This window comes from Peromyscus maniculatus, chromosome 22 (assembly GCF_049852395.1).
Source record: "Peromyscus maniculatus bairdii isolate BWxNUB_F1_BW_parent chromosome 22, HU_Pman_BW_mat_3.1, whole genome shotgun sequence".
Classification (NCBI taxonomy): Eukaryota; Metazoa; Chordata; class Mammalia; order Rodentia; family Cricetidae; genus Peromyscus; species Peromyscus maniculatus.
The window spans coordinates 11411012-11481371 of record NC_134873.1 but is presented as its reverse complement, the minus strand read 5'-3'; the positions used below and the strand labels follow the sequence as shown (position 1 = coordinate 11481371).

Below are 70360 nucleotides of genomic sequence, written 5' to 3'. Positions count from 1 at the left end.
CCCCTCAACATGCTCCAAGGATGGAGTGTCTGCTCTAGTCCCCCAGTGGGACCCTCACCCTCAAACATGAAGGTGTCAGCCTCTGCTCTGATGTCCTCATCTGACAGCTCCTTTCCATCTTCATCCTGGAGACAAGGCAAGAGCTCAAACTGCATCAGTTCAGAGGGGTCCAGACACCAAATCTCACAGTATTCTTACACCACATTTTTTAATCATCGTCAATAAAGTCCCCCATTCCACAGGCTTTATGGTGGCCTCTCTACCTCTTGATTTGTTCCTGAATAAATATTTCTATGTTTCTGTGTGATGAGGAAACTTTTTTTTTTTATAAAGTGGCTAGTGATCTGACATGCAAGATGAATCTGTGACAATTTGCCTCAGAAGTTAGAGGTAAAGGTTTATTGCAAAGACTTCTGCTCCCCGTCTAATGTGCTGGGTCCAGGGAATCTTACATCCTGTGGAGTCATTGGTCTGCCACTGTATAGACTTCTCCTTTGCCATGGAGAGAACATGTTTAACCTCAGAACACAGTCTCCTCTCTCTCCCACCCTCCCTCCATCAGTCTCTTCTTCTGTCATCCCTGTATCTCTTGCTCCTTCCCTGCCTCTTTGGCCTCTCTACTTCCTTGAGGGGAACTTGACTCGGGTGTACCTGTTATTCTATATGAACCACAAGATGCTAACCTGATATTCTTCTTCCTGTGATATATAAGCCCTGCTGCATATACAGGTAAACACATCTCCTAGAAAATGGGATGCAGACAACAGGAAATCACTGCTACAGTCCCATTCTGGCTGTGCCTACTGCCATGACTGAGGAGACTGTTCTGATCATGGATTTGGTCAGCATAGATATGGACGGATATAACTGCCACTCAATAGTATATTAATTTGAAAAAGTTTCAGGTTCTTCAAAGTCTCAAACTTGGTTGTCTGCTGTGGGATGTTCTGTATGTTAAATGTGTTGCTCTGATTGGTTAATAAATAAAACACTGATTGGCCAGTAGCCAGGCAGGAAGTATAGGCTGGACAAGGAGAGAGGAGAATTCTGGGAAGTGGAAGGCTGAGTGAGAGATATGCTGCCAGCCACAGCCATGAGTACCAACATGTAAGGTACCAGTAAGCCATGAGCCTCATGGCAACTTATAGACTAATAGATATGGGTTAGTTTAAGATATAAGAACTAGATAACAAGAAGCCTACTGCGGCCATACAGTTTGTAAGCAATATAAGTATCTGTGTGTTTACTTGGTTGGGTCTAAGCAGCTTCAGGACTGGTGGATGAGAGAGATTTGTCCTGACCTTGGGCCAGGCAGGACTGGAGAAAACTCCAACTACAGTTGTCTTCTGCGTCTAAATCCCTCTATGCCTAAAGTGTCCTCCCCAACCACAAGGACATACCCGGGCTCCATAGCACCAAGTTATCAGACCTGACGCCTGGCATCCAATACCCATTCCATCTCTTGAGAAGCCCACCTTGGTCAGCAGCAGCACATCAATGAAGTCCAAAGTCTTGGACTTGGCCTTGTCTTTGAGGAAGTCATCCAAACCCTGACTGGGGAGGGTGTGGCACCGTTCCTGGATGACAGCATCAGTGAACTCATGCACAATGCTGTAAGCCTTTCGGAAGCACATCCCATCTGGGGTGAGATGGTACAGCATGTCCATGTGTAGCAGGGGCTGTGGTTCCTTCTAGATACCAGTGTATTGAGCTCCAAGATGGTGGCAATATATTCACTAGGCTTCCTGCAGGATTTGGGTATAGAGGAGGAAAGGATTTAACACATGTGAGTCCCAAGGACCCAGTCTAGGAGGTTAAATCCATCTGGAACAGATGAACTAGAAGGCTACATAGATGCAGTATGGTGGGGGCTGAGACTTCTCTCTATAGTCTCTGCTCCATTGCATCTCTGAGCTGACTCCACCTCTGTAGATGCTACAGTAAGTGGTGTGGACAGCAGACTCCTCTCCTTCCTCTACCACCCATGATCCAGACTGTCTCACTTCTTTCTTGAAACTCCTACCCAGCTCAACTCCCAAAGACCCAGTTCAACTCCCAAAGACTTCATTCTCTTTCAGCAGGTTCACACTCAGCTCCCTCTGTGATGTTTCTGAATCGAGTGTCAACTGATTGGTAGAGTCTGTAGGACAACCGGTGGTGACAGCTTAGTTCTGATCATTTCCAACATCAGCTCTACTACAATTCGGAACTGTCTCCCAAAGGCCATGGAGTAAATAATCCTGGTACCCTGACTGTGAGAGCATTTGGAGCTAAGAGTCTTTAAAACATGGTGTCTCGACAGGAGGATAATCTGTTGGGGATGGTCATGAATGAGATACTGGCACCCTGGTCTCCTCTCTGTCTGTCTGTCTGTCTGTCTGCCCCCCCCCTTCCTCTCCCTTTACCTTTTGGATACCATGAGGTTTTCAGCCTCCTCTCTCATACGCTCCTAGCTGAGATGCACTGCCTTTCCACGGGCCCCAAAGCATTAGACCCAGTGGTCCTATTTGCCTTAATTGTCAGCACAGCCTGTAGTCTCCTGACAGGACAACCTTGACTGAAGAATTGCCTGGGCTGTAGGGACAGCTCCTGCAGATTGCTGCAGCTGGTTTGATTCCAGAATGCCAGCACTTAGCTTTAATCTGCCTTTTGTCTCTGGTACCTTCCGACTGAAATATGTGAATCTTGTCTGAGAGTTTCCTAAAGGTGCAAAGCCTGTGCAAAACTTGGTTGGGGGAGAACCTGGCAAACCCAGGTGTCCTTTAATTGAGAATTTGCATTTGGCATTGTTCCCCTGGAGAACTTAGATAGGAGGTTTGGGTATACAGAAATTAACTTGTTAAAGGTGTAAATTGGATAACAATAAAAAAGCCATTTGCTCAGCAACAGTGAGTCCATCTGCCCGAGGCTGATCCCCCTGCAGCCAGAAAAGGCTAAAACTTCATCCTCAGAGTGCCTCTGTCTTTTCTCAGATCCACTTGAACCCACACATCATATACAACACTAGACCATGTCTGTGGGGATTGTCTTGATTTTTAATTGATGCAGGAGAGCCTACCCCACTCGGCAGCACCATCTCTAGAAAGGCGGTCCTGGCCTGTATAAGGAAGCTAGTTAAGCAGATCTGCTAGTTTCCGGGAAGCAGCATGCCTCCATGGTTTCTGCTTGAGTTCCTTCTCTGACTTCCCTCGGTCTTGGAGCATGACCCGGAAGTGTAAGATGTGATAACCATTTTCTCCCCAAAGTGTTTTTGGGCAAAGTGTTTGTCACAGCACGAATGAAACCAGAACTCTGACACGTAGCCAAAATAAGCCTTTTCTCATCTCAAATACTTTGGCACATTGCTACAAATATGGCTAATAAGACCTCAGGCACCTTCATAGTTGTCCTGGGATCCTCAGGAGTCATCAATCACTTTGCCTGGCCTTTCACTGTCCTTATGGTCAAACTGATAAGTTTTTTGCACCCCGATAAGCCTTTCCGCCAACGCAGCAATCCAAATCAAACCAAATCAGACCGAATTAGAAAAGCCACGAGTCTGTTTTCTGGGATGCAGCTTATATCCCTTGTGGGAGTGGTCTTGAGCCTCTCTGGGGCAGGAACTGTGTTTGGCAGGTTTTGAAGGGGCGGGTTTGGGGAAAGAGACGGGGGAGGGGAGTTGACGTAAATCTTCTACCAGAACATTCCAGACTCTTTGGGTATAGGGATGCCAGGGTGCCAGGGGTTGAGGTGGAGCTCCCACCAAACACAAGCCACTGTCAATCCCCTGCCTTCACTCCTTCACTTCCAGAATGCCTCCCCACTGCTCTGCCGAACTGCATTCTTATCTTATGCAAACAATCCTATTTCAGGGAACAAGCACTCTCTCCCTCTGCTCCCCCAGGTGCTTCACTGACAGTTCTGATCCACTTCCTGCAAGAAGGCGCTCTAACCACTCCGCCTTACTCTTTCTCCTTTGCTTCCATGGCCCACGTTCCCAAGCCCAGGTTAGGGACTCACTCCTGACAGTTGCTATCAAAGCTGAAGACGCATTTCTGCAGATTGTCCAAGGTCATGAGGCTGACATGCTCAAACATATTCAGGCAGGTGTTACCCTCAGAGATCAAGCGCTGCCATTTTGCCTAACCAGAGAGAAGAACATGGTCAATGTTTGGTTTTAGTCTTTGGCTCTCCCACCCCAAACCACCTCTACCCCCACAGAACCATCCTCCTTATCCATGCTCTGTTGCAACTACACAAATGGTTATTGTAGATGAGAGCAGACCTTGTAACCCTGGGTTCCAGGGACTCACGTGCGTGATGTTGGTGCTGTCATTGAAAATCTTCACATAGGCCTTCAGGATGTTGAAACGGAAGGCGGGTGTCAGCATGCGCCGGTGGTGGCTCCATTTTTCACCAGCACTCACCAAGAGCCCATCTCCTGGTAAGGCAACCAAGCAAAGAAGTGAGCGAGGACAGTGCCTTCTCCTGGCCTCCATCAGTGCCCCTTGCCCCTCACCTACAGATACTCACCCAGCCAGGGTTTCAGAAAGCTGTAGAATATCACATCCTTCAGTGCAACAGCAGCTGACACGAACAAGGACAGTCAGGGGACATAGAGAATATGAGGGCAGATTGTGGGAGGGAATGGGGTCTACTAGCCATGGGTCTGCTGTTCCCCTCCAAACTCAGGATGGCTGGAAAGGAGGAGTTAAGAACTGAGTAAGCAGTGAAGGGGAGCAAACTGTGGCGGCGGGGGGGGGGGGGGGGGGGGGGCAAGACAACAGCAAGTGGGCAAAGACACAGCCTGACATGATACATCATGTCCCAGCATGCCTTCACATGGCTTCTACATACATCAACATGTCTGCTACACATGAGCCAATAGCAACACTCTATAGACTTTTACAAAGACCTACTGCCCCTCTGACCACCCTGATAATCCCTTACATCTCCTAAAATAGACATGGAAAGCATGTCAGGAACACATTTCTGCCCTGCCATGACACCACATGCTATGACATGGACCAGAGATGGTCTAACTGTTAGTGGATCAGTTGAAGAAAGAGAGTTAGCTGCAGCAGGGGAATCAGCCTCTGAGGGACAAGTGCCTTTTCGCTTCACAAAAGCCTCTTTCTTGTTACACAAAACGGACCTTTAGCAAGTCAATTTTTGCATACCAAAACCTCTGATCTGATCTAGGAGTTGTTTGAAGGAACCATTACCTAAGCAATTCTCAGCCACACAAGGCTTCCTGGTTTGCCAGCTTTGTCTCAGGCTAAGTCACGCGAAGGCTGGGAATCCTTCAGGAAGAGCAACTCAGGTAGCCATCACTGACTGTTTACAAAAGGCCACTTCAAAGCATGGGTGCCCTCACTCCAGAATTCACGCCAGACTCGATGTTGCATCTTCCACTACAGTCTGGCAGGTCTCAGTGTGCCCCAGAGACAGGCCTCTGACAGGACTTGAAAGGCATCTCACTGGTCTGTTGTAGGGTGAACTGCTGCAATCTGTAAAAGAGAAGTTGCAACGGGAGAATCCGGAGTTTAAGAACAGCCTGGGCTAAGGTAGCAGGACCCTGTCTCCGAAAAAGTCCATCAACGTGCCATACGTGGCCCAAATATGACCAGACTGGGCCACTGGTGTCACCCGGACTTATTTAAATTCCTTCCCTAAACAATACTCAGAAAAGATCTGTCACTTCTCAGTGGGACACCGGGTCCCACAATTTAGGCAAATCCCAAGCAGAAGCCAGATGTAACAAACAAGAGAAAATAGACAATCCAAATGCCTCCTCAAGCAGCACCTGACATGCCTCAAATATCAAGGTCACCAGCTCAGCCAAGGTGTGGCCATCATAGGGTCCCCAGTACAGCATGTATCAGATATGGATGGGACTCACATGTACAAGGAAATGGGACCTTAGAGCCGATGTGGCTACACAGAAGACACCACAGAGTTGTGCTCCAGACAAGCTACATGTCCAGAGGGAAAGTGGGTGACATCCACGTGTGACTGAGGCAGGGGCATAATTGTCATGGCCCAGGCTTCCTGCTCTTGGGGTACATGAGCAGCTGGAAGGAGCACAAGAATTTCAGAGGTGGGCAAGCAGGGTCGAACTGGAGCAGAGTTTAGGAAAGATGGGGTGGAAGGTTGAAATGAACACATGTCATAGCCCCACTACCCACAGGAAATTCTGGGAATTCTATCCGGCACCTCTTCATGCTCCATGCTGAGCCCTACCAGAGTTTCCACCCAACAACCTGGCTATACACCGATCCTAGTCTCAGTTACCACAACAAAAAAAAGTCATTCTCAACTTGAATCCAAAACTCCATATTAGCCTGGGTTCCCCTCTATCCCATCTTCCATAGAAAAAGCCTGAATCTGGAGGCTACAGACATTTGCCCATCGTCTCTCATAAGTCAATAGCATACATGGGACTGAAAAATCAATGGCCTGAGTTCTCCATTCAACTGCTTTGTATTCCCCAAGCAATAGCACTGGAAAGATTGTTCCTGTCCAGATTAGGCAGAGTTGCAGAAACTAAATGAAGAATTTGCCTTGTGAATCAGGCCAGAATAATTAAGTCAATCATGGGAATGCTGGGTGAAAGGCAAGTTCTCCCATAGTGTTGAACTTCTGGAACTCATTTCACTATGAAGAAAGATATGCCTTGAATGAACAGTGATGCAGAGGAGGGTAAATCTGTAAGAAAACAGATTCCTGGCAATGTGGTTTGAGAGATGAATCCATCTGTGCCTGTAGATCAGTCTCCATGGTCTCTACAGTCAACAGATTCCTCTGTCTCTGGACCACATGAAGTTGAGTTTCACAACTGAAAAAGAATTTGGCAGCCGGAGACAGCCAGGAACCTGCTTTGCAGGTGTCAGAGCCATGTTTTTTGTGGGACTCTGTGACTTCCCAAAATAGGAAAGGAAAGGGCAGAAGTAGGAGATCATGACACACTGAGAGGTCTTGGAAGAGATTTGTGAGCAAGACAGCAATGGATATAAAATGGCCAACCAATAGAAGGGGTGTAAGGATTTGATCCTTAATTACGTCATCAGCCTTCGCCGGCTTCCCAGCCTAAAAAGAGGGTGAGCCTTCTGTGGGCTCTCTCTCTGTCCCCTCTCCTCTCCGCTCCTTCCTCCCATTGGCTCCCCTCTCCCCCTCCCCCCTTTTGTGTCTCTCTGTCTCTGTTTCTCTCTCTCTCTCTCTCTCTCTCTCTCTCTCTCTCTCTCTCTCTCTCTCTCTCTCTCCCCTCCCCCCCAATAAAGCTTTAAAAGGTAACCATGGCTATGATTCTTTTAATCAGCACGCTGCTCCTACGGCATGGTCGCTGCGGGGGCGACCAGCCACGAGGGGCAGCGCCGCGGCATAACGACCAGCCAGGAGGGGCAATGCCGGGGCATAAAGACCAGCCAGGAGGGGCAACGCCGGGGCATAACTAACAAGGGGTAGAAAGATCAACCCAGCAGAACTGAGTGGTGCAGAAACAGCAGCCTAGATCTTCCACCAGCCACAAGCCTTCTCGTTATTCCAGGCCTAGGGATGGCTCTGCTGATGCCAGGCCTGGGCCCCAGCTGCTTCTGATGCCCACTTAGCCGCCTACCCCTGCCTTTAACATTCCTGCAAATGGCTGGAACAACTCCTTCTACAGGAGCCCTCTAAACACGTCCTAGAGACGGCACTTCTCCACTCAGCTCTGAGGGAAAATAGACAGAGCGTGAGTTTCCAAGGCTAAGGAAAGGGATAAGGACCTCCGGAGATGTCCCAGGCCTGAAGATCCAGGTGGGAACAACTTGATACTAGGGAAAGAGAGTAGCATGGGAGCTGGCGATGCCATGGAGAGAAGGGCACGGAGCTGAGAGAGAAGAGCAAGAAGAGAGACTGGGCTACTGCAGGGGCCACACAGGAGCGTGGGGATGGGGACCAGAATTCTTGGCATCCCCCACCCCACAGCCACACCAGCAGCAGCGTGCATAGATACCTGAGGCACTGAGGACAGATTTGGCAATGTCGGGCTGGCATAGATTGATAATGGAGGCCAAAGGGGTCATCCACATCAAAACGCCCTGGGGTAAGTTCCTACCAGTTTAGTCACTTTCTCCATGCCCTCTTCTGTTTGAGGAATCTGAAAAACAGGGAAGAACAGCTACCTCCCATTCACTTGATGGATCAACTTGGCTGAGCTAAGGGACGCTCAGGAAGCTGATACAATGTGACTTCTGGCTACATCTACGATCCAGAAGTTTCCAGAAGAAGTAGGCTGATTTTTCTTTGGGCTCACCAAAAAAAACCAAAAAAACAAACAAAAAAAAAAAAAAAAAAAAAACAGAGATCAGCCTATAGCTTGGCTTGTCCCACTAGCTCTTATAACTTAATTTAACCCATTTCTGTTCATCTTAGTTGCCACATGACTAGTGGCTTTTACCTCTCCGCCTGCATGTCTGTTCCCTCTGCCTCCACTGGAGACTTTGCCTTTCTCCTTCCCAGAGCTCTCTCTGTCCAGAAGTCCCTGCTATACCTCCTGCCTAGCTATTGGTCGTTTAGCTTTTTATTAAACCAATCAGAGGGAAGCATCTTCATACAGTGTAAAGTGTTGTGTGATATTTTGATTGCATTCTGATGCTCCAAAGACTTTTGATAAAGATTGTTTTGAAACAGAGGGTGGAGCTAGCTACTAGCTGACCAAAATTAACTGTAGAGGTTTTGAAAGACTGAGGACAGATAGACACAGGAAGTAGTAGGACAGGGCTCAGTGAGGATCTTCGCCCTTTTTGGATGGAGGAATGAGAGAGAGAGAGAGGAGGTCACTGGTCACTTCTCCACTTCTCTAATCATTCAGGTTCTTACCCTGGTATCTGACTCCTGAGTTTTTATTGATAAAGAATAATTAGATAGCTGCTTCATCTGGTGTCTGGGGCATGAAATCATGAGGTAGCTGCTCACCCCTGGCTTTGCCACCACCATGGCTGACGTTTCCTCCCTTGCCCCAAGCACTCTGAGTGAATCTGGGGTTTTCCTGTTGCAGCCTCTTTACAACACCCTCCAGCTGCTGCCTGCCCAAACTCCATATGTGCCTGGGCTCCAAGCACCCCAAGGTTAGCCTCACACCCCTGGCCGGCTCTTCCTTCGGGTGGCCCCAGAGTCCTCACTTCCCACCACACATGCTTCTTCCACGCGTTCCCCTGTATCCACTGTTTGAGTGGCTGGCTCCCTCTCCCCATGGGTTGTGAGCATCCCCTGAACCCTCTCCTTGGGCTGCTTCCACACCAGATCAGCTGCCTTGGACACCAGCTCTGGCTTTTATTGCTTCTGTGACCACCACCCACTCTCATCCCTCAGCCAGGCTGTGTATGGCCTGTGTTCTTTGTCCAGCCACGCTATGCAGTGACAGCCAGCCTCCAGCCTCACACTTCACTGTCATCATCAGTGGATCTGGTGACACACCTGGGAATTCTTAAGGTGGGGAATTAGTTTTATAAAAAATTTCCCCATGTTAAAAATGGGAAACAGTATAACAATGCAGAGAGTTAGGTCTCTGTATGGTTTCCACAATGAATGGTTTGAAAAAGGAACAATTAAGTGAAGGGATAATCACCTTACCTGGAATTGACATAATGTCAATTATAATAAATATCAGTTTGGCAATTATGTTTTATCCCTAAAAAAGTTGCTTGATATGGGTGCCAAATATGAAAATTTGACTGATAAGATACAATTCTTAGAAAAACCTTCTAATGAAACTAAGAAAAAGATTCACACATAAACAAGAGGAGTTTAGGGCAGAACCTACTGCACAATTTCAATATGAAACTGAAGAGGAACGGCCCAAGGTTATTAGAAAACCAACTTTAATTTATCTAGTTACCATTCAAAAATGACCACCAAATGATAGGCACCCCCAAGGCTATTCAAAAGTTAACTGGGTCCTATAGAAATGTTAGATTTAAAGAGATTTAAGGAAGCAATGGTATCATATGGCATGCATTCACCTTTTGTGAGGCAGATATTAAATTCATGGGCCATTCAGAATAGAATTATTCCATAAGATTGGAAAGATTTCATTACAGCCATATTGGAAGCTGGACCTCAGTTACAGTGGAAAATATGATGGAGAGATAAAGCCAGGGGAGGGCTCAAAAACAACTACATCACCAGAAAGCCCTCTCCAACACAGCTGGCAACTCCCAAATTGCCACACACCAGTCCTGGGGAGCAGACTCGGGTCACCAGGCTTGCCAGCAAAGGCCTTCACTCACTGAACAGTCTTTCCATGCCAATGCGCTCCTTCTTGTTAGCCACGGCCAAGCCGTTTTATAGACTCCTTCCATTTTAACTAAACGATGATGATTCGGGTTGTTTTGTTTTTTAAAGTTTGCCCTTCTCACCTAATGAGTTCTCAGCAATGGCTGGCCATGACAGATTCTTATTGATTGCCTGGCATTCTTTTTTTTAAACATGTTGATGAACTTTCATCTTTAATAAATAGTAAAATTGGGGGTGGGGAGATGTCTCAGTCAGTGAAGGGACTGCAGCATAAGTGTGAGAAACTGAGTTCAGTTCCCAGGACCAATGTTTAAAATGCACTAAAGCCATCGGAAAACACGATTTATTTATTTATTTATTTATTTATTTATTTATTTATTTATTTATTTCGAGACAGGGTTTCTCTGCGTAACAGCTCTAGCTGTTCTGGAACTTGCTCTGTAGACAAGGTTGGTCTGGAACTCACAGATGGCCTGCCTCTGTCTTCCAAGTGCTAGGATTAAAGATGTGTGCCACCACCACCCGGCAAAAAACACAGATATTTACATTATTATCATAACAGTTGCAAAATTATAGTTATGAAGCAGCAGCAAAAATAGTTTTTTGCTTGGGGGGTCACCACAACATGAGGAACTGTATCAAAGGGTCGCAGCTTTAGGAAGGTTGAGAACCACTAATCTAAGGGGAGGTGAAACATTTCATGCTGAAAGGAATAAACAATTTAGTAGCTTTGGCAAGTCACTGAAACTGACCAGATTCACTAGACCCCCTCGGTCCTCAAGCGTATCTAAAGCAGTAAGGCCTGCTGGGAGGCCCGCTGAGCTGCCTGGAGGAGCAGAGAGAGGCTGAGCTGTCAGAAAGAGGCTCAGAGCAGCGGAACTACCTGGAAAGGACATGCTCCACCCTGCAGGCTGTGCAGTGTGCTCCAGGGTCCCAGCTTTGTGAGCTCTCACACACGAGGGGGTGGGCTTTGGTGAGGCAAATGTCTTTGAGTCATTTCTGGTCCTGTAAATAACCCCTCCGCCATACTCCTGTAAGCAACTAATAAAGCCCATTGGTTCACCAAGTTAGACTTGGGTAGCATCATTGCTTTGGTCTGCCATGGGTTCCCTGTCTGCCTTGTTCACATCTTTCCAGATAGTGTCACACAGCATTGACTACAGACCAAAGCAGCAATTCACCAAAGTCCGACTGGGCAAATCGATGAGTTTTGACGGAGGTTTCTAACATGGGGATGGGTGAGGGGTTCCGCACAGGAGCAGGGATGACTCAAGAGCCGCTGCATCGCCGGAACAGTCCACCACCACAAGGGTGACGACAGCTCAGGAAATCTGCAGCTCTGGAGCGCCCTGAGTCTCTCCCCGACAGTTGTTCCTTCTGCAAAACTGGAGCGGGGGCTTCAAGAATCCGGCTAGCTGCAGAAGACGTCTGTCTGTCTACTGAGTCTCGTGAGCCTTCCCCGCCCTCCTGGGCGGAATGTTTCAAATTTGAGGAAACCACAGGGCGTCAGGCTCTGCCGAACTTCCACAAGAAGTGGGTGAGGCAAGTCAGTGACCCTGACGGTGGCAGGATGTTAGGGACCACCCCTCTCGTTCCCAGCTTCCATCTACCTAGCCTCACTGCCGCCTCTGTCCTGTCATCACGGACATCAAGAGTCAGGCCTTAGAGCCTTCAGGAAAGGGGTATGTGCCCTTCCCAGAATTCCCACAACAAATCACTAGCTTGCTGCCTACACAGAACCCAGGAAACTCGTCTTTTCAAGAGCCTGCTGTTCCCAATTTGTCCTGCAGAGGGAGCACTCTCCATGGTCAGGACCCCACTGCATCCAGCCTGAACACAGGCCTGTGTTTTTAAGAATTTCACAGGCACCTGTAGCAGTCTGTGGAACGCAAAGACCCACACCTTCCCAGCCTCTACATCCATACATCGCCACGATCCTGGGCAAAAACAAAGCCTGTTCGGAGAAGGAAATGAGACATTTAGTACCCCAGGTAACAACGACTTTATGAAGACATTTGCTCCGTCGTGAAGCAAGGACAGATGAGAGAGCAAGTCCAAAGGACAGGGTTTTGTGATTAAAGACATGCCATCGTTTGTACTCTGATGGTAATGATACCTGGTCAGTACACAAACACCAAACCCATTTGTATCTCTAGCATTCGGCAAACTGAACATTGGACCAAACGTACATTGACCTTATTTTTTATGGCCTATAGGCTAAAAGTGGTTTTTAAATTTAAAACAGGTTTGAAAAAGAGGGCAGTAACAAACAGGTACAGTGAGATGAGGATGAAATGCCAGACTGCAGCATGCAAGGTCTAAAATATTCACTGGACAGCCCTTTAAAGAAAACAATATTTCAGTCCAAGCAATAAACAACTAGGAAAAAAACGCTTCGAATAATCTTTGTTTGTTTGTTTGCTTGTTTTGAGACAGAGTTTCTCTGTGTAGCCCTGGCTGTTCTGGAACTTGCTCTGTAGACCAGGCTGGCCTCGAACTCACAGAGATCCGCCTGCCTCTGCCTCCCCAGTGCTGCAGTTAAAGGTGTGTGCCACCACTGCCTGGCTTTCAATAATCATTTTTTAAAGATTTATTTATTTATTATGTATACAGAAGAGGGTACCAGATCTCATTACAGATGGTTGTGAGCCACCATGTGGTTGCTGGGAATTGAACTCAGGACCTCTGGAAGAGCAGTCGGTGCTCTTAACCTCTGAGCCATCTCTCCAGCCCTCAATAATCATTTTTAAATGATATACACCATATAAAGTCCACTTGGGAGCATTTTAGGTTCCCACAGCAGGCCCCACAGTGGTAATGCTGATGGTCGTGACCCGAAGCCCACCTGAGCAGGGGGGTTTGTTAGAAACCTAAAGCATTTCTGGGGAGCCCTTAACAGCTGCCTGAATGTGCCCGACCACAACCGTCAGCACCTTCTCTGTCTGAAACAGTCCCCAAACTAACCACCTGACGGTTCCGACGTCTGAGCAGCCTCCCGCTGCTAGATGCCCAGATACAACTCAGCAAGCTTTTGCAGCTGGGTGCTGTCCTCCGCTCTCCAAAGCAGCCTGGCAGTTTTGTATTATTAAACTGCTTCCTCTCTCCAGGGAGTTGCAGTGTTGGGTGGTCCGATGCTGCACTTACTTACACCGCACACCTATGCTGAAAACTTCAAGACACTGCTGAAAAAAATCTGAGAGAATCAAAATAAATGAAGAGGTATACAATGTTTATGTCCACATGTCTCAATAATGTTGGATTCTCTTCAAATCACCTGTCAGCTTAAAGAAATCTCAGTCAAAATCCCAGAACTCATCATAGAAACAGACACATAGAAACCTCTATGAAAATACAAACAGCATAAAAGAGCCGAAGATACTAAAACTTAAGAATATAGTTAGCCAGGTGGTGGTGGTACACACCTTTAATCCCAGCACTTCGGAGGCAGAGGCAGGTGGATCTCTCTGAGTTTGAGGCCAGCCTGGTCTACAGAGTGAGTTCCAGAACAGCCAGGGCTACAGAGCAACCCTGTCTCAAAAAAAAATATATAGTTGAAGGATTCCTGTTGTCTCTTTCAAAACATACTACTGTAAAAACCTATGGTAACCATGCAAGTATATTGACAACAACAAAAAAAAAATCACACAATTAAAGTAACTGAAATAGTCCACACTAGTGTTTACCAAAATAGCCACTGTGAATCCTCACACCCAGACAAGGTAACATCCACAACATTTCCAAGGGCATCAAACCAAAGTTCATCTGTCCTCTCTATTTCCTTCCAAGTCTAAGACCTATGGGTAGTGTGTAATGCTCCCCTCAGTCTGCAAACTAAAGCCAAGGGTCATTATCACCCCAACACATTCAAAGATGGAGTCTTCAGTGGCTGTCATGCCCATTTAAAATTTCACACACCTGTGAAGAGGTGGCCTGGAAGGAGGAAAGGTACGTGCACACCACTCGCCCGCCCATTCCCCAGCCTCCCTCTTACCCAGAGACAATCAGGAGCAGCAGGGAGTCAAGTCAAGCAAGAGCTCATTTATTGACAGGCAGTAAGCCTCTTTTATAGCAAAAAAAACCCCTCAGAACCCTAGGAGGAGGTGAAGGAACAGACCAATAATTTTAAAGGTCACCCTATTTACAAATTATTTATGCACTGACATCATCTCCTGGTCTTAGTATCTTATCTCAGCACAAACAACTTGTGCTAACTTCCTTCCTCATCATTTGTCTCTAATTTCCATACAAGCAACCCAAGCTAACTGTTGTGCCCAGATCATAACCCCCAGAGAGACCACCAAGGACGAGCATACCAGAATGCAAAAGCAAGGTTTATCTGTTACAAGTCATGACAGGGAACTCATCTCAAGCCATCTCAAGTAAGGCAGGGAAGAGTTACTCTTTCTTGGGGAAGTTAGTTTTTATAGGCAAAATCCATAAAATTTCTTAGAGGGGAGGGGGTTTAGTACGGGTCCATCCTTGATTGGTCCAGTTTTTCCCGGGCCTGGACTTTATCTTATTCTAGCTTATCTGTTTGTCCTGTCAGGAGTTTTACAACTCCTCTCCGGGGTCTGGTCATGTTATCTCCCGAGAGGGGCACCTCATGGTTAATTGGTTACCATCAGACATCCTGACTCTGTTCTTTTGTTCCTGGGGCTGGCGCCATCATTTCTGGGGACTTGAAACTGACCTGGGTCTATCTATATTGAGATATCTTTGTCTAAGGCCCCCTTTTCGAGACAATAGAGTGAGGGTCTTGTGCCTAGATCACGTCCCCAAAGCCACCACTGGAGACTTTAGGTACAGAATGCAAAAGTAAGGTGTTTTCTAAGTTTACAAGCCTCCAGGGAGGCTCTTCCAAATCTCTCACTCACAGCAGGGAGGTTGGAAGCAGTGTTCCCCTTTCTTTGTGAGGCTAGTTCTTTTTTTTTTTTTTTTTTTTTGGTTTTTCGAGACAGGGTTTCTCTGCGTAGCTTTGCGTCTTTCCTGGAGCTCACTTGGTAGCCCAGGCTGGCCTCGAACTCACAGAGATCCGCCTGGCTCTGCCTCCCGAGTGCTGGGATTAAAGGCGTGCACCACCACCGCCCGGCGTGAGGCTAGTTCTTAAAGGCACAGACCGTATAATTTATTTTAACCCGCCTCCCTTTTTAGTCTTTTGGTCAAATATCCTGACTGTTTTCCAAAGTCCCTGTAGCAGATACAGCCACCTGGGGAAAAGGGGTCTAAGTTCTTATCTACACTTCAGAATCCTGATTTAAGCTTCTCTTTGTCTGTAGGGGATAGAGTGGGGGGTTTTACTGAGGTATCACACTAACTTCCTCTCAGCCATCCTTTGCATCTACTCTCTGCTTAAACAGCTTAAACTAACTTCCTCTGGCACCATTTGTATCTACTCTCTGTGTAAACAGCTTAAGCTCTATTTGTCAAACTTTCTCCCAGCACCCTCTTTGCAGCCCATGTATGCCCCACAACAAGGAGCTAGAGAGATGCTCAGTGGCTAAAAACACGCTGCTCTTGCAGAGGACTGGGTTCCATTCCCAGCATCTACATGGTGACTAAGCATCTGTAGCTCCAGTTCCATGGCGTCTGATACCCTCTTTTGAGCTCCACAGGCACACATGTGATACATAGACATACATGTAGGTAAAACAACCATACATATAAAGTAAAAATAATCCTTAAAGTTTTTATTTAAAATTATACATGAGACCTGATGATTCAGACAGGGATGAGCTAATGTGAGAAATCCATGGGAGTCTGCTTAAGGAGTATTAGAATATAAATTGAGGAAATACACTCATGAATACAGAACCAAGTAGACAGCTGAAGTCATCCTCTGATCTGACTGGGAGTGAATCCATCTGGCAGGTCGATCACATCAGGAAGCAGGGAGCAGGGACCTCATGACCCTTCTCCCTTTCCTTTTAAGAGGTCACATACAATGGCAAGAAGCACTGCCTCCTTCGGGCCATATAGCCCAAGGTCATGGGTGGAGCAAATACCACTACATTTCCTCTTTTAATCTAAATAAGTTCTAAACGTAATGTAAACCATATACAATAAGAATGATTATCAAGTACTGTCCAGGAAAAACAAAGGATAATGACATAAACAAAAATGGAACTACAAGCAACAAGAACAACATCAAATAAGAAACACATGCTAAATGTCCAGAAATGTTCAGATCATAGGTAAATAGCAAATTATCAAGATTACTCCAATAGCTGTCCTATCCTGAAGAATCTAACTTTAGTATCTAAATGTTCTTAGCTAAGATATAAGAGGATTATAACTGTAACTATCTAGTCTTCAACCCCATCAAAGACCTGAGAAGTAAAATAATATTACCCAAGTAAACAGGAAGTATAAGCAAGCAATTTCTAAAAATTGTAAAAATTGACAGAGACAGCTGGCAGCCTGGACAGTCAACTAATGTTTCTCAGCACCATTGGGACATCCATTTTGGCAACAGGCCTAGAATATCTGACAGATCATTTTCAGAAGCAGGAATTTTGAAAGACCACCTTACCTTGTCTTGGCAAGGTTCAGCAGTCGCTTTTCCTTGTGTCCTGCTCATCCGGAAAGGACAGTGTGGGTTATTTATTTGTGGTGCTATTTACCAGGCAGGAGAAAACATGAAGTACAACAAAACCCACTACAAGAGTTTTATTAGGGGAGGGAAAGGAGGAACATGCAATAGGCATACTGGAAACAAATGGTGTGGAAGAGAGAGCAGGAGAACAGGTGGAATCTGATTTTACAGGTCTCCCCATGCATGCGCACATGAGCTTACATAGATTATGTGATCATGCTCTGCTCAAATTACATGACCACAAGGTAAACGGATTACATAGGACGTAAGGCCCTCAGGTGACTAAGCATTTTGCCTGACTGCTGGAAGAGCGCATACACAGTCATGTAACTAGGAAGTGTCTACAAATTATAACATTCCACTCTTTTTGTTATTATAAAAATAAGGGGGTTAGGAGTGGCAGGTGAACAGGAATGGGGATGCCATGTCTCCCGGAACTGCTTGCAGCTGACTTGGTGGGCATCTGTTAATTTTTGGGGGTAGGAAAAGGGGCTTTTCTTGAGGTAGCCAGGCGTTTTGAGGTAACTGTATTGTCTTTGCCGCTGCTTTTAGCCCCGTGGAATCGTCCATGGCCGCTTGGATCTGCAAGGTGCTGGCAAGGCAGAAGAGGAAGTCTAAAAAAAAATTTTACCTTGGGAGGAAAGAGGAGATGAGATGAGGGGTGAGGGGTCCCCAGGGTGAGGGGGGCTGTCCCAGGACCAGGAAGGTTGGAATGACACTTATCTGAAGTGGATCTGACCTGTCTGCTCTGGAGCTCGGAAGAATTTTTAAGTTTACAAAGGAGACAAATTTAAAGCATATTAAGAAGCAACCAAAGGGAATTTAAAATCTTGAGCTGGTAGCCATGATATTATAGTGTTTAGTACTCTGCTATCAGAATTCTATTTATTAGTGTTAGCAAAAGAGAGAGGCAGGGGAGAGAGAGAGAAATCTGGAACATGCTTTTTTTAAAATTGTTATCAATTAGGCTTTTTATCTTCATCTGAGACAAACCTTAAGGCACCTGTTACCTTTTATTATTTCAGCATCAGGAGACACAGGTGATTAAGTGCTGAGGGCATTTAAGAGAAATGAAATGTTATATTAAAGCCTGTTTTTTGCAGAGTCCAGACCCTTTTGAGTCAGGGGGTGTGAATATCTCTTTTTCTTACCTCCTGGGTGTATTTGATGGTCCTTGCACCTCCGGGTCTATGGCTGATGGTGGTCTTCCTGTAACAGTTAGCTGAGTAGTTCATTAATTAGAAATTTGAATATGTTACTAGAGACACAGAGGGAAACCGATGAAGCAGAATGTGGTTGGTAGAGACAGGAGAACTTGGAGGGGGAATCAGAAAGAAACAACACATGGGGTCCCAATCCAGTGGGATTGAGTACGGTTGTGGGATGAAACATCATTCTTCTGGAATTTGAGACAAGGCAGTTGATCCTGGTGTCCTCTGGAACTTAAGAGAGCAGGGCCCTGTTTTCATCATCGTGTATGAGGAAGAAATCCCTTGGGTTGGTGCCACACCAACTCCAGTGTCGTCCGTGTGACATGAACAATTATGTCAATAATAGCGGACGGGAGATACATGTCCCACGGGACTAAGCTCCCTGGAGGTCCCTGGCAGAGTGCCCGTGTTATGCCTCCTTCTCGAAGAAGACGTGCTTCACAGATCATGAGCTCTCTGGGCTATGGGTTCTGTATAACTGCTTTTGATTAGAACTGATAATGTTCTAATTAATCTATAAAGCACAGCCAAAATTAATAAATGCTTGCATTGTGAACTATGGAGGAAAGGGGAAGCTGGACATGGATCTTAATCAAATATAGCAGAATGAGCTATTCCTTAAAGACCCCAAGCTGCTAGATAAAGTATAATAATTGAGGCACTTCTAGGGAATGAACACTCACCCACTAGGAATCCTTTAGGAATCCCAACTAAAGTGATTTATGGCAGAAGACGTTATTTCATAAGAGACAGGTGCTGGGCCTCTCCATTGAGGAAGTTCAGCATAGAAAACTTAAGGACTACAGCAGAACCCTTTCCCCTTACAGGCGAAAAAGTACAAGAGTCCATATTCCAACAGATAAAAAGGTCTTATATTAAAAGAGATATGTGGTAAAAGAACTAAAGAAAGACTTAGAGAGGGTCTGCAGCATCCACATTGGCTAAGCAGGTCATGAGAACCAGAAAAGTAGAAATGTAAACGGCTGAGACAAGATGAAGGACACAGCTGCAACCACAAAGAAGCCTACACAAGTCCAGGGACTGCACTAAGTTTAGAAAATACAGACTGCTCTTTGGGTCATAAAGTTCTTGTGGGTGAAGGGATATGTCTAGCGCCGATTAATAATTGTGTGCTTGCTGTTTTTTAAAGCTGATGTAATTGAATTATTGCCAAGCTCTTGTTGTTCCTTGTATGACTTGACTTTTTTTTCTTTTCTGTATATAAACTACTGATTTTCAGAAATAAAATTGCAGCAGATTCAAACCACTTCTGAGTGTGTTGTCTGTCTGTCATTCGCCAAATCCTTGCCTTCCTGACTACCCAAGCCCTGGTTCTCCTACGATCATGGTACCCCCGATAGGCCAGTCCGTGGCAGGTTAGGGATGGGGTAAAAGGCTTCAGGTGAGACAGATGAATCCAGTGGGGAAAGCCCTTGAGCTTAGCAGCTGTGGGGATTACAAGAATTACCTTGAAGGGTCTCTGACATTTAGGGGGGAGGGGGGAGGGGCGCTGGTCTGGAGGGGAAAGAAGGACCTGATCCCCAATGTGGATTGGGGGTGGGCAGGGGTTGTCATATGGCCGGGGTAAGGAATGGTCAGTGACATTCCATAGGAGAGAATGGAGGTGACAGAGTAGGTGAGCAGATGGTCAGGGAGGGGTGAAGGTTTGGATAGGAGGCCTGGAGTTAGAGCCGGCCTCCCATACATGAGTTTGAATGGCACAATTGAAAGGTGTTGCTTGGGAAGGGCCCGGAGCCTGAAAAGAGCCAGAGGCAATAATTTTACCCAGTCAAGGTGAAGTTCCTGTGACATCTTAATAAGAATTTTTTAAATAGCGAGCAGTTGGTACGTTCTACCTTCCCTGAGGACTGAGGATGGTAAGATATATGGAAATGCCAAGGAACGTTAAGAACTTTAGATAGGCTCTGGGAAATCTGGGAGGTGAACTCCAGGCCATTAACAGACTGAAGAGAGTAAGGAATCCCAAATCAGGAAATGATTTCCCAGAGGAGGAGGTCAGTGACTGTCTAAGCCTGCTTATTAGAATCCAGAAACGCCTCCACCGAGCTTGAAAAAGAGTCCATGATTTTGAGAAGACACTTAATTTGTCTGACACTGAGCATAGGAGTAAAATCGAGCTGCCAGTCAGTCCCCAGGAGGGAGCCTCTGCCTGGTGGGTTGGAAAAGGTTGGCTTTGATATTTAGACTTTTGGCAGATCTCACAAGAGGCAGTAATAGTTCTTAAGAACTGTAAGTCCTCAGATGTGGGCTGTAGGTGGGCTTTGATGAACTGGGACAGGGCCTGACTATTACGGTGAAAGAGTTGATGTAGACAGAACAGAATTTGCCTAGTGTCAGGGGCTGACTGTGAGGATGTAGGTTGTACTGTATGAATCCCTGTGGTGGGTGGGGGAAGTCTGGGCCCTGGAAGGCTGCTATCCTAGCTGCCTGGTTGGCCAGATTATTTCCCTTAGAGATGGTGGAGCTGTCGGTCTGATGAGACCAGCAGTGAATAATTCCGATAGCATTGGTAAGACTTTTACCATGGCTATTATTTGGCCTGAGTTAGATATGAATCCTCCTTTTGCTGTAAGAAGCCCACGCTCTGTCCAGATAGCAGTGTGGGACAGGAGGATATTAAAAGCATATTTGGAGTCTGTATAAACATTTAGGGATTGCCCCTGTGCCAATTGGAAGGCACGGGTGAGAGCTATCAGCTCAGCCTGTTGGTTAGTGGTGTGTGTGGGTAATGCCTGTGCTTCTACCACCCCAGTATCCTACACTATGGCATAGCCTGCTTTATGGGTCCCCTCATGTAAAAAGGAGCCACCATCTGTGTACCAGGTATAAATGGCCTGAGGCAACGTGCCCTCTGTATGTGTGAAGGATGGGGCAATAGTTCCTCTAGGGTTTCAGTGCAGGAATGAGATGGAGAATAGTCAGCATTAGGTTGAGGAAGGAGGCTTGAAATATTAAGGGGTGGGCAAGTCTGGAAAGTAAGTGTTGCATCTTCCAGTAATGCCACTTAGAGAGAAAGAACTGGAGAAGGAGGTAAAGTTTGTAAGCCTTTGTAAGTTAAGAGATGGGTCAGGCTGTGGAGGGAGAAGATAGTGGTGGGTAACCCAACGGTTAGCTTCTTTGATGGTCAGGCTGTGGAGGGAGAAGATAGTGGTGGGTGACTTCTTTGATTCATGAATAAGGAGCTCAGCAGCTGCTAAGGCACGGATGCAAGGTGCCCAGCCCTGAGTGGCGAAGTCTAGTTTCTTTGACAGATAGGCTACAGGTGCAAAGGAGGGTCCCAGCTGGTGCCCTAGGGCTCCAAGGGCAAATCCCTCTCTTTCTGTTACATAGAGGGAGAAGGGACGAGTTAGGTCTGGGAGGTGCAGCGCTGGGGCCTGGAGCAGAGCCTGTTGGAGCTTCTGGAATGGTTTAGTAACGGGGTGAACGAGGGGTTCATGTGGGGAGCCCAGAACTGCCTCATATAAGGGGCGAGCAATGAGAGAAAAGATGGAACCCAGGACTGTAAGAAGCCAGCTATTCCCAGAAAAGGATAGAATCTCCTGTTTAGTGGAGGGGACTGCAAGAGACTGGATTGGATGCTTTCTATCTACAGTGATACCCTTGTGGGTTGGGGTAATGGTTAGACCCAAATAGGTGACCTGGGGAGTGGACAGCTGAACCTTGGAAGATGCCTATATCCCCTATAACCCCTGGATAAGAAGTTTAGGAGAGCAGAGGTGTTAGTTTGGCTAACTTGTAATGATGGGCTACAGAGTAGAATATCATCTACACATTGTATGAGTTTAGAGCCAGGGAGGGTCAAAGAGAGCAAGTCAGAGGGTAGAGCCTGACCAAATAGGTGTGAGCTGTCCCTGAATCCCTGTGGCTAAACAGTCCAGGTCAGCTGCATAGACAGGAGAGTGTCAGGGTCAGTCCAGGTGAAGGCAAAGATATTTTGAGACTGAGGGCTGAGAGAAATAGAAAAGAAAGCATCCTTGAGGTCTAGAACTGAGAAATGGAATGTTCCTGAAGGGATAGTGGGAAGAAGTGTGTGAGGGTTAGGCACCACAGGATGGAGGGGGAACACTGCAGAATTAGTGAGCTGGAGGTCTTGAACCAGGCAGTAGGCTTCATTAGACTTCTTAACTGCAAGAATGGGGGTGTTAAAAGGAGAAGACATTGGGTGAAGTTGCTTTGTTCTGAGAAGGTCAGAGAGGATAGGCTTAAGTCCCCTATGCCTCCGGAGTGAAAGAGGGTACTGAGCTTGGGTGATGTACCAGGGAGGGTCCTGTAACTGGATAACAATAGGGGAATGGTGCCTAGCAACAGAAGGGTTTTGAGAGTTCCAGACTTGGGGGTCCACCTGAGAGGCTGGCAAGGGAAATGACGTGTTAGAGCTAGTAGGCTGGGTGGCTAGGAGGAGGAGGAGAGGAGCTGCTGGAGAGTCTGGGGTCAGGTGAATGGGGGAAGCAAATGAAATAGAAGCTCCTACCTTAGCTTAAAAAATTTTCTTCCCATTAGGGGCACAGGGCAGGTTGGTATGGCCAAAAATATGTGGGTAAGAGGGATACCTCTGAAAATACAACTAAGTGGTGGGGTCTGATGAGGTAGGTAAGGACTACCCTCCCTTACCCTGACAATAGGGAGATGAAGAGGAGAAGTGGGACCCCAAAACTCCCTCAGGACTGAGTAAGTGGCCACAGTGTCCAAAAGGAAGGAAATGGATCACACTGATACTGTAATGGCTACCCCAGGTTCCCCGTGGGAGATGACTGTTGTTGAGTCAGAACATGGGCATTTCAATCATCCATTGCCAAGATCGGCTGGAGGGTGGTCTGCATTTGATGTCCCCATGCCACGAGGTGCACAAGGTCAGTCAACTGACCAGTGTCCCTGTTGGTGGCACTTTGGACAAGGCCCAGGTGGCCCATGTGGGACAGAGCAGGTACAAGCCCAATGGCCTTCTCAACCACATTTAAAACCGAGACCTGGGGGCCTTCAGGCAGCTGGTCAGATGGCCTGTGCCAGCATTTGGCAGTCTTGTTTAAAGGATTTCTCATCTCTCCCATGGTGCGCCTTAAAAGCCAGCACTAAGACTTCTGCATGTGGGGTCAGAGGCCCTCTCTCCAGATGCTTAAGTTTGGCCCTAATGTCGGGGCAACTCTGAGAGATGAAGTGGGTCATAAGGAGCCTTTTGCCCTCTGGGCTCTCAGGATCTAGATTAGTATATTGTAAGACAGTCTTTGTAAGTCGTTTTAGAAATAGAGACAGATTCTCTTCCTCATCCTGACTTATGTTCTTTAGCTTTTCATAGTTTACTGGTTTGAGGGCAACCTTACAAAGACCTGCGAGAAGGCAGGTCATAAAGCAATCCCTATCTAGAGAGCCACCTGGGGTATTATAATCCCACCGTGGGTCCCGATCAGGAACTGCTTCTGCTCTGGGAGGATGGGCTGCATTAGTCTGGTGGACCTCATCTGCATGTATTCTAGCCTGTTCCCAAACCCATCTGAGCTCCTCAGGAAGTAGGCGACTAGCAAGGATCATGTATATATCATGAAAGGTGAAACGATAGGCTTGAGTAATATATTGGAATTGTTTAATAAAGGAAATAGAACTAGACATATAAGAACCCAGTTTTTTCTCTATCCGAGAAAGTTCTGCCTGTGAGAAAAGGACATGTACGTTAACCAGTCTATCCATCCTGCTACCTCTTGCAAAGGGAGAATGGCTGTCAGGTTGAACTGACTGGGGTGGAGTTCCTTAGCAGCTCGAGAATGTGAGCAGGATGAGTAAAAGTAGGAGCCAAAGTCGAGCTGTTGGAGTGGCCTGATATTGGAGAGGAAGAAGAGGCTGAGAGGAGGAAGGAGCTGGAGGTCGGACAGGCGGCGTTCATTAGCTGGGTCTAGAGCAGTAGTGCAGGCTTCCTCTGGTTCGGGTGGCACAGCTAGGAGCACGTGGGCAGGTGAACAGGAATCAAGGAGAGAGGGTTTGGAGCTGAGATGGAAAAGGCTGGGATATGAGGTAACTTGCTATTTGCCTGTTTGCGGACAGAAGTTAGATAATTCCCGTAAAATACCGGGGTCCACTGAGCCATAAGGTGGCCATTTTTTATTGTTATCTAAGGGATACTTGGGCCATTTTTTAGTGCAGAGGCAGATAGTCTTAGAAGTCTTTAAGTAAGGCATTAAGCTGAGAGGTTTGAGGGTTTCCAAAGGCATCCCAGAGGAGATGTGGGGCTAATGAGATGGGAAGCCTTGTTCCCCATGGCTGCAGCAGAGAGAAAAATAAAATAAAATAAAATGAAATAAAATAAAATAAAGAAGATCCAGTGGCTAAATATCTCAGGCGTCCTTGAGATCAAGCGAAGACTGATGAGTGGCACGAGTCGTCAGTGCTCCGTGGAGCAAAGGAGTAAGGGCCGGGGCAATGTAGCCTGAGGACCAGGGTCCGACAGACGAGAAACGAACAAGAACAATATCTCAGACCACAGTTGTGGGGAATGGCTGAGGGTGTGGCCAGCGGTGGGAGCTGACAGTAGCTGATAAAGATCGTGGACAGGGGTACCCCTAGTCCCAAAGACACCAGAAGGATGCTGGATGATCGACAGTTGTTCCCACGGGTCCAGGGAACCGTTTACACTGGCTGGTGAAGGGAAAACTCACCAATCGAAGCAGCCAGTGTTGCGCTGAGCGATCCAGCGGCCAGGCAGATGGAAAATGGGAGGTTGCAGATGAGCCAACCTCCGTTCAGGATCTCGGCGCATACATCAGCAGTCGAGGCAAGGGCAGTTCTTTGCCCAGCAGGCCATTTTGTACCAAGAAGAAGACAAACTTCCAAATTGAGTGTCTTAGAAGACCAACATTCTCTGGGGATCAGATCAGTGCTGCCAGGAGCAATCATGTCTCATGTCAACAGAATTCTAAGTTATCAAAACATTTAAATGCCATATTCTCTAGGTCTATGAAGTGTTTGAAGATTACCTATCCATCTGACATAAGTTTATGTAACTCTGGAAAACCTAACTAACATAACTATGGATATGACACTCATGGGTGACTATTAATCTGTAAGTCTTCTCTACCAAAATAATCTAAGGACTAAGGATTCACATTAACAGGGTAAGCAATCTGTAAACAGACATGCAATATAAGGACAATGACCTCAAAATTGTGACAATATACAAAATATCTTAAACACAGGTAGAAGTGTATAGTGCAATACAATAACAATAGCCTAAACATGTCTCAATATACAAAATATCCTAAACAGAGGTAAGACATACATACAGTATGATAAATATAATTTTACATTTGTATCAATATATGAAATATATGAACATGTGTGCAATATGACAATTATTGTTTTGAATTTGTATCAATATACAAATTATCTTAAATAGGGGTAGAAAAATAATTTACATTTGTATCAATATACAAGAATCCATATCAATGCAAATTATCTAAGGCTGATAGTTTGCTAAATTAGTTTACTAGTAGATACAATAATCTACCTTAACATCCTATACCTATCCATTCTCCTTTCTTCTTTTCCAAAAAAGAATCCTGAGTCTAAGTTTTATTGTCCTCTCCCCCACATACACTATAACAACTTATCCATAACCCTGAGAAAATGAAAACTTTTGGGAGAGGGGGCATTGTTTTCTTAAAATTGTTTCCTGCTGTTTAGGGGGCGATGGTATCTCTGTGGAGTCCTGCAAGAAAGTCAAATGAGGCCAGGCGGTGGTGGCGCACGCCTTTAATCCCAGCACTCGGGAGGCAGAGGCAGGTGAATCTCTGTGAGTTCGAGGCCAGCCTGGTCTACAGAGCGAGATCCAGGAAAGGCGCAAAGCTACACAGGGAAACCCTGTCTCGAAAAATAAAAAAAAGAAAGAAAGAAAGAAAAGAAAAGAAAAAAGGAAAAAAGAAAGAAAGCCAAATGGTTAAGTCTCAATAGGACTAGTTACAATGTTTGTAGCCAGTCTCAGAATAATGGGTAAGGTTATCCGAGGTTCTGGTTAGAAATGTAATATGATGGACCATCTCATCTTGGAACTGTCCTGAAGAGTTTGCAGTCCAAAGTTGATCACTGAGTAGTGTTTCTTGGTTCAATGGCATCGTGATGGATTGGGTAGAGTCATTGTTGCGGGGTTACATCTTCCTTCTGGAGACTTCAGAGATTGCTATTGGAAAGATTTATTTTTCACGGCTGAAAACTTGAACATTATTAATATCAAAATGGGAAGTTTGAATCTTAAGATGACAAGACATGTGAGAAAGGATTCTGAGAAATCAAGAATAAGCATGGAGAGAAATAGAATCTTGACAACAATGGTCCCTAGATTACTGGCTTTCTTCTGTCCCACACCAGGCAGCTCTTGTGATATATGAATGATATGATACCAATTACTATGCTAATCACTATTATGGTGACAATTGTATATGTCCCAGGAAGGTCATATATGTCTTGTAAAATTTCTTCCATAGTATAAACAAAGAAGTTTTAAAATTCCTGAGTGGTTATAATATCAGCCATTGTATGAGACTTAAAATTTTTAAACAAAATTTTTATTTATTTATTCATTTATTTATTTATAGCAGTTTAAGGGGTAAAGTTATCAAGTAATTTGCCTCAAATAAGATCCTCAAGAGATTGTTCTAAGTATCCAGCTGTTCCAGATGTAATTGACCAGGTTGAGCAAATGGCTGGTTCGTTGGATGATTTTTGGATGAAGTATCAATGTTTTGCCAGTAGGTGTCGCAGGTGCAGTGCCAAAACAGGTCTGGTGTGAACTGACTCTGCTCCCTGAACGGGCTCCTGGGAATCCAATACTAACCCAGGCAGCCCCTACCCATGAGTACTGGGCAGAGCTGTAATACACCCAACAATGAGGTTACACCCAACAATGGCAGCGGCTGTGCACGGAATGGCGATGGCCGCAGCGGCGATAGGAGTTTCAAAAGATGGAATTTGCAGCAGCTATACCAAACAATTTTAAAAGTAAAGGAACAGCCTGCTGGCCGTCTCTTCGGGGCTGGGACCCGATCCAGCCACTACAAGCACAGGACTAGAAAGGCGCCTAGCGCAGGCACCTTTCTCTCTGTCACGGTGCTCTATCCGCCACTGAATGCGCATGTTTCTGGCAGTGGTTACAGGAACCGCGGCTGCGTGAGCCGCCTGGGCTACTGGCTCCCCACACGGCCGCTGCATGCCGGCAGTCCCCTGAGCAGGGGTCAGGCAGCTCCTGCGGGCTTTAGGCTGTGTGTGGGCTCTGTAGTGCAGAGAAACTCACCAGCAGCCACCTGTGGGATTGGGATTTGGTCACGTGAGTAGCCCCAGTAAATGCACATGGGGCTCGGATCCACGTGGTTGGGCACTGGATAATGGGAGAAATCCATGGGAGTCTGCTTAAGGAGTATTAGGGAGTTTATTAGGATATAAATTGAGGAAATATACTCATGAATACAGAACTGATTAGACAGCTGAAGTCGTCCTCTGATCCGATCAGGAGCAAATCCACTTGACAGGTTGATCACACCAGGAAGCACCAAGCAGGGAGCAGGGACCTCATGACCCTTCTCCCTTTCCTTTTAAGATGTCAGGTACGATGGCAAGAAGCACCGCCTCCTTTGGGCAGTATAGCCCAAGATCATGGATGGAGCAAATACCACTACAATGAGCTAAGTTATTTGTGTTAAGTTCTAGCTGTTTTACAGCCACCATGAAACCTGAATGATTTTCCAATCTTTCAGTGAATAAATGACATGAAAAGACAATAGGAAATTAGAGTCACCTGAGGGACTAGCTCAGTGGTGAAGCACTGATCAGACTCTGCAAGGTCCTGCATTCCAACTTCAAGAAACAAAATTACAAAGGCACTAAAAATGAGAACAAAAATCTAGAGATAAGTTGAACATGAGGGGTTGGAGAGATGTCTCAGCAAGTAAAAGCACCTGCTGCAAAGCCTGATGAGCGGAGTTCAGTCCAGGAACCCACAGAGGTCCTTCAAGTTGTCCTCTGACTTCTAGACACATGCACACATAAGCACCAAACAAGCAACTCTCTCTCTCTCTCTCTCTCTCTCTCTCTCTCTCTCTCTCTCTCTCTCTATCTATCTATCTCTATCTCTCTCTCTCTCTCTCTCTCTCCTCTCTCTGTATGTATGTGTGTGTGTTTGTCTGTGTGTCTGTGTCTGTGTAGCTTTGGAGTCTTTCCTGGAACTCACTCTGTAGACCAGGCTGGCCTCAAACTCACAGAGATCTGCCTGCCTCTGCCTCCCAAGTGCTGGGGGTTAAGTGTGCCACCCAAGTGTGCCACCACTGCCCAGCCATAAACAAATCTTTTTAAAATGTGAATTATACTCTTCCTCTGAATCCATTTCTTTTTTAAACAAGAATAATGTTTATTTACAATATAAACAAATTCCTATTGCTGGCTCCAGATGCCTGTGTGTATGTGTGTGTGTGTGTGTGTGTGTAGAATTGCTAATTTTCCTTCATAAAATCAGAAAGCAAAACTGGCATACACTCTGGTGTACACTTATTTATACTCAGATATGTCTTTCCAGATTTTTTTTGTTTGTTTTTAATGAGAGAGAGAGAGAGAGAGAGAGAGAGAGAGAGAGAATGTACAACATGGTTTTTTGTTTGTTTGTTTGTTTGGGGTTTTCATTTGTTTGTTTTCTTTTTGTCTCAACTATAGCAAGGTTTTATTCTGCTATTCTAAAGACTCCCTGGACACCAAACCATCCCTGTGAGGTAAGATGTGAGCACAATTTGAAAAGTTTCTGCACTCCAATAGGCCTCTCCGCCAATACAGCAATCCAAATCAGACCAAATCAAATGGAATTAAGAAAAAGCCCCAGTTTAATGGGTAAAGTGGTCCAGGGTGATTTTCCAGCCCCCAGAGAGAAGGCAGGGAAAAGAGACAGAAAAACCACTTGTCTGTTTTCTGGGGTGCAGTTTAAATACCCTGTGGGCATGGTCTTGAGCATCTCTGGGGGAGGAGCTGTGTTTGGTGGGCTTGAGACAGGGCAGGGTTTGGGGAGAGAAAGATGGGGGAGGGGTGAGGTGGAGCTTCCATCTGAACATCCCAGACTCTTTGGGTATATGGGTGTGAGGGTGTCTGGTGGAACTTCCACCAGAAGACAGTTTCCATGGCCTCTTTCACTGCCCACTGCCAATGGGAGCTCCATTAGGGACGCAAGCATTTCCCTTTCCCATCCCAGGCCTGGTGGTGCCTGGTGAGAACTGAGATGGAGAAGGAATAAAATGGAGGAGCGTTATAGAACCCGAGGCTTTGTGCTGTGGGTGCTAGAGTGGCAGGCAAGGTCTCACACTCCCTCCACTGGCCTGTCCTTCCCCACCTGCCACCGCCCTGCCATGCAAGGAGCGTAAGTTGCCTGCAGATAGAAGGCGTGGGCAACATAGACCAGGGCATGTGGAAATCAGGACAAGGGGCCAGGAGTAGCACCTACAGCAAAGCCAGTGAGGGTGAGGGAAAGCGCTGGGAATGCATAGCTGTATCCCACCACACAAGCTTCACTCAGGCACGGGAGGGGGGGTACTGTGGCCCTGGCCCAAAGGCCGGCAAGGGGACTCAGCCACTGATTAGCCTGGTTCTCTGGACAGAAGTGACATCTGTGGGTTCTTGGGGGTGGGCAACAGGCTAGGAACCGCCCCCATGCCTCTGCACACACCAGGCCCTGTGGAGGGATGCCTCAGAGACCCTGGTGCTGAACGCACTGGTACATCAGGCTTCATGTGAACTCGAAGGTGTTGATCAGAAACAGGTTGTGGCTGGTGAGTGTGGAGAAGTAGAACTGTTCACTGGGTGCTTGGCTGTGGCATGGCTTCTGAGCTCCAGCGTCTGCTCAAAGTCCAGCAGCTGCCCCATGAAGCTGAAGGTGGATACGATGTTGGACTTTTTCCTCTTGCTAGCAAGAGAGTCGGGTTCATCTTTTGCGCCAGATAGGCTACAGTGACAGTGGCTGAGCAGCTGGTACCTGACAGGCATCAAGACACCACACTTCATAGAGCCACTTCATCAGTGAGGTCGGTGGGGCTCCAGGAAGAACAGGGAAAGGTTCTGACTCCAGCAAATCTGATGTAAGTAAACTTGCCACCATGCTCCAAAGCATTGGGTAGGTTGGGTACAACGTTGAGGACATATTTGATGACATTGCCATCTAGGTTGGTAGGGTCCTCGGCACAGCCAAGGCAGAGGTAGGCCAGGGTCTAGGGCTGTCTGGTTGGATGTCACGGTGCTGCCGTGTGTCTCAGTACTACAGATAGACAGCCCTCAGTCTACCTCACCATCAAAGCAGTCAGAGCCGATGCACAGCCCTCCCCTTCTCCGTACCCCCGCCTTGCACCCCGCCTCTTACCAGCACCAAGGTGTGTGGTGAGAACTCAGAGAGGATGAGGTGCCCATGTAAGTCTCACAATGCTGAGTATTCTGTCTGGAATTACCTTGTGGGTAATAGGCCTGATAGCCTTGCTTCACAGGTTGAGGATGGAGACCTGAGGGTCAGGCACTGAGGCCAACAGGCAGAGGGTGGTGAAGTACTCCCTGTCTGCCTGGTTGGGAGTGACGGAGCCGATGGGCAGGTTGTCCTTGCAGAGGCCAGCATGAGGCCAGGGATGTTCAGGTTGACTGCCATCTGAATGTGCAACAACCCTCTAGACCAGCAATCCAGCAAGCAGCCTGTCTGCACTCTTTCAGGGCTTGGTCCTGGTCCAGTCATTGCACGCTCCCCTGTACCTGTGCTGGACCCAGATCCCACATCAGGCTCCTGGCCTCACTGGCCCCAGCCTGGTCTCCCCTCACCTGCCTCCTGCTGAGCTGCAAATCCCTGAATCTATTTCTCAAGTCAGGAAAATGTGAAACTCAAAATTTTAATGGGTTTAATTTTTATTTTTGGAGACATAGTTTTATTATGTCCCCAGGCTAGTTCCAAACTTTCTATGTATTCCAAGATATTCTCCAACTCATGATCCTCTGTCTCACCCTCCTACGTACTGGGATTTCAGGTACATATCCCCATGCCCAACTGACAGTTTTAATGGACTCATGATGAGGGGGAGGAGGAATCAAAGCCCAGAAGTGCTGTGAGAAAGGAAACATTAGATTCTTGTAAAGTCAGTGGGAATCTCAATGAACATCGCCCAGGACAAAAGTAAAACGAAGGATCCGGAAGAGTGATTTCATATATTTTAAGCTGCCTTAGTGATCTTAGGCATCACAAGCCTTGAATGCCATTTAACATGCTTCTCAGGGGCGCCAGGATTTCCCTTTTCTGAAAAATCATTTTACTCAAACTTTATAAATATCCCTCTAGGTGTAGTGTAGCAGCCCACTCCTGTAAGTGCGTCACTAAGAAGACAAAAACTGGAGAATACCTTCAAATATGATGAAACAGACTAGGAGCAGGATGAAGTAGAAGAAAATGGAAACAATGTGATTAAGGCTTTACTTCAATGCCTAGGAGTCTCAAGCGGGCCTGAAACTCTGCTCCCTCTCTTACTCTCCCTCAGAAAGCTCAGAAGCTCTTACAGGATGAAGTGCAAACTTGAGCAGGAAAAGAATTGTCATCAGCATGGGAGCCTTGCATGGCTAGCCAACAGTAAGGTTCTTTGGCTCAAAAACAGCAGCCCCACCTCATCCCGCCCAGATCACAGCTGGTTCTGTTGGCCTTCTGCGGCCCCTGCTGGCGAACAATGGGGCTCGGCTTATTCTGGGATCCACAGAGTTCGTTCGGTAGGCGGTAGGCGGGTGGGTGAGGGTAGTCCCAGGCCAGATATTGGGGGGGTCACTGTGCACCCGTGCTCAGCGGCTCCACCCTCAGCCACAGCCCGCCCTCTGCGCGCAGGATCACCTCCGGCTTCCGGCGCGGCTCCTTGTGGTCCGGCAGGACGCGGAAGCGCAGCAGGGTGAGCGCCAGCGCCACCTTCATCTCGTTCATGGCGAAAGTCTGTCCTATGCAGTTCCTGAGGGAGGGCGGGGTGAGGAGATGGAACCCAGCCAGGCACCATAGGGATATACTCTGACCCGTCCCGCCGCAATTGGTCAGCTCCTCACCTTCCAACCCCAGACTCTGCAGACTTTTGCACATACCCCGAGCCAAGGTTGGAAAGAACCCAACCATCCCTACTTCCCTGTTCCCACTGACAGCCCATTACCATAAACTCTCTGGCCTCACCTGGGCCCCGCGGAGAAGGGAATAAAAGCCAGAGGTGACCTCTTCTGAGGGTTTTCTGGGTCAAAGCGGAAGGGGTCGTAGACCTGGAGGAAAGGCAAAATTAAAATTAGGCTTCTAGGTTGTGTCTCTGAACACAACCAGCCAGCCCCAGAAAAGGCAAACACGGAGAGGAGTGACAGTTCTTGTTTCCAAGTTAAGGCCGAACCCCTCCCCAGGACCCAGAAATGCCAGGAGGAGCCCCCACCTCAGGGTCTGACCAGACTGAAGGATTGTGATGAATACCAAAGACGCTGATGATACAGATGCTCCCTGTTGGGCACGAACATCCAGTCAGTATCATATCTGAGCTGCCCCTGGGGACCACCACCACACTCAGGGGCCTCCCCTCTGCACCTCCCCTCACCCATGACTCTGAGGCACCTTTGGGGATGACCTTGCCATCGGGTAGCACAATGTCCTGGGTGCAGCGGCGAAGAAGGTCTGGGGCCGGAGGATGCAGCCGCAAACTCTCCTTGATGCACATGGTCAGGAAGGGCAGCTGAGCCAGGTCATCCCTAGGGAACCACCACACAATTATCCAGGAGCGAAAACAGCCCTGCTCAGCCTCACTGGCATGCGGTTGGATTCTAACCACTTCCCTCTCAACCTTAGTTCTGTAACAAACTGTATTCCAGATGCAGCCAAGAAGTTTGCCGGTCCCTTTGTTTGCCTCTAGCTACTAAGAACAACCTTGAACTCCTGATACCTCCCATTCTATTTCCCAAGTTTTGAGGTCACAGGGGTCAACTAAGATCTTTGATCTACAGCTCTGGACCAAAGATTAGTGCCCCTCCCCCATCACGAAACACCAGGGGGGAAAAAAACTGAAATATTTATAATTAAGGTACATCCTTCCAAATCGATCCTTAAACCATTTAATAAATTTGCAATGCAAAAGCTTTAAAAATTTTTTATACCATGACCTGGATGTGATACTCAAGAAAATGGAGGGTGGAAGATCAGGAATAGATAAATGGACAATCTGAGCTACAGGAGACCTCGCATCAGAAAGAAATTATATAATGAAATAACAGAAGCAGAAATAAAGATCCTTGAAGGCCTATAAGGCTATTTAACTGAATAATTCTAGGAGCGTGGTGATGGGAGAAATGACCCATCCCCATACAGGTGTCAGTTCCTCGCTCTCTCTCTCTCTCTCTCTCTCTCTCTCTCTCTTAGTTTTTCGAGACAGGGTTTCTAGGTGTAGCTCTAACTGTCTTGGAATTTGCTCTATAGACCAGACTAGCCTTGAACTCAGAGATCTGCCTGCCTTTGCCTCCCAAATGGTGGGATTAAAGTCATATGCCATCACCACCACCCAGATAGTCCTTTCTGTATTAATTTTCAGTACTATCCAATAAATCTTTAGTTTTTGTCTTCTAAAGATGCATTTTTTTAAAGATTTATTTATTTATTATGTATACAGTGTTCTGTCTGTATCCTGCAGGCCGGAAGAGGGCACCAGATCTCATTACAGAGGGTTGTGAGCCACCATGTGGTTGCTGGGAATTGAACTCAGGTCCTCTGGAAGAGCAATCAGTGCTCTTAACCGCTGAGCCATCTCTCCAGCCCCTAAAGATGCATTTTTATATTTTCAGACAAGTATGTAATGTATATTGATCATACTCATCCTCCAGTACTCTCTCGTCCCCCTCCCTCCCTTGCTGAATGACCTTTGACCTCCTAACCAGTCTCCCTTCCACTTCGACATCTTTTCTGTTTGTGAGCTGATGAAGTTAGAGTTGCTTGCATGAGCATGAGTGCAGAGAGAGAGAGAGAGAGAGAGAGAGAGAGAGAGAGAGAGAGAGAGAGAGAGAGAGAGAAAGAGAGAGAGGAGAGAGAATGAGAACCTGTATTTGAGAACCTGGAAATCCTTTCTGAGGACTAGATTTCACAGAGCCTTGCATGATAGGTAAGTGTCCACCACTAACTACATCCTCACTCAACAACTTTATTCCAGTTAGAAGAGCTAAAGTTCATGCAGAAACAAGTCAATTTAAAAATAAAAGATAGAACCAACCTACCAGTCACTGAAACCTATTATAAAACTGTAGTAAGCCGGGCGGTGGTGGCGCATGCCTTTAATCCCAGCACTCAGGAGGCAGAGCCTGGTGGATCTCTGTGAGTTCGAGACCAGCCTGATCCACACAGTGAGTTCCAGGCCAGCCAGGGTTACACAGTGTAACCCTATCTAAAAACAAAACAAGAATCGGCCCCTCCAAATACAGGGTAGAGTCTCTCAATGCATCAGGAACACTAAAACTATAAGTTAATGAGTATGTCCATTGTCCCAAAGATTTGTCATTTCTTTATGGTAAGAATATAGAAAATCCTTTTTTTTTTCACTTGGTATTTTCAATGAACAAAATGTTACTGAAAAGCAGACCAAGATACAGCATGGGATTTCTCAAGGGTTGAAAAAGAGGTGTCCATGAACTACAAACAGAAGAATGGTACAACAGCCAAAGGAAATTTACAAGACGAGAGGAAGGGACTCAAGAAAACAAATTGGGTTTGAAAAGGGCTGTAATGAACCCTACCATGGTGTGTGTGATGCAATCAACTAAATGAAAAAATGTCCAAACTGGGAATGGAATCCCTAAATACAAAGGTATTAGAATGCTGTAAGTCAGTCTTGGCTGCAGAGACAGACCCTGTATCAAAATCTCAGAAGTGGCACCATGCATGGTGACCAACAGCGATAACAGCAACCGAGACCACATGGACTGAGCTCACCATTCAATCTCCTCAGACTCTCGGTCCCTCAGCAGCTCCTGCACCTCCTGCCGGCATCGCTCCTGGTATTCCGGGTGCCTCGCCAGGTTGTACAGGATCCAGGAGAGCGCACTGGCTGTGGTGTCATGGCCTGAAGGACAGACAAAAAGGCAAGCTTGGGTCTCTGGACTGTTTCAGCACAATGGAGTAAAGTAGCCAGAGAGTGAGGTCCCCAGAGGATGGGGAAGGGATGGATAGATGGAAAGAACGGAAGGGTTCTAGGTTCCCCACAATACCTACATGGGATTGATAGACTTCTACCTCTGGAGTCTCACACAGGGGTCCTCACCTCCAAACATGAAGGTGTCAGCCTCTGCCCGGATGTCCTCATCTGACAGCTCCTTTCCATGTTCATCCTGAAGACAAAACAGGACCCTCAACTCAATCCATGTCTGAGGTGGTATGAGACAGGTTCTGATACACACAGTATACACAAGACACCTCCTCTCCAGAGCCTGCCTCCATTTCTTCCTTGGTGTTCTGCCCACTGTTTAGTCTTTTAATGCAGCCTTCAAAACAGTACCCTCTAACATGTATCTCTGTCCTGAGCCTAGTTCTCATAAACACCATTTGTAACTCTTCAGTACCCTCCTGGTGAAGTCCAGCCTCTTCTATATACACAATCTATATACCGAACATTGACATTCCTGTAACCCAGATCTCACATAAGCCCACCTTGGCCATCAAGAGCACATCGATGAAATCCAAAGTCTTGGACTTAGCCTTGGTCTTCATGAATTCATCAACACCCTGGCTACTGAGGGTGCGGCGTCTCTCCCTGATGACAGCATCTGTGAAGTTGTGCACCAGATCACAGGCCTTTCGGAAGCGCCGCCCATCAGCAGTGAGGTAGTAAAAGAAGTCCACAAACAGGAGGAGCTTCTGGGACCTTTTTACGATGAGGGAGCTGAGCTCCAAGATGGCAGCAATGTATTCACTGGGAGACCTGCAGGTCAGGCCAGAGAGAGGAAGCAACTTAGCACACAAAACCCAGAGAAGCTCCAGCCAGAGAGTCCAAGGACCAGGGTCCATCCTGAAAAGGGCATCCACAAAGCACAAATTCTGTTTCCTGCTCTCTACAAGTAGTTCCTGACCCAGGAATCCAGGGCATAAGAGGACATCATTTCCTCCTCTAGTTCACCCAGCATCTGCTCCTGCTCTTCTCCTTTGGTTTCTTGTGACTCTGCCCAGGCTCAGACCCTCCTCTCCTGGTTCCTTGCACCCTGTATCTCTACGAAGCTCCTCTGTTGAGTAGGGTGCCTAAAGCTCACTGTGACTAGGACTCCCTGCTGTACAGAACCTTCTCTTATGACCTGGGAAACTCAGGATGGAGTTCACACCCTTCTGGCGAGGCAACATCTTTAAGATCTGGCCACCAGCTGGAAATGCTGGCTCCTGGCTATGATCCCAACACACAGGAGGTGGATGCAGGAGGATCAGAAGCTCAAGTCCAATTTCATCTGCACAGTGAGTTCTATCCCAGACTAACTACAGACTGAGATGAGGTCAAGAAAAAGGAGAGAAGAAAAGATGTGTGGGTTGTCTAATGCTCTGTAATGATTAACTTTGAGAATCTATGTTGCACCCAAGATTAATAAAGGATATTTCTGTGTATGTCAGAGATGGTGTTTTGTCTCCAGATTGAATTAAATGAGCATGTAAAACTTGCACTGAACATGGACTGCTTCTTCCCACTGGATGGAGTCACAGGGATGAGAAGGGGAGGAGGAGGAAGCTTGCTGACACAGACAGGGTCTCCCTGTACTTCTGCGCCATCGTGGTGGGAACCTGTCATTCCCCACCATGATGGAATGAAACCAGGGGAGAAACTCTATTTCCCTCTTAGCTTGTTTCATTTGAGATATTTTACCATAAAACTGTAACATACCCTTCAGCGTCCTGTCGAAGATTGTCCTTCTGAACTGCCTCTTTCACCTGCTGCCTGTCTACAGCTCCTTGCCTTTATGCAAAGTATTCTGCCTCCTTGGCAGGACCACTCACTTTCTTTCCCTGACCTTCACTGCCGCTTTTGACCTAACTCCTGCAGAGTCTCCTCTACTCCCTGGAGGCCGTCCTCCATCCCCAACCTCCTTCCTTGGTACAAGGCCCATGTTCCAAGGCTGGGACAGGGACTCACTCTTGACAGTTGCTGTCAAAGCCAAAGAGGCATTTCTGCAGACTGTCCAAGGTCATGAGGCTGATGTTCTCAAACATTTCCAGACGTGCACTGCCCTCCAAGCATAGGCGCTTCCACTTGTCCTGACCAGAGAAAGGGACAGACATGGGGCCGAGCCTTTGATCCTTGAGCCCCTTCCCAACCCTAAACTCTAGAGCAGGCACCTGACCTCAGAGAAAAGCTGACTCTGGCGGGAGCAGAAATCGGCACTGCCACAAGTGGAGCCCTTAGGTCACCCGAGTCTAACTCGACCTTCCGTGCGCCTGGTCCGCTTGCTGCCTTCGTCTAGGTCCTGCTTGTCAAGCCTCCAGCCACAATTAGGTTGACAGGCTTGATTACCCAGTAAAATACACTCCAGTGCCTGCTCTACCATTCATGCCCTCTTACTTTTTATAAACCTGGAGAATACTGACCTCTCTGACCTTTGGTTTCATCATCCATAATATAACAGTCATCCTTACCTCTGCCTCATAGCAATATGGAAATTACATCACTCAACATAAATGGTAGAACTGGCATCATGTTTTATAGCCAGAAGGTGCTCAGTAAGTGTTAGCTGTGGTTATCAGCCTCACTAACATAATTTTAGTTGGCTATAGAACGGCCCCAGTTTCTTTAAGTCCTCCATTCTCTGCCTTTGCAAAGAGCTCATATAAAGTTTCTGCTTTTTCTCTTTTGGAACCAGTATTTTCCATGCTTGAAATCCCAGAATGAACTCAGCTCTACCCAATACTTTTAGTTTCATATGTAAGTGAGTTTTGACCCTAATCACCCCACTATCCAATCAACTTCTCCCAGAAGGACCTTAGTTGTTTTTTGTTTTGTTTTGTTTTGTTTTTGGGTTTTTTGTTTGTTTATTTGTTTGGTTGGTTGGTTGGTTTGGTTTGGTTTTTTGTTTGTTTATTTTGTTTTTTGTTTTTTTTTCCAAGACAGGGGTTCTCTGTGTAGCTTTGCACCTTTCCTGGAAATCGCTTTGTAGACCAGGCTGGCCTCGAACTCACAGAGATCCACCTGCCTCCTGAGTGCTGGGATAAGAGGAGTGTGCCACCACCACCCAGCAGGACCTTAGTTTTTTGAGACAAGGTCTTGTTGTTAATGTAGCTTGGACTGGCCTGTAATTCACAATCTTTCTTCCTCAGTCACCCTGGGCTGGGATTAAGAAGTGCATCACCATGGCCAGCTTAGGGGCAATGCAGTCTAAACTAGTGTCCCACACAGAGAGAGCTACATCCATAGTCAGCATTAACCAGATTAACTCTGCAGGGCCTCTGTGAAGGAGAGTAGGTACTGGTCTGCTAGGAACCTCATCTATGAGCTAAGAGCACGACCCCATGGTGTCATCCTGATCACCTTTTCAGTACAGATTGTTGCTCTTATTTTTAAAGATGGAGAAACTGAGGCTTGGTGAAGAAAACTGATGTCCCCAAGACCATGCAGCAGGAACATCTTCAGACTACATCTATCCGAAGCCACTCCCTGTTCTGCAAGTATCTACATGGGACCCTGAGTTTGAGGAACTCACGTGCATGATGTTCACACTCTTGTTAAAAATCTTCACATAGGGCTTCAGGATGTCAAAGTGGAAGGCGGGCGTCAGCAGGCGTCGGTGGCGGCTCCACTTGTCACCAGAACTCAGGAAGAGCCCGTCCCCTGGGAGGGAAGCCACTGCAGTGAGCAAAGGTGGAACCCTCCTCTGACCCCCAAGGTGTCCCCCGACCCTCACCTTGATGTACTCACCCAGCCAGGGCTTCAGGAAGCCTAAGAAAGTCATGTCCTTGGGGGCCACCAAAGCTGCCGTGAAGAAGGACAATCAGGGGCCATGGAGAGGATGAAAGGTGGACTTTGGGAGGAGTGGGGACTCCCAGCCCCAGGGATGCCCACTTCCCCTCCAAACACAGGGAGGTAGGAAAGGAACCAGGACAAAGACAGCAGGGAAGAGGAAGGAGGTGAGACAAGACCAGACCAGTCTGCAGCAGTAGAGAAAGCAAAGCTCAGCCTGGCAGGGAACAAGCATGTCCCAGCATGCCTTCACATGGCTGCTACATGCTATGTCTTCCACATCTGAGTGCATCACAGCACTCTACAGGCCTCTGCAAAGACCTAGGACACACTGTCAATTGCAGCTCTCTGACATGTCCTAACACATCCTGGTATATATGACAGGCACACGTTATCATGACCTGCCGTAAACACAACACGTATTCCCTGACATGACACATCATGGGTGTGTAACAGTCTGGCATCACCTAATTGTGCCCTTCAGATAATCCCAGATTGGCATTGAAATATGGTCCCTTTCGAGTCCCAAATGTGACCTGGATAGTTCCCAGACCCCTCTAGTTCTCTCCTCTATGCCACACTAAGCATTAACTGTTCAGAATAAGGGCAACTCTATTCTCAGAGCCACGTGCATGCCCACTGGGAAGAGTTGCCTCTGCCCTCTCCAGCCATCAAGCAGCCCCAGAGCCAACCAGACACAGCTGACCCGTCTGGACTCTAGTGGACTGTCCCTGAAGTACTCTGCATACCATCTCTGTCCCAAATCATCTTCAGCTTGGGGTCCCTCCTATCAAAAATGGCTGGGGCAGCCAAGACTCATTGAACATGGGAGGTGGTGAGGAGTTCACGCAATGTTACATGCTTCCCCCAACCTCAACTATTCACCTAGGAGGTACCCATCTTGCAAGAACGCTGTTGAATGTCATTGGGGACACAAGGGAAGTAAAAAAAAAAAAAAAAGCACTATGTTGTTCTATACCATACAGAACCATTTGCACTTCATATTGTGAAAGGAATCTGCACATACACATTGTAAATAGTGCAAGACGAACACATTGCTAATAGTTTGCAGCTCTGGAGTGATTATGGAGAATACCAAGAAAAATGTGAGACACACACTACAGAGTCTCATCAAACTCAATATCTTTAGGAATGTGTGAACCCAGGAGCACAGAGAATTGATAATAAGGGAGAAATACAGACTATGACAATGAAAGCAGCCTTGAATCTCAGAGGGCTGGGACTGAACTCTGGAAGGTCTGGCTGCTTTTGCTGCATGCAGAGGAGATGCAAAGTCATTTTTAAGGCTGTGGACTCACTCATTGTCTTCTCAGATCACAAACTTTCTAAATAAAGCACAATTTAAAGATTCAGTCCCCGGGGCTGGAGAGACGGCTCAGTGGTTGTGAGCACTGGCTGCTCTTGCCGAAGACTTGGATTTAGTTCTCAACACCCACATGGCAGCTCACAATCACCTGACTCTACTTCCAAGGGATCTGACACCCTCTTATGGCCCCTGAGGCACTGCATACATGTGGTACACACACATCCATGCAGGCAAACACTCACACAATAAAATAAAAAATAAAGGCCTACCATGGTCACGCACACCTTTAATACCAGCACTCAGGAGACAGAAGCAGGTAAATCTGTGAGTTCAAGGCCATCCTGGTCTACAAAGTGAATTCAGACCAGCTAAGGCTATACAGTGCCTCAAAATAAATAAATTACTTAAAAATAAGTAATTTTTAGAGACAGGAGGATCCCTGGGCTTCCTGGTCAGGTGGTCTAACTTAATGGGAGAGCTCCAGGTGAATGAGAGAGCCTGTCTCAATAAAGGTATGTGAGGTCCCAGGACAGCAGCTCAGATTCCCTACTATCCTCCACATGCATGTGGCTTTGTTCATGGTAGACAAGCGTTCCACCTCTGAGTACATCCCAAGCCAATATGTTCTCTTTCCTGGCTTAGATCACACTGGGCTGAACTTCCCTGTCTCACAACTCAAGCAGATCTCAGCCACAAGGGAGACTAGGGACCTAACCCAAGTTCACTTAGCAGGTTCACTGTCAGCAACAGCCCCATCTGTTGCTCAGCCTGGTCAATCCAGGGATGGGAAGGGCTTGGACAAGAGACAGAGGAGAGGCCAAGTGTTGGGATCCTAGAAGGGATACCTGGGGCATGGAGCAGGGGGGCAACAAATGCAGGGTCAACGAGCCTCAGCACAGGGATGACAGGCCCCAGCCAACAGAGGTGGACATCTCGGAAGGTCTTGCCCATTTCAGTCACCAGCTGCATGCCTTCCTCGTTGCTCTGGATCTGTGGAGGGAGAATGTTGAGGCAGTCCAGGCAGGGTGTCTCAGATGCTCCCACCCTCTGCCCACCATGCCATACCCCTCTAAACTCCCAACTTGGGTCATTCATCTGTGTCTCTGAATGAGTCAACCTGAGTTCAACTACAGGTGTCCCTTCCTGGATCCGTGCATCTAGCTGCATCCCTCTTTCTGATGCATCACACTCACCTTTTTGTTTTGTGACCTAGATATAGATAATTGACGGATCAATGGATAGAAAGATACATTCATACACACATATTTTGAATAGTAGGTGATAGAGGTATGAACTAATTGATAGAGGGGTTGAAGGTTATAGATAGATAGATAGATAGATAGATAGATAGATAGATAGATAGATAGACAGACAGACTGGCTGCTGATAGCTATATAGAAGATATATAGACAGATATAAAATAAATAAGATAGGTATATGACATTGAGAAATGTGATAGGTAACTGGTAGCAAAAGAAAATGATTAGAGAGGTAGGTCTAAATGTGTGTGTGTGTGTGTGTGTGTGTGTGTGTGTGTTTACCATAATTCTGCGTCTTTTGTCTCCTTCATTTCCACCCCCTCTCCCCCTCTCCCCCTCTCCCCCTCTCCCCCTCTCCCCCTCTCCCCCTCTCCCCCTCTCCCCCTCTCCCCCTCTCCCCCTCTCCATGTATGTGTATCTCTCTTTTTCTTATGGGATTTTTCCCTCGGCTAAATCATCTCTCCCTCCTCTTGCCTCCCTCATTCCTTGAATCCCCCACTCCAGTTAGGAGTGCACTCATAGGTCATCCTATGCCACCCACCTCTCTCACTTGTCCCTAACTCCAGCAGAGCCCACTAACACCAGCTCTGGGCACGCATCTCCCTAGATTTGCAGCAAAGAATCGTTGAGGTTTCCAAATCTTGGTTCCCAGATTAGGAGAGATGTGAACCTGGAAGTCATCTAAGGAGGGAACTGATGGCCAACTCAGGAGCTGGACCCTGAGGTAAGAAGACAACTTTAAGGAAGACAGAGGAGGGGAAACGGGAGAGAGTGGCAGGGGAGCCATGGGGAAAGGTCAGGAGAAGGAGGACCCAGCAGTGGACGCGGAGGGACCTCAGGGAACTCAGGGGGGACCAGTGAGGATGTAATCCTGGACCAAACTGGAGCTTCTGGGAAAGATGGAGAAGCCAACAGACCAGAAAGCTGTGAGGAAGTGAATGAGACGGAGCCAGGATTCAGGGACCTGGAAATCACAAGTGGGACAGAGAAGAGAGGCAGACCAGGAAGAGACAACCAATGAAGATGATTCGTGGTCCATAAGAAGAGGGCAGAGCAAGCAGACTAGGTCTAGTGCAGAAAGAGGCATATTGGAGGTATACGGATGGGAGCTGACATGTTGTCTGACTGGACAGCGTCACTATGGATAATACATAGAAGACATAGGAGTCTGCAGTCATCAAAAGCAACAATTTTCCAAATGTCTAAAGGAAAATTGAACTGTCAAGAACTTCAGACTATGACTCGTGATGGGAATCTGAACTAAGGTGGAGATGAAAGGGGGATTGTCAGGAAGCTGATGAGTAAGAATGTACAAAGGATGGAGATGCTGAGGGGACACTGGATGACAGATGGTAAATGAGAATGCTGGTGCAAAGAGGGCTCTGTTGAGAGAAAGCAGTACTTGAATGAACAGCATTGGAGGGGATATATATATAATATAATTATTAATATTATATATTATATATATTAATAATATATTAATAATATAATATATATATATATTATATTAGGAGTGACACTGAAACCCGACTGTGGTTCTGCAATAGGGAGCAAGAGCAGCATGGAGCAGGGGGACCCAGGGATCAGGGGAGGGTGCTGAGTAGGAACTCCCCACCCCCAGGAAGTGTAGTCATTATGACTGAGATCAGAGAGAAAGTGCTGTGGTGTGGCTCTGGAATAAACTAGTTGCCTAGCATGCACAAATACTAGGTAATTCAGATAATCACTACCAATGTTAAAAAGTGTTCCGTTTTTACTGAGATTGGATAATGGAGCCCACTAATGCATCTTCAGGACAGGCGGCAAGTGGAGAAAGGGGAGGGGCCAAGGGGTTGGAGGAAAGAGAAACTAGTCTCTTTTCTACTCCCCAAGAGCTCCTGCAGGGGAAGGTAAGAAATCACCACTGACTCCTACAGTAGCAACCCAGAGAGCGCGGACGCTGATCTGAAATCAGGAGAGATGGGCCAGGCAGGGCAAGACCACGGAGATGCTGCAGGATGGCCTCAAATCCAACAGTGAAAACCGAATACACCAGGGATGTCACTGCTCTGTGCTGCCCGCCATGGGAGCCACCGAACAGGACAAGCATCCAAGAACGAGAGGAAGCCTCAGCCCTGGTGAGAACACTGTGACCCAGAGTGGGGTTGGTGCCAGGTAAGGAGAAGAAAAGGGCCTGTGAGCACAGGTGTGACAGGAAGGCAAATACATGTGCTGGTGTGGGGGGGACGGAGGGGCTCACTTTGCCTCTCTACCGTCACGCGGCCTCGGACCTTTCCTGACCCCTAGGGAACACACCCACCCCGATACCCCAGTCCTGTATGCTGCCATACTCACAGTGCCCAGGTGACCCAAAAACCAGTTCCTTTTAGGGGGCTGAGGGAAGCATCTGAGGCGGGAGCAGTTCTCACAGAATGAATAGGTCCAGGCAAGAATTCTGGCCAGAAGCCAGGAAGCCGCTCCAAGCAGCAGAAGATGCCACGGGGATGCCAACACGAAGGCCGGGACCAGCCCAGACACACTCAGCTGCAACATCCTGTAGAGCAGATAAAAAACGGGGTGGGGGGGGGGGATTCTGTGGCTCAGGAGAGAGACGGGGGAACTCCCGAATTCCTGAGCAAGGGCAGAGACCGGGAGCACAGCGAGGAAGGGGAGGGAGAGAAGAGACAGGATGGAAGGGATACACAGACAAGAGCTGGTTCGAGTCTGAAGTAGCTCTGCCTCAGGCACAAGCAACTGGCCCCAGGCAGTTACCCAGAACCTAGGGTCGCTGATACCAGTAGGCTCCATGAAGCCACCCCAACACTGTTCAGCTCTTCCTGACCAGCATCAGGGCCCTCTCTTGCCTCACACCCCAGGCCCGTACCTTATTTCAGGGGCAGCCTGTACCCCCAAGACTTTCTCTCCCCGTCCTGTGAAATGCTTTTATCCCCTGCTTCTTAACTGCCGGGAGCTGTGTAGGAGGCTGGGCTGCAGCTAGGCTGAACCAATCAATCCCTCCCAAGCTCAGCCACTTCCTTCCTGCCCGGGCAGCAAGCCAAAACTAGCTGGGCAGGGCCAGCCTGGAGTGCAGATAAGAACTCAAGGCGACAGACACACACACACACAGGCAGGGCATCTTTAGGGTGCAGCTCTTCTGAGTCAAGGCCAAAGGTGACTCTGGGCCATCAAATTTACAGCTACCCTTGCCCTTCCAAGGCCAGCGGTCTGCAGATTAGATGATGAAGGCGGAGTACAGCTGCCCGGTTCAGGACAGGACAGTCGCAGAGCGTCTCCCCAGGTTTCCTGCACATCTAGCTGGTGGGGATGCAGCATGCAGAATGTCTCACTGCAGAAGTGCAAGGCTGGCTCTGAAATGCCTCTGCTCACCAGATGCTAAGTCTGGCGGAGTTAAGTCCTATCCTTTAGCAGCCCAGCCCCTGGGTGGAAAAAAGAATTACAAACTAAAGAGAATCCAGCCATGGCCAGACTGAGGAGATGAAAGTCCTACCTGGGAAAACACACCCAGAGGCTGAAGAGTGCAAGTGTGGAGGAGAGGAGTGAGACCGAGAGAGGCTACGAGCTGAGGCGGTCAGGCCAGGAAGAGCAAGCCCGGAACTCATTGCCTTCCCAGCGTCACATGGGGCATTGCTCTTAACAGTGGCATATGCTGTCCAGCAACTGTCCTACACTGCCGTGTCTTGGACTTAGCAGTCACTGAACCCATGGTCATGCTCCCCATTTGTTAGGCAAACAGGAGGAACCAATAGGCCCCCAAAGCCAAGACATAAAGAACAGGTGGACCAGCTCAAAGGTTGGCAGACAAAAGCAAGTTCAAAGTCCTGAAAAGGGAAGTTGGTTGGCATTGATACAGAATGATAAGGGACGGTGGACAAATCCAGATGTGTCATCTCAGGACCCCCAAAACAATGAGGGGCAATGGAGGCTAATGGTCCACGATAGGGAGATCAGAATAAAGCAACTTGTGACTTCCTCCCCAGGGGATTTGTCACAGTGTTCTTCCCCTCCCCCCAGTGAACTTTTCAACTTCACTAAAAGTGCTTAAAAGCACACGCGAATTCTTGCAGCTACACAGCTAAGCATAGCACTGAATTCTGGGTGAAACAGACATCTGAGGGAAACACTCGCCTTTTCAAGTCCACACTGGAGGAAACACGAGGAAGGACACTAAGGACCATACGGGGAATACAGCAGTATAAGACCCACACTTGTCAAGGCTGAGACCGTGGCTATTCAACTTGACCTGGCCTTTTCACCTTTTATTTTATTTTATTTACTTGACTTATGTGTTTTGTCTACATATATGTCTATGTACCACATGCATGCCTGATTCCAGAAGATTTCCAGAGAAAGGGGTGTCAGATCCCCTAGGATTGGAGTTACAGAAAGTCTTGAGCCACCATGTGGGTCTGGGGAATTGAATCTGGCTCTTTTGGAACATTAATCAGTGCTCTAACCACTGAACCACCTCTCTAGATCTTGACGGCTCTTTTTCAAGGAGTATATTCTTGCTTCCTTCCTTGCTCTGATTAAACTCTTGACTGCTTTCTCTACCACTGTGTCCCAACCAACTTCTCTTTCAGAAGCACAGGCCCTCAGACTGATACCGGAGTTGAGAGCAGAGGAAACCGTTGTGAATCCTTGACCTGATACAGGACCTGAGAGCAAACACGGACTTTCACAGACAGGAGGAAGTCTGCTCTGAAAATGCAGCTTCCGAATCTGTCTGAAGTTCTACCAGGTGCCATATAGACTTTGGTCTTGCCAACCCCATAATCATAATTCACAGATGGCAGGTTCTAAAAATAAACCTGCTAAGCTATAAATAGGCAAGAATTACACTTATAATCAGGCCATTTGGGAGGTTGATGCAAGAGGAATATGAACCAAGGTCAACCTAGGCTACGTATGATAAGATAAATGCATGACATATAGCATAATTTAATCTTCAAATAAATATACATGGACACTGATATAATGTTCATAATAGTCAATCATCACTGTCATCTTGACTGTATCTAGAATTACTATGAAAGCAGACTTCTGGGGTTGCCCATGAGAGTCATTCTGAAAGGCTGAACCAAGAGCAAAGATCCACCCTGAATGTAGACAACTTCATCACCAGGACTGTCTCTCCTGGCTAAATAAAAATAAGGAAATGAGCTGAATACCACACACAATCTCTTTGCTTCCTGACTTAAGATATCATGTGATCAGCTGCTGCATGCTCTTGCCACCACGACTTTCCCACCAGGATGATCTGGACCCTTCACCTGTGAGCCAGAGGAATCCTTTCCTTTCTTAGCTTACTTTTTCCTTTATTTCATCACTGAGAAGGGACAGGTAACTATGCATGAAGGGGACCCCCACACAGCAGGGGCTCCCTCCAAGACCCCAGATTAGACACAAACCACAGCCAAACACCTGTTTTCACAGAGAGATCCTTTATTAAGCAGGAAAAGTTAGAGTGGCTGCTTTCTGACTCCGGCAGAAAAACGGCAGCAAATGACCTTGCAGGTGTGATTTTTAAGAGGAGAAAAATGGGAGGTCTGTGTTAGGATGGGCTAGGATGTGGGTAAAGGAGATAGGGGACAGGGAGAAGGGGAAGGGGACAAGGGAAATGGGGAGGGGGTATTTGTCCCAGAGGACAACAGACTGCCTCTGGAGAGAGAGGAGACAGAGTGGCACACGGGCAGGTGACAGTTTATAAAGGTAAAGGGGGAAACCCCATGATAGGGTGAGGTGTTTGGTTTTACTTGGGCATGTTGATTAGGTGAGCCTAAGGGAGCTTCTGATTGCTGGACTTTGGTAGTCAGCCTCAGGAAGAAGTGGGCCTTGGTGCCTAGCTTTAGGAATGTAATCTAATGGTTTTTAGCAAGGCAGAGGGAATGGCCTGCCAGAGCCACCTGTTTGAGTGGGCTAGTGTCCCTTCAATTCAGAAAGTTTGTATAAGGGGGGTGAGGTCATTGGTGTGATAACCTGGCCGTGTGGTGAGGAGGAAGTTGGCTGATTTGCTGAAGGACTATGGAAGAGTTCGGTCCTCTGTGATATAAAATCCTAAATTCCTGGAAGCAGGTCTGGATGGGACACTCTGATCAGTGCTCAGGGCACTACAGTGCTGAGAGAAACAGTGACAGTGAAGGCCGAGTTCCTAAGGATCCGGAGGGAAGGAGAATCTTCTTGGGAGGTGGGCTGGAGAACAGCCATTTTAACAACGACTGTTCAGCTGAACCTCTGCTCTAGTTTGTTTTTTTATATGAACGTAATATTTTTATTGATTATTTGAGAATCTCACACCACGCACGCTGATGCCATTGACCTCCCAGTTCTCTGATGTTCCTCCCCCGCCCCCACTGTGACTTCTGCAAAGTGGTTACCTAGAGAGCTGTTTTCCCAGGATCAACTTTAAAGGCACGCAGAGGCCATTGGAGGTACGGCCCGGGGGAGCCAGGCCACGTCTCAACCTGGCAACAGAACTTGGCAGCATCATCCTGCGGTCCTGGCCTTCGGAGCATGAGAGGCGTGAGAGCGGTGTGGAGACCCTAGAAGGGTGCAGATGCAAAGCGCTTTAAGCACAGCGTGGAGTTGGTTCACGAAAGAGACCCTTTGCTGTCTGCAGGACCAGGCTGCACACAAGCTGCCGGAGCAGAGCTGCAGGGACCAGGCTGCACACAAGCTGCCGGAGCAGAGCTGCAGGGACCCGGCTGCCCACAAGCTGCCGGAGCAGAGCTGCAGGGACGAGGCTGCACACAAGCTGCCGGAGCAGAGCTGCAGGGACCCGGCTGCCCACAAGCTGCCGGAGCAGAGCTGCAGGGACGAGGCTGCACACAAGCTGCCGGAGCAGAGCTGCAGGGACCCGGCTGCCCACAAGCTGCCGGAGCAGAGCTGCAGGGACCAGGCTGCACACAAGCTGCCGGAGCAGAGCTGATTCCATCAGGGGCCCCAGATGCTGGACATGGAGTGGCAGGATTTTTTTTGTTTGGTTTTGTTTGTTTGTTTGTTTGTTTCCCTTGCTGGTGTTAGACTCAACTTGTGTGAATTATTTTTCTGTATTACTCCCATATGACTGGGTATTTATTCCATACCATTGGACATTGGAAATATGTAACTTGGTTGTTTTATTTTCTATGGCCTCACAGTTTTATTTTATTTTCTATGGCCTTACAGTTGAGAGGGCACCTTGAGTCCATTAACAGACTAGCATTTCCTCGAGTAAATGATTTTCGCACTGTGAGATGAAAATGAAAGTTTCTGGGCCAGGACCAACATCTGAAAGTTGACCTCTGCTCTCCACACACGTCCACAACCCCCCCCCCCAACAAAGAGCAATAAAACAATCATAACCAGAGCCGGATACCTGGCTCAGCAGCTAAGAGTGCTTGCTGCTCTTTCAAAGGACATGAGTTGCTCCCCAGTACCATGTTAGGCATCTTACTACCACCTGGAGCTCCAAATCCGAAGGCTCTGACACCCTCTTCTGGCCTCCCTTGCTACCTCCACCGAGGAACAATACACACACACACACACACACACACACACACACACACACACACACGAGACACACAATGTGTCCAAGTGAGTCTAACCCAAATTTCACCTGTCTCCTCTATTTTGCACAAAGTTCTTTGGGTGGCGTCTATACTCCCCTTAGTACTGTTGTGGGTTAGTGTGATCTGAAAATTATAAAATCAAAGGTAATAGTCACTCCAGCATATTTATTGGAGTCAGGACTGGATTGTGCCAGTTTGGATTTTCAACTGAGACTCAGTGCTCCAGTCAACAAAACTAAGTCCTTTGAGTTACATTTCCAGCTGTTTTACAACTCTCAAACCTGAAATCTTTTCCAGTTCCTTCAGTGAGGAGGTAACATGAAAAGAAAGTCATAATATGGAGTCAGCGGAGCGTGAAACTCAATGAGAGGGCAGGTGCCGCGTGAGACAGGCCCTGGACTCCAAACCTAAAACTGACAAAGTAATTTCAGAGACAGTATTTAGTTGAGAGCATAGGGACTGTTAGATGGATCAGCAGTTAAGAGTACTTGTTACACAATCACGAGGAACAGAATTCGGATCCCAGCACCACATAAAAAGCTAAGCACCGCACACATGCCTGTAATCCCAGCTCTGAGGGGAGCAGACACAAGAGGATGCTGGAGCTCAATGGCTTCTAACTTAGCCAAGAAAACGGGAGCCCTAGGTTCAGAGAGACTCTGCCTCAAAGGGCTTGGCAGAGAGTCATAAAGAAGGACACAAGACGCACTCTTCTGGCCTCTGTACACACAGGTGCATGCCCCAATACACACATGAGTGTGTATATACTCACAAACATACAAATCTATCTAAATGAGTAGAGAAAACTAACAAAATTAAGCATATGTTGCACTTTTGTTTTAAAGCCATTTATCAAGACATGAAAATGAGAAACTATTTTTATTTATTCATTTTTTGAGACTCACTTTCATTTTATAGCTGTAACTCATTATATAGCTGAAATTGACCTTGACTTGATCTTCCTGCATCCTTACCCCAGTGCCAAGAGTACAGGCGTGTGCTACTATGTCTAAAATTCTGTATTAATAGTCTTATGACAACAGGGGACTAATAAAAGCCAGAAATCACAGGGAAGGGAAATGTTTAAGATCCCCCTGCATAGGTTGGAACTTCAGTGGAATACATCACTAGGGAGAAGGAAGTGGCTGAGCCTGCTAGTGTGATCTCATTTTAAAACTAAGCTGCCTTAGTGACCTTGGAGATCACAAGTGATGAGCACAATTTAGCATCATCCTCAAGGGCTCCAAGACTCCTGTCTTCTGAGAAACTGTCCTTCAGTTCTACAAATATTCCTTTAGAGATGACATGAGAGACCTAATGTAATGGCCCACTACTATTATCATGCCGAGGCAGGAGAATCACTAAGGATTAATTACAGGGAACCTTGGAGTTGGCCTGGCTTAACTGCCATGAGAGGCATGTGTCGTATGTTTTTTGGGTTCGAGTCCATAGCTCCTGGGGCACAATGTTCCTTCCAGTCCCTGAGAGACTGATGCACTCCCTCAAGCAATGACTCATTCAAGCTGCTTTGCGTTTCTCCATGTGTTCCCTTAGAAGTCAAGGGAACATGGAAACTTGACAGGACAATTGGCTTGAGACATTAATCTTGTGTACCCAGGATAGCTTGCAAACATCAGTGTATCCTGGCACACGAGGTCTCGCTCCTCGCTGGGGAGCAGTCGACAGTTGATGGTTACCGAGGGGTGGCTATCATTCTTCTTCAGGAGTGTAGCCACCAGCAAGCTGCACACGATGCATACATGCAAACAACTGTATTTACCATGGCAATTGCCGTTATATTCTGTTTCTGATAAAGGTATAAAAAGTCCGATTGTTCTCAATAAAATTGCTACAGATTAAGTTTTACTTTGGACCCTCCAACTGGCCTGGCTATGTTCATCATGGACACATCAAGTGACCTTGGCCTTGTAAGTAAACATCAACAATTACAATGGATAAAAACAAAGTGATGATGGACATGTAATACAATTAAGAGTAGGCCTTAAAATGGCAATCTTACCAAAAGCAATCTACAGATTCAATGCAATCCCCATCAAAATCCCAATACAATTCTTCACAGACTTGGAAAGAAAAATACTCAACTTCATATGGAAAAACAAAAGACCCAGGATAGCTAAAAGAATTCTATACAATAATGCAACCTTTGGAGGCATCACCATCCCTGACCTCAAACTCTACTATAGAGCTATAGTAATAAAAACAGCTTGGTACTGGTATAAAAACCGACATACGGACCAATGGAATTGAATTGAAGACCCTGACATTAATCCATGCACATATGAACACCTGGTTTTTGACAAAGGAGCCAAAACTATACAATGAAAAAAAAGAAAGTATCTTCAACAAGTGGTGCTGGCATAACTGGATATCAATATGTAAAAGATTACAAATAGATCCATATCTGTCACCATGCACAAAACTCAAGTCCAAGTGGATCAAAGACCTGAACATAAATCCAGTTACACTAAACTTAATAGAAAAGAAAGTAGGAAGCACTCTTGAATGCATTGGCACCGGAGACTATTTCCTAAATAAAACACCAACAGCACAGACCCTGAGCACAACAATTAATAAATGGGACCTCTCAAAATTGAGAAGCTTTTGCAGGGCAAAAGACACAGTCAATAAGACAAAAAGACAGCCAACAGAATGGGAAAAGATCTTCACCCATCCCACATCTGACAGAGGATTGATCTCCACAGTATATAAAGAACTCAAGAAACTAGACATCAAAATACTGAACAGTCCAATTAAAAAATGGGCTAAAGAGCTAAACAGAGAATTCACAAAACAAGAATCACAAATGGCTGAAAGATATTTAAAGAAATGCTCAACATCCTTAATCATCAGAGAAATGCAAATCAAAATGACTCTGAGATACCACCTTACTCCTGTCAGAATGGCTACGATCAAAAACACCAATGACAGTCAATGTTGGAGAGGATGTGGAGCAAAGGGAACACTCCTCCACTGTTGGTGGGAATGTAAACTTGTACAACCACTGTGGAAATCAGTATGGAGGTTTCTCAGAAAATTAGGAATCGAACTACCTCAAGACCCAGCCATCCCGCTCTTGGGCATATACCCAAGGAATGCTGATTCATACCATAAAGATACATGCTCAGCTATGTTCATAGCAGCACTATTTGTAATAGCCAGAACCTGGAAACAACCTAGATGCCCATCAACGGAAGAATGGATGAAAAAAATGTGGTACATATGCCCAATGGAGTACCTACTCAGCAGGGAAAAACAATGAAAGCATGAAATTTGCAGGCAAATGGATGGAACTAGAAAAAATCATCCTGAGTCAGGTAACCCAAACCCAGAAAGACAGTCATGGTATATACTCACTCATAGGTGGATTCTAGATATAAAATAAAGAACAATCAGACCACAACCCATAGAACCATGGAGGCTATATATATATAGCATGGAGGTCCCTAGGACGACTGTGGCTTATAATAAATTTCAGTTTTATTCAATTACTGGAAAAAAATAGCCAAATGAATGGAAACACATGAACTATGAACCAAAGGCTGAGGGGCCCCCAGCTGGATCAGGCCCTCTGAATAGGTGAGACAGTTGATTGGCTTGATCTGTTTGGGAGGCAACTAGGCAGTGGGACCGAGTCCTGTGCTCATTGCATGAGTTGGCTGTTTGAAACCTGGAGCTTATGCAGGGACACTTGGCTCAGTCTGGGAGGAGGGGACTGGACCTGCCTGGACTGAGTCTACCAGGTTGATTGCAGTCCTCGGGGGAGGCTTTGCCCTGGAGGAGGTGGGAATGGGGGGTGGGCTGGGGATAAGGGGAGGGGGTGGGAGGGGGGAGAACAGGGGAACCCGTGCCTGATATGTAGAACTGAATGGTATTGTAAAATAAAATAAAAGGAAAAAAAAAGAGTAGGCCTTACAATACAGAGCAGAGCCTCAGATCTGCCCATGAACTGGATCCCTCTGCTCCTCAGACATTTACAGTTGCTTTCATTGCCCACAGGATAATGTCTATGTCTGATTGTGGGTCAGGGATTCTCTACAAGCCCCTACACAATACAATCTCTGTTCATATTGATCTTAGTTTCCCAGCAGAAGGAGAGGGTAAGACCCTAAATGCTACAGTACTGACTTTCTGGGCAAGATATGCAGATTAATGCCACAGTGGTGTGAATGTTTTGATAGTAACCAAACACGTTCTTCGATTTGAAGTCTGCTCCACAGGAGAATTCATGCCTGGAGATGTAAACCTGATCAAATCACATGAGTGGGAAGATCATGGGCCACAGCGGGGGGACCTTAGGACCATTGTTTTGATTAATGGATATGTTGTCAAATTGTCTTCAAAACACTTATGTCTATACCCACAGAGTAGTGTTACTCTCAACCTTGGCCAGACAAACAACTTTTAGCTGTGAGCAGCTGTTATCTAAGACCCTTATAACTAGTCAAAGTGCTGGGAACAAGCTACTGTTGAGTGTCCAGCCCTAAATGGGACAGCGACATCCCACCCCACTCCTGAGGCTCGGAGAGCATCAAGGAAGCAGAGAGAATTTAAAACTGAAGGATGGGGAGAAGTGCTGTGAAAACCGGTCTTCTGGACATAAAATGGCCATTACACTCATGAATTCATTGCTACTGTGGTCACCTGCCCATCAACACCCCACCATGGATGGGGCAGGCCACCCTAAGTCCCACTCCTCGCTGCGGAGAAGTTGACAGTTGATGGTTACCGAGGGGTGGCTATCATTCTTCTTCAGGAGTGTAGCCACCAGCAAGCTGCCAAAGATGCATGCATGCAAACCACTCTAATTAAACTCGGGGGGAAAGAAGGAGGATGGAGGGTAAAACGTAGAAGAGAGGAGAACATAGCTGGAGGAGGAGGGGGAGGAGGAGAGGGGAAGAACAACAAAATCGGGAACAAGGTGGCCCACACCTTCAATCCCAGCACTCAGGAGGCAGGGGCAGGGGGATCTCTGAACTTGGGGCCAGCCTGGTCTACATAGGGAGCTCCAGGACAGCCAGGACTACATTCTCTCTCTCTCTCTCTCTCTCTCTCTCTCTCTCTCTCTCTCTCTCTCTCTCTCTCTCTCTCTCTCTCTCTTCTTTCTGTGTGTGTATGCATGTATGTATATGTGTTATATATATATATATATGTGTGTGTGTGTGTGTGTGTGTGTGTGTGTGTGTGTGTGTGTGTGTTTTACATGTATGTTTTTATTTTTTAGATATGTATATGAAAGTAGATGGTGGCTTTAGCTTCAGATCCTCTGGTTTCTATCTCCTGAGTGCTGGTGTTGCAGGTTTGGTGCTACCAGGCATGATAGGAAAGTATGGGCTGGGAAGGGTTCGGGAGAGGAAGAACAATAATAAGATAAGGGTAAGAGAGAAATGGAGGTGAATGTGAGCAAAATGCATTATAAACACGTACGGAATTGTCAGAGTAAATAACAATTATTTTTAATAAAACCCCTTACTTAAGCTGGAGAAGAACTCTCGTCAGCCTAGAAGGTCAATGGTGAACAAAGGCAGTGGGAATCTGGATCAGAGACACCGACCCAGCCTCTCCCCCAACACACCAACAGGATCTCTGTTTTCCTCCAGACCCACTGCTGGCACTCAGTGAGACTCTGATTATTCAGGGATCCGCAAAGGCAGGTGGGTGGGTGAGGAGGTCCTCAGCTAGGTGTGGGGGTCTCTGCACGCCCTCGTTCAGCGGCTCCACCCGCAGCCACAGCCCGCCCTCTGCGCGCAGGATCAGCTCCGGCTTCCGGCGCGGCTCCTTGTGGTCCGGAAGGACGCGGAAGCGCAGCAGGGTGAGCGCCAGCGCCACCTTCATCTCGTTCATGGCGAAAGTCTGTCCTATGCAGTTCCTGCGGCAGGGCGGGGTGGGAACTTTGACTGTGCCAGGACCCAGTTAAGAGTCCTCAGACCCAACCTGACCGGGTCCCCACCGCGCCTGGTCAGCATGAGGAACAGGAGGGACAATGACACGCCCGGGACCCTGCTTGTGCATCCGCATCCCAGGAACCTGGCTCAGCCTCAGCGCCCGATCCAGACCTGGGTGGGTAGGGCTCTGAGCACGTAGCGGCCACCCTTCACCTTCCAACCCCAATTTCTGGTGACCTTTAGCATACCCTGTGCAGAGGGGGGGAAGGAAACACAGAATCCGACCATCCCGGCCCCCAACCCCACCCCATCATGCTTAGATCCCACCCCTTCACCCCAGCGCTCTAGCCTCACCTGGGCCTGGCAGAGAAGGGAATAAAAGCCAGAGGTGACCTCTTCTGAGGGTTTTCTGGGTCAAAGCGGAAGGGGTCATAGACCTGCGGGCCAAGAAAGACTAAACTGATGGGTCGTGTCTCTCTGCACATCCAGCCAGCCCCAGAAAAGATGGGTATGGGGACAGGAGAATGACAGCCTCTGGGTGTCGGGTAGTACCGTGCCCTTTTCCCAAGTCCTAGGGATCAAGGGAGGAGCCTCACCTCAGGGTCTGGCCAGACTGAGGGGTTGTGATGAACCCCAAAGATGCTGATGACACATGCGCTGCCTTTTAGGTAGAAGAAGACAGTCAGTACCAGATCCGCGCTACCTCTAAGGACCGCCATCCTACCCTGGGGCCTCCTCCCAACTTGTGTGGGCACCTTTGGGGACGACTCGACCATCAGGCAACACAATGTCCTGGATGCAGCCCCGGACCAGGTCTGTACCGGGAGGATGCAGCCGCAGACTCTCCTTGATGCACATGGTCAGGAAGGTCAGCTGGGCCAGGTCATCCCTAAGGAACCACCACTTAATTATCCAGGAACAAAAACAGAGCCCCATTCAGCCTCACTACCATCCAGGGGTACTAATCACCTCCTTTAAACACTTGCACTCCAGATGAATCAAAGATGTTTGCTTGTTTTTTGATTGTTTATTAAAGAAAGTCTCAAACAATGGAGAATGACCTTCAACTCCTGACCCTCCTGCCTCTATCTTCCAAATTCTGAGATTACAGAGGTCAGCTACCAAGAATGGGAAAAAATACCAGAAGAAAGCTTGACCTGGTATTGGAAATGTTTATAAGGAAACGCACCCCTCAAGAGATATCCTTAGCCGGGCGTTGGTGGCGCACGCCTTTAATCCCAGCACTCGGGAGGCGGAGGCAGGCGGATCTCTGTGAGTTCGAGGCCAGCCTGGGCTACCAAGTGAGCTCCAGGAAAGGCGCAAAGCTACACAGAGAAACCCTGTCTTGAAAAAAAGAAAAAAAAAAAAAAAGAGATATCCTTAAATGCTTGCATACATTCAGAGCGAAAAAGTTTTAAAAAAATGTATTCATCTGACCTGGGTGAGGTGGTACTCAGCCTCAGAAAGTGGAGGCAAAAGGATCAGGAGTTAAAGGCCAATCTAGGCTACAGGAAATGGTGCATAATAAAAAAATTATATCATGAAATAACAAAAGCAGAAGTACATATTTCTCGGCTGGTCAGACAGGTCAGATGGTAAAGGCACCTGCCGCCAAACTTGATTACAAAAGGTCAACCCCCAGAACACATATGATGGAAAAAGAGAACTGACTGTAGCCTACCTGTCCGCCACATGTGGGAGCACACACACACACACACACACACACACACACACACAATTAAATAAATAAACGTAATTTAATTTTTTAAAAGAAAAGTGTCCTTAGGTGCTGTGTGGTGTTTGAATGAGAACGGCCCCCAGAGGCTCATAAGCTTAGTCTCCAGTTGGTGAACTGTTTGGGAAGCATTAGGAGGTGTGGCCTTGTTGATAGAGATGTGTCACTGAGGCTGGGAGGTTTCAAAAGCCCATGTCAGGCCCTTCTCTCTCTCTGTCTCTCTCTCTGTGTCTCTCTCTGTGTGTCTCTCTCTCGTCTCTCTTTGTGTCTCTGACTCTTTCTGTCTCTCTGTCTCTCTCTGTCTGTCTGTCTCTCTCTGTGTGTCTCTGACTCTCTTTCTGTCTCTCTGTCTCTCTCTGTCTCTGTCTCTCTCTCTCTCTCTTTCTCTCTCTCCCTCTCCCTTTTTCTCTCCCTGCCTGCTGCCCTCAGCTACTTCTCCAGCACCATGCCCACCTGCCCGCCAACACACTTCCCACCATAATGGTAATGGACTAGCCCTCTGAAGCTGTAAGCAAGCCCAGTTAAATACTTCTGTATGTTGCCTTGGTCACGGTTTCTCTTCACAGCAGTAGAGCCCTAAGACATACTGTAAGATGTTTTGAATGCATAGATGCCTTCCATATTCAAGGCTAGAGTGATCTATTATTATAAATGTGTCAGGTTTTCTAAATCATCAACATTTTCAATATCATCCAATCAAACTCTTGCCAGAGTTGGTTTCTTTTTAGAGTTTTTTTATTTGTTGCTATTTTTAAAGAAGTGTAAGTATTCTAATCATGTTCACCCTCCACTACCCTCTTTTGTCCTCTTCCCCTTCCTGAGGAATACCTCCCTACTTTGACGTTTTGTCTTTTGTTTATTTATTTATTTGCTTATTTATTTATTGTACGTGACTGTAGATGTAACCAACCGTCTTATTAAATAAGAAACACAGAACAATGTAAAAGAGAAAGCCAAGAGATCAAAGCTCAGAGCTAAAATCTCACCCTTCCTCCTGCGGTGGTCCCAGCTTCCCGAAAGAAAGCTATTTCCCTGGTGTAAGTCGTTTCATAGTCATTCTGCCTTCTCATTGGTTGTAAACCCAAACACGTGACTGCCTCATCACTGTCTGTATGTACAGCCCCCCAGGTCTTAAAGGCATATGTCTCCAATGCTGGCTGTATCCCTGAACACACACAGACCTATGGGATTAAAGGCGTGCGCCACCACCGCCACACTCTGTGCTGTGGGATGGTCTGTATGTCAAATTGTTCTGATTGGTCAATAAATAAAACACTGATTAGCCAGTGGCCAGGCAGGAAGTAGGTGGGACAAGGAGAGAGGAGAGTTCTGGGAAGCAGAAGGCTGAGTCAGAGAAACTGCCAGCCGCCACCATGACAAGCTGTATGTGAAGACACCGGTAAGCCACAAGCCACGTGGCAAGGTATAGATTTATGGAAATGGATTAATTTAAGTTATAAGAACAGTTAGCAAGAAGCCTGCCATGGCCATACAGTTTGTAAGCAATATAAGTCTCTGTGTTTACTTGATTGGGTCTGAGCGGCTGTGGGACTGGCGGGTGAGAGAGATTTGTCCTGACTGTGGGCAAGGCAGGAAAACTCTAGCTACACATGACAATCCTTCTCTGCCAGCACTGGGCATTAAAGAATTTGCACACTAGGCAATTATCCAAAACTGAACTGTGTCCTCACCCAAAAACCTTATTCTAACTGGAAGAGTTAAAGTTTACAAAGGTAAGTCCATCTAAAAATAAAAGAGGGAGCCAGAGGCAGGTGGATTTCTGAGCTGAAGGCCACCCTGATCTACAGAATAAGTTGCAGGACAGCTGGGGCTATAGAGTGTCACTCTGTATCTATTTTTTTTTTTAAGGAGCCCACCTATCATTTACTAACACCCATTACAAAACCATAGTAGTAAAAATGAGACTAACTTTTTAAAACGATGTTGCCACACATGAACAAGGACATGAAAACATGTTTCAGCAAGAACATGAAAAGAGACATGTGGAATCCTGAGTAGGTGGGCACAGGGATGCCTGAAAATACGGTATCTGCTGAAGACCGTGCTCATGTTGCTGGGAATTGGATAGGTAGATTAGAGGAAGGGTTTTTAAAAAACAAATCAGGGACAAGCAAACAAAAAGTGTGACATCAACCAGGTGTGGAACTGCAGCTCTGAGGAGGTGGAGGCTGAAGGGTTAGAATAATCAAGGATAGCCTCAGTCATACAGCAAGTTGGAAGCCACCAAGACCTTCATGAGAAGCTGTCTCAAAAAAGCTTGTCTCTCCCAGATTCTAAAACATGAAACCTTTAAAGTCAATTAGTGTTGCTGGGCAGTGGTGGTGCACTCCTTTAATCCCAGCACTTGAGAGGCAGAGGCAGGATCTCTGTGAGTTTGAGGCCAGCCTGGGCTACAGAGTTCCAGCACATCTAAGACACAGAGAAACCCTGTCTCGAAAAAACAAAAAACAAAACAAAACAAAAGTTAATTATCGTTATCTGTCACTTCAAAGATTTGTCATTTCCTTGTGGTGAGAATATTCAAAATCCTTTCTTCTGGTGATTTTGAGGTATACAACACATTCCTTTAAACGGGTAATACTGGTGTGCACAGAACAGAAAAGAAATGCAACTCTACCAACTTATCAAGTCAGCACTGAACCAACCCCTCCCCAGACAGGTGAAAGGGAAGCAATATCTTCTTGGGTTTTTGTTTGTTTGTTTTGGGTTTTTTGTTTGTTTGGTTGGTTGGTTTTGGTTTTTGGTTTTTCAAGACAGGGTTTCTCTGTGTAGCTTTGGACCTTTCCTGGAACTCACTCTGTAGCCCAGGCTGGCATTGAACTCACAGAGATCCTCCTGGCTCTGTCTCCCAAGTGCTGAGATTAAAGGCGTGCACCACCACCGGTGGCTGGGAAGCAGTATCTTCATTACTTACCAGTAAGGATGTCTAAATGTCTAAGAGTAGAAAATGCAAGAACAAATAAAGAAGAAGTAAATATACATGAGAAAATAATTTCTGTATATGAAGAGACCATGGATCAAATTAGAATTCAGATTAGAGATTCATGATATTTACAGTGACTGATATATATAAACATACATATGTGTAAATGAATTGCTGCAAATCAACGCTAATGACATGTGACACAAAGGATATATTTTAGGATTTCAGTAGGGTCAAACACAAGATATTGGAGAGAGGCCATGAAAGCTGAACAGAGGCCAGGGCTGAAGGGGGGGAAGGGTAAAAGTGGTCATAGAGATGATGCTAGAGATGGCGGTGAGAACCACGAAAAACAAATTAGGTTTGAAATGCCATAATGAACCCTAACACGCTGTATGCAAACTAATTAACTAATGAATTAGATGGAGATGTGTCCAAACTGGGCGTGTAACTCCTGAATGCAGAGGCATTAAGATACTGACTTCCAGGCCATGCTGTATCACCCAGTGTTGCCATTTAGGCATCGTGCTGGCCTGCTCAGGGTCCTCAGCTGCAGCCACTAAGAACACCCGCTGTGCGTAGGCACTCGTCAGTATTCGGGCAGGTACGGTGGTCAGCTCAAGGTCCTCAGAATACATTGTCCACTACCTCGCTACATAGTCTCTGTGCACATGAGCTCTGTCCCCTTATAAAGACTGGCGACCACCTCCTGTCCCTTACCCGCCACTTCTCCCTCAAAGGCCGGTCTCTGCACCCTTTGATAGGAATTCTAGCCACGCCTCCATGACTGCGCATGCCCTGGCCCTGGCGAGACACTTAGTCATTTCAGCCTAGTCGTTTCCGGCGTATGTCCTAGTAATCAGTGCGCTGCATGTCACGTAATTTGTTCCCAGCGTGATCACGTAATCTCTATGGACATGCGTGGCGCATCCACTTGGGCCCATATGTGCATGGGGGGGGGGGGTAGTCCATAAAAGGCAGATCCCATGTACCCTCCCTTCCTCACATGTCTCTCCAACAGGCCTGATCACATTCTTTCCTGTCCCTCCCTTCTCCTAATAAGCTCTCATAGTGGGTTTTGTTGTGTCTTGTGACTTTTCCTCACAGAATAAACAGCGATGCATAAAACCAACACCCTTCCTCATCCCTTCCCCAAAACACCTCCCACGTGATTTTGTTGTATGGTGTGACTTTATCTCCCGCCATAAACATTCACAACATTTGGTGCCATGAGACTCGGCAGGCCCTGCCGGCAGTTCGAGGCACACCAGGATCCTGGGCCCGGTCCACCTACGACAGCCTCACTTTTCGAATTAACTGACCTCAGGGCTCTCCATCCAACATCAACTGGATTGGTGAGTTTCCCCTTCTCCCAGTGGGTGTAAACACTTTCCTGGACTCGTGTGAGTGACTATTGAGCTTTTTGCACCCACTGGCATCCTTGGAGGTGGGGGAACCCCCAACCACGGCCTTAAAGGCTACAGTTGGCCCCCTTTGGCAACAATCACCCTTGACCATTCCCCACTAGTGAGGCCTCAAACTCTTGACTGTGGTTTCTCACCTCTTGGCCCCACCCGCAAGCCCTGGTACCAGACAACCACCTGTCTTTCTGGACTGAGAGCTCACATCGGCCTCTGTCCTTTGGGTGATGACCCACTGTGGCCAGCCTGTGCCTCCTCAAATCGATCCTCCCTGAATTTCTGGGGTGCTAGAAATTCCAGGTCTTCGGATCTTGTTTATTCTCTCTCACTCATGGGAACTGCCCCTATCTCCATAAGCCCAACTTTCCCTCAAAGCTATAACAACAGCTATAGAAACCACAGTGCTCACCATTCAATCTCCTGGGGCTCTCGGTCCCTCAGCAGCTCCCGCACCTCCTGTCGGCATCGCTCCTGGTATTCCGGGTGCCTCGCCAGGTTGTACAGGGTCCAGGAGAGTGCACTGGCTGTGGTGTCATGGCCTGAGGGGCAGACAGGCAAACTTAGATCTCTGGCCCCCTCAGCACTACAGTGCTCAAGTATTAAAGCCCCCGGGGAGGATAGGAAGAGGTGGATGAGCGGACATAAATACTAGATGAAAGGGGTCAGGAGACATGTATCTAGGCTCGGTGCAGACTCACAAGAAATCATGAGTATAATTGAGTCTCCTCTCTGAGACCCTTCGATTGACTGACCCCTGCCTCCTCTGTGGCTGTACAGGGACCCTCACCTCCAAACATGAAGGTGTCAGCCTCTGCCCGGATGTCCTCATCTGACAGCTCCTTTCCATGTTCATCCTGAAGACAAAATGAGACCCTCATTGCTTGCCATGTCTGAGGGCTGCTGAGCCTGATCTGAGCCAGCTCTGATAGCCTTTGTACTTACAGGACCCCGCCTTGTCTCTCCCCCAGAGCCCGCCCCACACTTTCCTCCTTAGTTTCCTAATGTTTGCTCCTTCCACACAGCATTCAACAGAAGCACGTCTGTTGAACTTCTTCCTAACCTGCCCTTCGTTTTACAAGTACCATCAAATGCTCTTCAGCATCCTTTTGTTCAACTGCAACATTTTCTATCTAACAATGCACATTAATGTTCCTGTAACCCACATAAACCGACCTTGGCCATCAAGAGCACATCAATGAAGTCCAAAGTCTTGGTCTTAGCCTTGGCCTTCACGAATTCATCAGCACCCTGGCTACTGAGGGTGCGGCGTCTCTCCCTGATGACAGCATCTGTGAAGTTGTGCACCACGTCACAGGCCTTGCGGAAGCGCCGCCCATCAGCAGTGAGGTAGTACAGGAAGTCCATGTACAAGAAGACCTGCTGGTACTTTTTTGCTACCAGGGCGCTGAGGTCCAAGATGGCAGCAATGTATTCACTGGGAGACCTGCAGGTCAGGCCAGAGAGAGGAAGCAACTTAGCACACAAAACCCCAGAGAAGCTCCAGCCAGAGAGTCCAAGGACCAGGGTCCATCCTGAAAAAGGGCATCCACAAAGCACAAATTCTGTTTCCTGCTCTCTACAAGTAGCTCCTGACCCAGGAATCCAGGGCATAAGTGGACATCATTTCCTCCTCTAGTTCACCCAGCATCTGCTCCTGCTCTTCTCCTTTGGTTTCTTGTGACTCTGCCCAGGCTCAGACCCTCCTCGCCTGGTTCCTTGCCCCCTGTATCTCTATGAAGCTCCTCTATTGATTAGGGTGCCTAAAGCTCACTGTGACTAGGACTCCCTGCTGTACAGAACCTTCTCTTATGACCTGGGAAACTCAGGATGGAGCTCACACCCTTCTGGCTAGACAACATCTTTAAGATCTGGCCACCAGCTGGAAATGCTGGCTCCTGGCTATGATCCCAACACACAGGAGGTGGATGCAGGAGCATCAGAAGCTCAAGTCCAATTTCATCTGCATAGTGAGTTCCTTCCCGGGCTAACTACAGACTGAGATGAGGTCAAGAAAGGAAAAGGTAAAGGAAGGAAGGATAGGCAAAGGAGAAGGGAAAGGGGGAGAAGAGGGAAGAGGTTAGGAAAGGAAAGGTCTGTGTACTTTAGAACTATCTGTGATGGTCATCTTGGTAATATGTAAGATTGAGAAGCATCTTCAAGATTAGTCAAACATGCATCTGCAGGAAGGCAGAGGGTGTTTCTTTCTTTTTTCTTTTTTTTTTTTTTTTTGTTTGTTTGTTTGTTTGGTTGGTTGGTTGGTTGGTTGGTTTTTCGAGACAGGGTTTCTCTGTGTAGCTTTGCACCTTTCCTAGAACTCACTCTGTAGTCCAGGCTGCCCTCGAACTCACAGAAATCCACCTGGCTCTGCCTCCCGAGTGCTGGGATTAAAGGCGTGCGCCACAGCGCCTGGTGTTTCTAGAGGAGGTAAACACCTTCTCTCGGTGTGGACAGCCGCAAATCTCTAGGGGAAGGAGGAAGCTTTCTGGCACAGACGTGTTCTCTCTGTACTTCTCAGCCGTCATGGCGGGAGCTGCCTTGCTCTGTCATTCCAACCCTGATGGACTGAAACCAGTGGGCAAAATATGTCTTTCCTTCTGAACATGTTTTGCTTAGACATCTTGTCACAAAAACAAGTCAAATACATCCTCCAACCTTGTTTCCGAGGTACCGCTTCATTGCCTGTTCCATGTACCACTCATCCGCACCTCCTTGCCTTTACCAAGATAATTGAAACTCTGGAAGAACCACTCACCCTCTTCTCTGTCCTTCTCCGACAGTTCTCACCCACCTCCTCAGGGGCCCCTCTGCTCCCTCTTGCCAGTCCCTCCTCCCCAATCTTCTCTCTTGATCCACAGCTCAGGTTTCTGACCCAGCACAGGGACTCACTCTTGACAGTTGCTGTCAAAGCCAAAGAGGCATTTCTGCAGACTGTCCAAGGTCATGAGGCTGATGTTCTCAAACATTTCCAGGCGGGCGCTGCCTTCCGCGGCCAGACGCTTCCACTTCACCTTTAGAGAGGGAGACAAGGATGGGGCTAAGCCTTGGCTCCCGAACCCCTGCCCAAGCTGAAACATCAGGATAGACCTCTCTGCTAGAACCAGCTTCGTGGTCTTCTGCCTCAGGTTCTACCTGACCCCAGAGAAGCCAGACTTGGATGGGAACAGAAAGTGGGACTGTAGAAAATGAAGATGCAGGGTTAGAAGTCAAGAGCTTTCAATTAACTCTACCAACTTCTGTGTGTCCTTGGTCAGGCCACTGCCCTCTCCAGGAGCAAGCAATCGAGCCTTCAAATTTGAACTTATTTGTTGCCCCCTAAGCCACACTTCAATGTCTGTGCTACCACTCACGCTCTCACGGCCGGTGTGCTTGGAAGCTCCCCCTGATCTCTGTGACCCTCAGATTCACCGTCTATAATGTAACTGTCATAGCTGCCTCTGCCTCAGAGCAGCCCAGAAATTACAACAGACAACATAGATCCCAGAACTGGCATACAGTAGATGCTCAATAAACGTGAGCATCAGTTATCACTGTCATTAGTACAGTAGTAAGTGACTATAGAAGTGGCCCTAAGTATTCACAATCCTTCTATCATCAGCCTTTGCAAGGAAATTCGGAGAGTAGTTCTATTGGGAGGTGGGGTCCATCTTCCCAGGTCTTCAATCTGAACTGAACTGGGAACTTGTTTTTACCTAAAAAGCATTGTGAAAAAGACTCTATGCTGCTGGGGATGAAATGTAGCTTGGAAAGCCATGGAACGTTCTGCCTTCCCTGTCTTGGAAACACTATCTCCATTCTAGCAAAGCAGTGATTCCCTAAGGATGATAAGGGATGAAGGGGAAGGCCTGGCTGGCCTACCAAGACCAGTTTTAAACTGTTTCTTTTTTTTCTCAAACTGATGATACAAACCAGGGCCTTGCTCATGCTAGGATAGCTAGCTGGAACTGAACTATACTCAAGACTTGACTGACCTTGAACACACAATTCCTCTGCCTCAGTTCTCTCAGTGCTGGAAATACAACTGCCCAGCTTTGAGCCAGTAAACTAAGACTGGTGTACTAAGCGAAAAAGACCTACTATGTGATAATGAACATTAACATGTTGGCTTTCCAGAACTTCTGTAAGTTCAGAAAGTAGATACCGGTCTTCTGTGAGCCCTGTCTACATGCAAGGAGCATAGCTCCATGGTGTTATTCTGACCATCTTAAGTTGTTATTATTCACATTCTAAATATGGAGAAACTGAGGCTTGGTGAAGAAAACTGATGTCCCCAAGACCATGCAGCAGAAACACATGATCAGACTACATCTATCCGAGGCCACTCCCTGTTCTGCAATGTTCTACGTGGGACCCTGAGTCTGAGGAACTCACGTGCATGATGTTCACACTCTTGTTAAAAATCTTCACATAGGGCTTCAGGATGTCAAAGTGGAAGGCGGGTGTCAGCAGACGGCGATGGCGACTCCACTTGTCACCAGAACTCAGGAAGAGCCCATCCCCTGGGAGGGAAGCCACTGCAGTGAGCAAAGGTGGAACCCTCCTCTGACCCCCAAGGTGTCCCCCAACCCTCACCTTGATGTACTCACCCAGCCAGGGCTTCAGAAAGCCATAGAAAGTCATGTCCTTGGGGGCCACCAAAGCTGCCGTGAAGGAGGACAATCAGGGGCCATGGAGAAGATGAAAGGCGGACTTTGGGAGGGGTGGGGACTCCCAGCCCCAGGGATGCCCACTTCCCCTCCAAACACAGGGAGGTAGGAAAGGAACCAGGACAAAGACAGCAGGGAAGAGGAAGGAGGTGAGACAAGACCAGACCAGTCTGTAGAGCAGAGAGAGCAAAGTTCAGCCTGGCAGGGAACAAGCATGTCCCAGCATGCCTTCACATGGCTGCTACATGGTCCACTATGTCTTCCACATCTGGGTGCATCACAGCACTCTACAGGCCTCTGCAAAGACCTAGGACACACTGTCAATTGCAGCTCTCTGACATGTCCTAACACATCCTGGTATATATGACAGGCACACATGTTATCATGACCTGCCATAAACATAACACACATGGTATTCCCTGACATGATAAACATGGGTGTGTAACAGTTCTGGCATCACCTAATTGTGCCCTTCAGATAATCCCAGATTGGCAATGAAATATGGTCCCTTTTGAGTCCCAAATGTGACCTGGATAGTTCCCAGACCCCTCTAGTTCTCTCCTCTGTGCCACACTAAGGATTAACTGTTCAGAATTAAGGGCAACTCTATTCTCAGAGCCACGTGCATGCCCACTGGGAAGAGTTGCCTCTGCCCTCTCCAGCCATCAAGCAGCCCCAGAGCCAACCAGACACAGCTGACCCGTCTGGACTCTAGTGGACAGTCCCTGCAGCACTCTGCATACCATCTCTGTCCCAAATCATCTCCAGCTTGGGGTCCCTCCTATCGAAGGTGGCTGGGGCAGCCAAGACTCATTAAACTAAGCAGAGGAAACAGGGAAGGTTATCTATAACTTTATCTAGAACCACAGAATTTTCCCTGATGTTTGAATGACTAGAAGCCATCTTTCCCAGCAAGAAGATAAGGTCCTCCAAGAGGAAAACAGAACTAGAAGATGAAGATTCCTGATTGCACTGTAAGGAATCTAGACGCAACTGTACCTAAAGACCCCTCTTGTGGACATAACTCTTGTGGATGGCAAGATAGCTCAGTCAGTAAAATACTTGCTTTGCAAGCATTAAGAACACAAGTTTCATAAAAAGAGCATGTGTAAAAATGCCAGCAGGATGGTGTCACTGCTGGGAAGGGAGAAACAAGGAGGATCCCTGGGGGTTGGTGGATAGCAAGTCTAGCTTAACTGGTGAGCTGCAGCCAGTGAGGGACAAGATTGACAGTGGTCCTAGAAATGACAAGAAGGGTTGTCCTCTGTCCTCCACATACATGTGCACATGCATACACATACATAGACACGTGCATGTGGACCCACATATGCATATGCACATACATAAACATTCATAAAAGAGAGTCTTCTTTCTAGTTCTAGGGATGGAACCTAAGGCTTTGTTCTTGGTAGGCAAGTGTTCTACCACTGAGCTACATCTCCAGTCAAGATGAAAAACAGGAGAGGCCAAAGATTGGGACCCTGGGAGAGGTACCTGGGGCATGGAGCAGGGGGGCAATAAATGCAGGGTCCACAAGCTTCAGCACAGGGATGACAGGTCCCAGCCAACAGAGTTGGACATCTCGGAAGGTCTTGCCCATTTCAGTCACCATCTGCATACCTTCCTCATTGTTCTGGATCTGAAGATGAAGAGCCGAGGCTAGTCCTGGCAGGTGTATCAGATGCTCTTCCTCTGTGCCCACCACACCTCACCCTTCTTACCCTCCTACTTGGGTTATTCATCCTTGATTCTTACTAAGTCAACCAGGGTTCATTATATGTGTTTCTTAGTGTATCCATGTTTCTATCTACATACCTTTCACTGATGTGTCTCTCTCCTCATCTCTCTATTTTGTGATCTAAATATGGATAGTGGGTGGATGAATCACTAGATGGATGAATGGATAAATACATACATACATGCATATATACATAGAATAAATGATACATAGATGTATAGATTAATATACATGGACCAAGAATGATAGTAGATAAATAGGTAGATAGATGACAGATAATAGATATAGATAGATGATAGACAGATAGATAGAATGATAGATAGATAGATAGATAGATAGATAGATAGATAGATAGATAGATAGATTGATAGATAGATTAAATAGATACATGATAGATCATATAAGTAGATGACATGGAAAGATTGGTATGTAACTGAAAAAAATTATTAGCTAAATCTAAATGTATAGCTATGTATTTTTCTTTATTATAATTGTCTTTCTTTTTTTCCCTCCATTTCTTCATCTGCTCACTCCCTGTGCTTGTTAGTTTTTTGACAGCTTGACACAAACCAGAGTCATCTGGGAAGAGGGAGCATCAATTGAGAAAACACCTCTATGAGATTGGCCTCTAGGCAAATCTGTAGGCATTTTCTTTATTAATGATTGATGTAGGAGGGCCTAGCCTTCTGTGTGTGGTGCAACTATTGGATAGATGGTCCTGAGAGGTGTAAGAAAGCCAACTGAACAAGAGCTTAGGGAACAAGCTGGTCAGCAGCATTCCTCCATGGCTTCCGTGTTGGTTTTGGTCATGGTATTTTATCACAGCAACAGAGAAACAAACTAGAACATGCTCTCTTCCCTCCTTGTCCTTTCCCTCTGCCTCTGCTCTCTCTGTCTCTGTCTCTGTCTCTCTCTCTCTTTCTCTCTCTCCCTCTCTCTCTCACTTGTCCCTGAACCAGAGCACAGCCCACTAACCCCAGGTCTGGGCACGCATCTCCCCACTTTCACAGCAAAGAATCTTGAAGGTTTCCAAATCTTGGTTCCCTGCTCAGGAGAGATGTGAATTTGGAAGTCATCTAAAGAGGGAAGTGATGGGCAGCTCAGGGGCTGGACCCTGAGGTCAGAAGGCAGCTTTGAGGGGGGGGAGACAGGAATGAGAGGAGACTGGCAGGGGGACTGTGTGATATCAGGAGAAGACACAGAAAGACGACGGATGAGGATGTCATCCTGAAGCCTGTGATGATCTCCCTGCAAAGAGGGGACCTTGGCACAGCAGAGCACTGTGGAGAGATGGATGAGGTGGGGTCAGGATTCAGTGACCTGGCAACCACAAAGTAGAGGGCACAAGGAGCAGGCCGGGGAAAGCAGGCAGAGAACGAAATGACTCATGGGATTATAGGGCAAACAGTCAGGAGGTTTAGTACAGAAGGAGTCATATTGGAGGCAGACGGATGGAAGCGAAGATGTCACCTGTGAAAAACATATCAGAAAACATGGATGGGTGAGTTCATCAAAGGCGAAGATTTTACAAATGTCTGTGAAAGAAAACCTAATCAACAAGAACTTCAGAGATGATGGGAGTCTGAGCTAAGTGGTGATGGGAGGGACTAGAAGGAGGCTGCTGCATTGTAGAGAAGGCGGTCCTGGGGGACAGTGATGAGAGGAGATGAGAAGAGAAGCTGGAAGGAAAGAGGGTTGTGGTGAATGGCATTGGCGGTGGAGCCTGCCAGGTGGCATCCCTAGAAACACAAGGCGTAGCTCTAGCAATGGGGAACCAGCGCAGCATGGAGCAAGGGTCACGGGGGATGATGGGAGGGTGCTGAGCTGGAGCCTCTCTCAGGATCTAGGCCTGTGTGAGAGCCAGAGAGGTCCCTAAAAAAAAAGGAACCGGTCCTTCTGGGCTGTGATGCTGTGATAGAGAGCGTCCCTGGCACACACAAGACACTGGGTGTTATATTCTGGCACTACAGATGTTAAAAACTCCTAAGCTTTGACCCAAAATGGACATTAGAGTCAGCTGGTAAACCTCGAGAGCAGATGACAAAATCCGAGGGGACGAAGTCCAAGCAGCTGGAGGGGTGACAGTGTACACATCGCTCGCCTGCCCCACGGAGCCCCTGTAGGTGGAGGTCGGGAAGCCAAGTAACCGCCCAGAGAGGTACAGACACTGGCCTGAGATCAACAGAGATGGGTCAAGGAGGGCCCAGACTTCGGACATGCTACAGGGAGACCTCAAATCCAACAGCAGAAACTGAAGGGATCGGGGATGTCCTCGCCCTGTGCAGTCCACTCTGCCCGGTGGGAATGTGATGCAAAGCAGGCTTGGAGCGTGAAAGAAAAAAAAAAAAAAAAAAAAAAAAAAAGGAAGGAAGGCTTCCGAGCATAGGAGTGTGAGGTGCCAGAAGTGGACGGGCTGGCACAGTGAGGAGAGAGGGGTTCCCTCACCTCACTGCTGTCCTACGCCCCAGCCTTTTCCTGCCCCCACCCCTGATCCCCATTCTTCATGTCTGTTTATTACCAGATACCCCCCATCCTCCTGACACTCTCACCGTGCCCAGATGACCCAAAAACCAGTTCCGCTTAGGGGCCTGAGGGAAGCATCTAAGGCGGGCGCATTTCTCATGGAAGGAGTAAGCCCAGGCCAGAATTCTCGCCACGAGCCAAGAAGCCCCGAAGAGCAGCAGAAGATGCCATGAGGAGGCCAGCACTGGGCCCAGGCCCAGGCACGACAGGTTCCACGCCTGCATCCTGCAGGGCAGATGAACACAGGTGAGATTCCCAGGCCCCGGAGAGCAAGCCGGATCTCTGCATAATCAC

General features: G+C 47.3%; 2 protein-coding genes and 1 pseudogene across 8 annotated transcripts in view; all 3 read right to left on the bottom strand.

The window, feature by feature from the left end:
• The window catches only part of LOC102924173 (leukotriene-B4 omega-hydroxylase 3-like), a 7235-nt pseudogene extending 5549 nt beyond the window's left edge, over positions 1–1686 (bottom strand). The window contains exons 1-2 of the transcript XR_013047065.1: positions 1476–1686; positions 59–125 (exon numbers count right to left, since the gene is read on the bottom strand). The product of XR_013047065.1 is annotated as a leukotriene-B4 omega-hydroxylase 3-like (transcript). The remainder of the gene's footprint in view (positions 1–58; positions 126–1475) is intronic.
• Positions 1687–31247: 29561 nt separating this feature from the next.
• Positions 31248–44627, bottom strand: LOC102914997 (cytochrome P450 4F5). 3 transcript variants are annotated; one of them, XM_006991285.4, is made up of 13 exons: positions 44476–44627; positions 43947–44145; positions 41199–41343; positions 38985–39038; positions 38770–38897; positions 37209–37330; positions 35747–36017; positions 35361–35427; positions 35033–35162; positions 32678–32811; positions 32502–32566; positions 32258–32340; positions 31248–32045 (listed from the first exon to the last, which is right to left on the bottom strand). In XM_006991285.4, the coding sequence occupies exons 2-13, from the start codon at positions 44142–44144 to the stop codon at positions 31868–31870; spliced, it is 1575 nt and encodes a 524-aa protein (XP_006991347.1). In that variant the 5' UTR covers position 44145; positions 44476–44627; the 3' UTR covers positions 31248–31867. The 3 variants fall into 3 exon arrangements, with proteins under 3 accessions (XP_006991347.1, XP_076415566.1, XP_076415565.1); XM_076559450.1 differs by having other exon boundaries at positions 31902–32045; positions 32691–32811; positions 41199–41345; positions 43949–44145; positions 44476–44608; XM_076559451.1 differs by lacking the exons at positions 43947–44145; positions 44476–44627 and adding an exon at positions 42154–42950.
• A 9981-nt stretch (positions 44628–54608) lies between these two features.
• LOC102923866 (cytochrome P450 4F5-like) overlaps positions 54609–70360 on the bottom strand; it is a 16878-nt gene continuing 1126 nt past the window's right edge. Inside the window, exons 2-13 of one of the 4 annotated variants that reach the window (XM_076559303.1) lie at positions 70093–70291; positions 67300–67444; positions 65746–65799; positions 65531–65658; positions 64049–64170; positions 62336–62606; positions 61950–62016; positions 61572–61701; positions 55818–55951; positions 55659–55723; positions 55417–55499; positions 54609–55046 (exon numbers count right to left, since the gene is read on the bottom strand). In XM_076559303.1, coding sequence (XP_076415418.1) covers positions 54812–55046; positions 55417–55499; positions 55659–55723; positions 55818–55951; positions 61572–61701; positions 61950–62016; positions 62336–62606; positions 64049–64170; positions 65531–65658; positions 65746–65799; positions 67300–67444; positions 70093–70290 — 1632 coding nt within the window. In that variant the 5' untranslated portion in view covers position 70291 and the 3' untranslated portion in view covers positions 54609–54811. Of the gene's footprint in view, positions 55047–55412; positions 55500–55658; positions 55724–55817; positions 55952–61571; positions 61702–61949; positions 62017–62335; positions 62607–64048; positions 64171–65530; positions 65659–65745; positions 65800–67299; positions 67445–70092 lie in introns of those variants that run through there. The other 3 variants (XM_006991307.4, XM_076559304.1, XM_076559305.1) reach the window with 3 other exon arrangements.

What these genes read in the sequence shown, in the direction of transcription:
- LOC102914997 (XM_006991285.4), bottom strand. Translation starts at nt 44,144, where the DNA reads ATGTTGCAGCTGAGTGTGTCTGGGCTGGTCCCGGCCTTCGTGTTGGCA. An exon ending in ATGTGCTCTTGATGGCCAAG is followed by an intron (nt 35,428 to 35,746) that starts GTGGGCTTATGT and finishes TTTTGTCTTCAG; the next exon opens with GATGAACATGGAAAGGAGCT. An exon ending in GAGTCTGAGGAGATTGAATG is followed by an intron (nt 32,812 to 35,032) that starts GTGAGCTCAGTC and finishes GTGGTTCCCTAG; the next exon opens with GGATGACCTGGCTCAGCTGC.